Below are 72,089 nucleotides of genomic sequence, written 5' to 3' on the forward strand. Positions count from 1 at the left end.
GACCTGAAGGGAGACAGATATAGAAACCCAGACCACGGTCTGAGTGTGTTCCTTGTGTGATGTTAAGGGAAATTGTGCTTAATGCAGAGAGGTCTGCATCTCGAAATACTGAGTGTATCCATTTGTATTCAAAGTGTACATCCCTCTCCACTATCAGTGGTAAGGATTTAGGCTCTTTGATTACTGGACCAGTGTGGGGACATCACAACCACATCACTGTAATATTGCCTGCAAACACCTTGAGAGGCCCTAGAGAGAAAAGATGATGAAAGGCTTGAAGAGCCAGCAGAAGAGCTCTCATCTCTTTGACATTGATGTGCTGCTCCTGCTGAAGAGGTGACCACACCCCCTGAGCTTTTAGGGAGCCAAATGTTGCCCCCACCCCATGTCTGAAGTGCCTGTGAACAATTCCTGAGAGGGAAGTAGGGTATGAAAAGGGATCCATGGATTCAGGGACAACTGCTGAATCCACCAGTAAAGTTCCTGTTTGAGACAAGGAAGAAGAGGAACTATAAATTCTAGAGGATGTGCGTGTTGAAGCCACACTGACTTCAGAGACCACTGAAATATTCTCATGTGAAGTATGACCAGAGGGAGCATCATAATGGTGGATGCCATGAAACCCAGAGCTCCCAGAAACTCCCTGGCAGTAATGGAAGCCAGAGACTGTGAAAGAAATAAATGAGAGTTTAGGTCTTTGTAAGGGGCAAGGAAGCCAGCATTGGCACCATCTGAATCCTGCAACCCAGAAAAAACATGATCCTGAGAAGGAGTCAAAGAAGTCTTTGCAATTTATAGTGAACCCTAGACTCTGAAAAAGGGAAAAGGCAAAATGAAGATTTTGCAAAAGGGTCTCTGGAGAGGACACCAGAATCAACGTCATCCAATTAAGGAAGTATTTGGATCCCTTGAAGCTTGCAAAAAGCAGTCACAGGAGCAAGGCGTTTAGTGAACACCCTTGTGGCAGTAGAAAGAGCAAAGCAGAGAGCTGAAAATGCCAGGAAGCAACAGAGAAATGCAAAAACTTCCTGCAAAGAGGATGGATCAGTATATGGAGATAAGCATCCTTGAGATCCAGAGACACCATATAGGCCTGAGGGAGCAAGAGAGTAAAGAAAACCTGAGGGGACAACATATGAAAGGAAGACACTTTTAGAAAAGTGTTTAGGTGAGACAGGTCTAGAATAGGTCTCCAAGTGCCTTCTTTCCTGGGCACTAGAAACAGTCTGGAGTAGAACCCTTTCCCCCTTTGGAACACAAGCACCTCTTGAATATTATTCTAAGTCAAGAGATTTTGAAGAACCTCTGGGAAAAAGGGAAATTGTTCCCAGGAGGCTGAGGAATACCCATTAAAGGAGGAGGGATCTCCACACCATGAAGTACCCTTGATGAATGATTGACAGAATCCAAGAATCCTGAGTGACCTGAAGCCAAACAGAAAGAGAAAGGCAAAGAGAAAGACAAATGCAGCTGGGAAGGGACAGATAGTCGTACAGCACCTGGTTTGCCTGGAAAGGAAGGCTTCAGAGTCCCTGAAAACTGAGCAGCCTCAACAGGAGGAGCCCGTTTGCCACTCTTCTTACTTTTAGTAGAAGGGCGGGATTGCTTATGAACAAAGGGAGGCTTAACAGGGTAGTTTCTCTGAAATTTAGGCACAGGAGAAACAAAGACATGTTTAAACTCTTATAAGGTCTTACTGTTATCCTGAAGGACTTACAAAAACCAGCAGCAGCTTCCCCAAACAAAAGCTTAGAATCCAGAGGAGCATCCATCAACTTAGCCTTAATATGATCAGGCAGAGGTTGAAGTGTAAGCCAAGAATACCTCCTCATCACTTAACCAAAAACAGCAGCCCTAGAAGCGGCATCTGCCACATCATAACTACATTTAATAGAATGATGAACGATTTGAGAGGAAGTCCATAGCAAGGAAAAAACAGAAGTTTTACCCTAGGAGTCTGGAAAATCAGAAATAAGTTGACAGGCCTGAGAAAGAAGAGCCAACACAGACCTAGACATATGGGTCTGATAATTAATAGCCCTAAGAGCTAAGGTAGCAGAAGTCTAACCTTCTTACCCAGCCTTTCCATAGCCCAGCTGTCCTTGTCAGAAGGCAATAACCTGGGTGAAGAGATCAACTGAGATGGCTTATCAGAGGGTACAGACACTATAGAGGGGTCAGCAGCAGGACATTTATATAAAAAAGAATCCTCAGGCACCCTATAAAACCTGTCAGGTTTCTTGGTAGCAGGGGCAGAGAATCAGGCGCATGAGAGGCACTGGAAAAAGCATCCACCAAAACAGGAGGAATAGCTGCAGGCTTAGGAGATTCCAACTGCAACAACTCGTAGTACCTCTTATGGATATCAGAGACCTGAGCATAATCCAACTTAAAAAAAAAAATCATTATCCTAGAGAGTGTGTCTCCAAAGAAAATTTCCTGAAAAGGAACATCAGGACTAATAGATTCCTTCTCCTCTGACCCATAGTCCAAAGCAGAAGGAGTTTGAGTAGAATAAGTCAGGGATTCATCATCAGAATCCAATTCATCCTCAGAAGAATCCTTTTCTCTAGGCCTTTTTAGGGTAGTAGAGGACCAAGGAGGAGCAGGAACTGAAACCCCTTGAGGAGGCTTTAAGGACATTAAAGCACTAAATAGCCCCTTAGTAAAGGCCTACCAGTCACTTTGTGGATCCATAGGAGCAGAAGAAACATGTTCAAGTTTTTGTTTCTTTTTTAAGAGAACATCCCCTCCAAGAAACTGAGAAGGCTCAGACCCAGGACAACAGTTGAGAACCATAGTGGGAACTTCTTCCCCAACTAAAAATGGAGGAACTCTCCTAGGCCCCTTGGAAAAAATCAACCATGGTTCCCCCTGAACATCTGAGATGGATATCTGCAAAGCCTCTTTGGATGTGCTGCCAGCTGGCCTCTAACATGGTCACAGCAGAGAAATCCAACGACACAGCCAGGTGAGCCTCCAGGTTTATAACGACCTTAGGAGAAACACTTGTCAGAGTCTGGAAAGCGTAAGATTCCAGTCGTACCTTTTTCACCTTCTTCTTCCCTAACGGCTGACCCTTGGGGTAGAAGATTCCTTCCACTGTATCTTTAGTCAGAAGCATAAGATGCTGGTTCTCAAGATACAAGGAAAGGGAAGAAAGTCCACTGCAGAGAGTTTTCAGGATGAACACCTGGCAAATTGAACAAGACGTATGATCATGATAGCTCCAAGACAAAAAAAAAGACACTTATTGTGGCGGTCTTTATGGGGAATCTATCTTCCACACTGGCATTTACCCTTCCTGGATGACATTACCCCCAGGGAGCAAAAAACAAGACAAGAAAAAATAAACCCCCCAATGGGGCATTTTATCTGCAACTGCATAGAATTCAACAAACAGACACATGTAGTCACTGGAGAATGAAAATGCACTGTCAACTGTCAGAAAATGGACACAGATAAATGGACCAACAATGAAAAGATATGTTTGGATTGGTGGCAAAGAAGTTCTGATTATGGTAGGTCTGAACATCACCTTTATGCCCTATGCTATGCAAGGAGCATTTGGGTGAGATTCGGCATACATTTAAAGCAACAGAAGTCTTTGGAGACTGGTTGGACATCAGGCTTTCATGGCAGGGAATCCCATATGTTAAGAATACTGCAGCAGTGAATGCAAGGACATCACACCTGTTACTCATAATAGGGGTCATATCAGCATCTAAGAACTTGGAACTAGACAGAAATAACAACCACAGTGCAAATGCCTCCACCTGAGGACAAACACATTGTCAGGAGATTTTCTGAAATGATGTTGTATCTTTTGAAGTTTATTCTGAATTTGTTAGATATAAGCTGACTTTAAAAAATAATGGAACATGATGTGGGATGGTACTGAAATACAGTGGAGAAAAAAGCTTTGAACTGCATTAGCATAAATACATGTAACTGAAACACTTGCATAGAAGTATTTTTTTTTGTGCAGTGTTTTAGTCCCTGGTGCCTGCTAACCATCAGTCCCTACTATCAATACATTATATTCATTCCCCGCTGGGTGAGAGCTGTCTCCAGCCTATTTATTCTCTTGGTATGAAAGCGGATGGCAAGACCATCATCCAGACATCCATCAGGGTGTTTTTGTTATACCTTACCCATATTTCCTCCATAGTGTTTATGTCTGTAGCATTCAAGAGTAAGCAAACAAGTAAAGGACTCATGGTGTAATTGTTCATGCCACTGTATGTGACTTAACAATGATGTCTCTGTATGTAACTTGACCAAAGCCTTGCCTTCTTACAGCATAACATGTAACCCTGGTCTCCACCAGTGGTTCAACAACAAAGGATTGCACAGGCAAGTGCTCTGCCCCAGTCCCTCTGCATAGGAGGTGCTAACACAGTCTTCTCATTCCCACCCTCTGCCTGGCTACTACAGAACCTGAGCTGCTACTCAGGATGAGGTCCATGCCAAAGAAAAGTCCTTATTGAATTTAATTTTGATAAATGTGCTTGGACTTTTCAAATAAACTATTTTGCCTTCACACATGATACAGTGAAACTGAAAACTAGTAAAAATTGTGAAATATTATTACATTTCAAAAAATATATATATATTTACAGTAATCCATTTTCTATTGAATCAATGGTCAGAAATGCAGTTTTGAAAGTAAAAATGTATCCAGTGATCAAATGTCTATATTTATAGATAGGAATACACTTTAGTAGTGGGAACGTTTTATTTTTGAAAGTGGAAGGAAGTAATATATGGGTCTATATTACATCGTCAAACTCACATGAGTTTGAACGATGTAATATCGAACCAGGAAGTTCGAAACCCAAGATGTACGAACACACAGAACAGCGATTTTTTTCCCAGGGAAAAACAATCACTGTACCGGTACAAAAAACACCAAAAAACACATACACTTGAAACTTAAACTACTGTGGGGGGCTTCGCCTCGTACCCCCCCTACTTAAATATACCAACTCTGAGATTGCACCACAGTGGAGGAAATAGCAAAGCCGCCAAAACGGCACACTGATTTTTTTTCCCTGGGGAAAAAATCAGTGTTCTGTGGCTTTGCTATTTTCACATTTTGAACATATGGGTTCGATATAACAATGTTCGGACTCCTGTGAGTTCAACGTTGTAATATAGACTCGTAATGTATATGTATGTCTTTAAGATATTTAGTTCCTGTAGCTTGCATCCAGTTTCAGAATGTGTGTTTTGTGGCCTAGTATCCTGAAACTATTGTGCAACGTGAAATCCATGCTGATGAATCTGGCTGTCTGCAGCTGGTGTCGCTTTCTTCATTCTGCCATCCTGAAATACCAAGTGTTATATTTGAAACTCACAAAAATATCATTCATAACTTCCTTTCCAGCCACCACTCCCCTGCAAGCCCCACCTTAGAAATCATCTACCATATCAAGTACCTAGGCATAAAGATTAGTCCAACCCTATTATTCAAAGTACACAGCAACAAAACCCTGTGTAAATTCCAATCACATTTGAAAACACTTCACACCTTATAGCACCAATTCCCCAAAACACTAACAATCTACTAGTAAAAAGAACAGAATTTATAAGGTCTTTTGACTTATGTTGCATCAATGGACCATTTCAGGAAAATTCTCAAATCCTTAAAACTGTGTGACTTTGACGGATGTTATATTAAGTAAGAGTTGCCCCCTGTGTGGAAGGTATGGGTAGCTTATGCCCCCTCCTTCACCCAAGATCACAAAGTTACTTTTTGATTAAAAAATTGCTGAAATTGTCAGTTGATTGATCAGAACCCAAGTGACCATAAAATACCATTATCCTTAGCATTATCTATGCTTGGCCTATAATATCCCCATCATCACAAAACATCCACAACTACAAATCATAATTGACAGAGCTTATAAATATGTGTGCAACTTCTGAGAAACACACATCACTGTATGTTTCAGAAACTACAATTCTCCCTGGACAGCAGCTATCCACGCTCACATTAGCCATGTTAATGTACAAATTGATCACTCTCAGTCACTGGTCCTCCCTGTTAGCCTTGCTACAATCGCGGTTCCACAGCATAAAGACTTCAACACTTCAAAGTCTAATCTTCAAACTTCCAAATTCTGTTTAACAAGCAAAAATAATGCATTTCAAGTCTTGAATTTATAGCCACCAACCATTATCCACAAATCTTCCTTCTACTTTTTTTTCAAAACAAACACTGAAGAACCCATTATTTAAACAAGCAGAATATATGCCACATTATAACACACTACATTTCCCTAAATATACTAAGCTACAATCCTCCCCTGCTACACTCACCAACTCTTACTAAAAAAAGAAGATACCAGACTCTCTCGGTGTTTAAAAATTGCATAAAATTCCATTTGGCCTGACCCTTGACTAACAGCCTACCAATAAGTAATCTGTATACTCTGATAATGTTCATAGTACAGACCTGTATATAGCTTGCTGAAGCCTACATGTAATATTCTACATTATATTACTAATTTAGTAAGATGCCCTAAGTAATTTGTACTACAATTTGCTTTAATCTGTATAGAAACATTCCATGAGATTCAGAGAGTTTCTCTTCACACACACTAATTGCCCAGTGCAGGTTGGTCAATTAGCACAGCAGAGAGAAATTCTGATTCAGAGACATTGTATATCTGCAATGAGATAGACATCATTAGTGGCTCCTTACCATGCCTTTGATTCAAATACTGCAATGTTTGACCTGACCACATTAGTGTTCTCCCTAGCAGCCCATGCACTGCATTAGAAAAGGCACCCCCTCTACACACCCACACACACACAGAGCCGGATCCAGCACAAGGTGACCAAGGCAGCTGAGTAAGGCCTGGTGCTGGCTGGGGGCTCATAAATATTTCAAAAAATATATATATCTCACTCACTCTTACCCACATTTGCATGCTCTAGCTCCAAAATGTCTCTCTCTCTCTCTCTCATTGGCTCTACATTAGAGACAATGACAGGGCGGCTTTCTGGAGCTTCCCACTCAAAGTTCAAAGTGTGGTATCTTACTGCAATTCACACTGCTCCACTTTAGGAAATTAGTATTGCAAACTAAGATTTTTATGCAGAATAAAGTTTGAATGTTTTGGAGTGACTGTTTTTCTGCTTGTCAGCTTTAACTCTGCTTGTTCAGAAATTGTATGGACCGGTTTTAAAGTGTTTCTGGAACTTGTCTGTGTTTCTACATCTCATTGTTTCTGCTGCTGCTGGTTTTATGGAATGTGAGCTTCTATTTGCTGTTTTGGAGTGCCATTTGCAGTTTTGGAACTTGCCCCTGCCAGTTCTGATTTTGGAACTTTGGAAATTACCCCTTGCCGGTTCTGCTTTTGGAACTTTGAAAAGTGCCCCTTGCCATTACAGAACTATAAGTGTATGCGTGTGTGCGTGTGTGGGTGTGTGTGTGTGTGTGTGTGTGTGTGTGTGTGTGTGTGTGTGTGTGTGTGTGTGTGTGTGTTTGTGTTTCTGTTCCTTTAACAGAAAAGACCTCATACATATAATGCTAGTCATTAGAGTTATCAATAATGCCAGTCAATAGAGTTTCATAATTAATGTTCAGAAACTATTGTTTATTCCCTACCCTCATTTTTTTGCATGTTAGATAATCCATGAGTACTGTCTGGTTAAGTGATTTCATATTTAAAAATTTAAAATATGTGCCTTTTTGGGCTTGTGCCCCTCCCCTCCCCCTTATTTTTGGCTTTGTCCAGAATTCAAGGGCAAAGAAGCTTAGATGTATATTAATTTGTTCCTTGTAAACTTTGTGGCTTTCTGGCAAATCATTATAGATTGCAGTCACTAAATAGAGGCATCTGAGTTCATGACTTTGTGTACTTTAAGAAATGTTTGTTAATGAGAGACTTGTCTCTCTAGCAACTTACTAAGTATATATAAAATAAATATTTTAAAAATGTGCATGATTCTGGGGGTTTTGTCTCTCCCTCTGTTGAGCTAAGAGGTTGTGAGGACATGAGGGTACAGTGGATTGTACTATATAGCGTTTATAGCAGAGAGATGAACTACAACTTCTCAGTCATTATTTATATATTTGTTCATTCATTTGATCTCAAGCAAACATCTGAATGTTTGCAGTCATACAAGAGGGTGAAATTGACAGTCACATTTGTGTGTGTGTGTGTGTGTGTGTGTGTGTGTGTGTGTGTGTGTGTGTGTGTGTGTGTGTGTGTGTGTGTGTGTGTGTATTTCTGCGTGTATATAAATAATTACTTCCAGTATCTCAGAGTAGTTATGGTGTACAATCCTTGGTTTCATTGTTTTGTTGATTATTCAGTGTGTTCATTATTTGGCTGTAAATTCATTGTAAAACAAAAAGAAGACAATAGCATGCATACAGAGTGATTTGAATAGTGTTTTATGGTAATTCTGGAGAGATTGCCAAGTAGTAGGACATTTGGTTATTGATGTGGCTGGGGAGGCTCAAACCATTGCCCTACCTTGGGCACTATTTGACCACAATCTGGCTGTGCATATACAGACACACACACACTTGCTCATCCACAAACAAGCCTCCACACTCACAAGGAAATACCCATATATTTGAATGAATACTGCAAACACACACAAATAAATCCAGACTCCTGATCTCCTAGCTAGTGTAGTACAACCATCCAAACAGAGAGACACACACACAAAAACAGATACAGTTTCAACTGTTGGATTATACTTGCTAATATATGAACATGGCAATGATCTGAAGGACATATAAGGACATAAATATACTTTATCAATTTCCAGTGTAGCAGCTTTTGTTTATTATTCATAAATAAAAGTGAATGTGAGGAGGCATGACACGGTGGCTAAACTACAGGAGGTAACACAAGCAAAAGTCTAGAGGATTTTTAGGTTAATCGACTCTGCATAAGTTCTGTCATCTATATTACTGCAGCATCTACTCACCATGTCACTGACAGATCTAACATGCATCTGGATATTTTAGTAAAGAAAGACCAGGGGGGATTGTATTTTTGAAAGGTATAATCAGTGTTGCAAGTATTATTATAATAGTGTTTTGTTAAGCATCTCTATTAAATCACAGTTTACACCATGGTATAAGAACACCTACATTAATAGAAAAAAAAATAAGCCATAATGACATTTTCATTATTTTCACATAGTATAAATATGTCTTCATTTTAACAGTTATTCACTCCAGTGTTACACAATTTACTCAGTTCTTTCCTTCCCTTAACCCTCAATACTCCTCCTGAACTCTGCATGTATTGTTCCCACAAATTCCACTTATTTCTATGTACTTTGCTCTTTCCCTTTTCTAAAGATCCTATGTCTAGTTCTTTAATATCCTTTACAATCTTCATTACTTCAATTACATTTGGTTTAGATTTTGATTTCCATTTTCTGTTAATTCCTTTTTTGGCAGCTAATAGTATTAAGTTTAATAAGGCTAGTAAGTATGTCTAGATAATTTAGATCCTGTGTCCCAGCTAAAAACAATATTTCCTTAGTTTCAAACATTTGCTTCTCCAACATTTTAGGGAAAATACTCTATGAGGAAGTTTTAAGATCTGCCAACTTTTTACACCCCCCCCAAAAAAAACCCACATGTTCCCAATTACCTCTGCTTTCCCATAACACCTCCAGCATTTGCTATCTGCCAGAGGAGGAAATCTCTGAAGTCTGCTTGGGGTATAAAATGCCTATGCAAATGTTTCCAAGCAAAATCGTAAACCTTTTGGATGTTGTGGCATACTTGGGAGCTGTACAGATGCCCCCCCCCATTATTCCTTTGTAAATCTCCTTTCCAATCAATGTTCCAAGGCTTTTCTATATTGATTCTTATAGTTATCATGCAACATTTTACACTCCCTAAAATTATCCATTGCTTAATAGCAGCTTCTGTTCTAGACTCAGATAAAAAAAAACCTCTTCCAGAACTGGTCTTTCACTTAGTACTCCCCTGTCGTATTCTGTTTGCCTGTACTCTAATTTCTATCCCAGGTATGGAGGGCAGTCTCTAACCTGCAATCCAGACATCTGTTTATCCTCATCCCGTGGTTTCATTCCCCTGTCTAATTATTCACTCCCAATAACCTGTTTCATTTTCAATTTTTCTCCAGTAAATTCCTGTCCCCTCTTGCCTATTATCTATTCCCCTACTTCTACTCTGACTTAGTGCTTAAAATACTTTTTGCTATTTTATGAACATAATATTCTGTGTGTTTTTTGTTATTCTCTCCTTATTTCTCCAACTCACCTTCATTTCATCTTCATCATCATCCCTTTCCACTTTAATTTATAATCTTCTGCTTCTCTTATGTATACAAGCTTTAACTGTGCACCTTTAAAGTTTCCCTTCAAATCAGATAATCCTAAACCACCTTGCTCTATGGGGAGAAGAAAATTATCCCACTTAATTCTTGCCTTCTTCCCCTTCCAAATAAAACATTTAAATTCTTTATTGGTTACAGTTCACAACTTCTCCTCTGGTTGATAAAGAAAAAATCTGACCTATATTTAAAAAGTGATTAAAACCATTTCACTAATATTACAATAATGTTGTAAGAAGTACAGTAAGTGTAGTGTGATGAAATATAAAAACGCCCAACATAAAGTCATGCCCTTGAAGATTTACTGTTTCAGACCCTATTTCTTATTCATATTAAGCATGTGTATGAAAGTAACATTTCTGCAAGCTCCATTTTGTGACAAGTTGTTCTAATGCTTAATAATAAGGTGCTATTTTACTGACTTAAGAAATTCATTTCTGAAACCAGTTGAAACCAATGTAGGATATTAGTCTAAGCAAAAATAAGTAGGATGTGTCAATCTATGTTTCTAAAGAACAATAAGTGACCATCTAAAAATGTACTTGCAAATATGATATACTTTGTGAACATGCTCCTGATTTTTGTGTTAAGGGTTAAGAAGTGATTTTTTGAGGTAAGAATTTCAGTTTTCAAATCAGTTGAAAAAAAGCATGTTAATTCCTACCTCTCAAGTTATGAGCATTAAAATCATGTCAGTGGCCTTCAAAAATCACAGCAGAGTGTTAAAAAGAGGAATACTTCCTTATTTTCCACAACAGAGTGTATTTATAAACTTGACCCTATATAGTTGCTCATATGGAATCTTTGTACACGCTTATTTTACTTAGAATTTTTGTATAGACTTAATTTGCTTGTTTAGTAAGGGATATACTCATAAACAGGTCTGACTTTATGAGAAACATCAATAAATCTAAGAGGAGCAATGCTAAATCTAAGGGCCAAAAATCACACCGCTATTCCTAAATCATAGCAGTTAAGATGCAATAGATGAATTTAATGCTAATTGTTAAAAAGTACAAGAACTCTAATTGGTTCCTATACCTTCCTGTTCACTTTTTTTCTGCCTTTCTAGCACTAAAAAACATTCTACACAGCTATGTTCCCAGTCGGTCATTGCGATTCAGTGACCAAAAATTGTCTGTCTATAAATCTCTCAAATCTGCTGGGCATTTTCTGTACTCATACAAGGTAGCTAAGGCCTGGAACTCTCTACCTCTATCCATCAGGTCAATACCCTCCCTTACATCTTTCAAAACCACTATGAAAAACTTCCTATCTAAAATGGGTTCTGTTTTGCTGAAAACAGGATAAACTATATCCCTAAATGTGAACTCTCTTCTTCACTTATTTCCTTATTTCTATCAAATTCCTTTCCCTGACTTTTTCTCTAAATATACCATAAGCCTGCCTTTCCCTTACTTCATATTGCAATTCCTGTTTGTATTAGACTAACTTGCCTTTAATTTCTCTACAAATTGTCTAAGACTTCTCTAGATATTAAATGATTGTCATATAACCTGTAGCGATTCTTAACTAATGTTTTAATATTATGTCTAATTTGTTATAGTTATTTAAATTGCAGATGTTTTTGTTTTATTTTTGAAAATTGTAAAATTATTGCTCTTATAATGTTTTGTAATAATTTGGAACTTTTTTCTCTCTGGGTCTTCACTGATAATGGGCTTCTAACCAGTCGGACATTCCTGGTAATCAAATGTCAATCAGAAATAAATAAATAACTCTCATTGGTGGGCCCCACTTTTTTTTTGTGTGTGTGTGCGTTTCAAGGCCATGGAGTTTGTTGACCTCAAACAATGCATACCATGCAAGCCATTGTATACATAGTAATTTGAGGAAGCTAGGTTTGACCCATGTTAATGCCAGTAACCATTCCATCTTCAAACTCATTAATGAAGTAAATCGGGTAAAATGATCTATCAAACAGGGTAAGTATGCCTAAGTGAGGTATGCTTGTTATAGTGCTACAAACACGACTAAATCCTTCTGGCATAAACATTTTACATGTAGTAAATCCTTGAATATATAATGAGGCCCTATATGTTGTGTCTTTCGGCTTTTCCCGGTTATGGGTCGCCACAGCGGAACTCCGGTCCGCTAATGATTGGCAATAGATTTTTACGTGCTGGCTTGCCGGGCCTAACACACAACCTTCAACGAAGGAATGCCCATTTATGCATGTCGCCACACAGCAGACGCTCTAACTGAGAATCGAACAGGCAACGTCTAACTGTGAGGCGACAGTGCTACCGCAGCACCACCACCGCAGTTATAATGAGGCCCTACATACCATTACAAAATAAGCAGTTTGCTGAGGGAGAGAGAAAGAGAGAGAAAGTAGCAGCATGGAATACTTGTGCACAAATTTTAAATTTCTGGCTACACCCTGTTTTTCAGACAATGCTTAGAAGAGATTATCTTCACTTTTGTATAGTCAGAGCACAAGGTATTCAGTGACAACCTCATTTTTATCAACATGGGTGAAGCCAGGCATCTTATACTATTCTTTGCACTTGTTTAAGTACACTTTTTTTCCTAAGCCTCCTCTCAGAAGCATTATACCTTCCTAAGGCCAAAATATGTCTACAGATGACTAAACTAATGGATATTGCATGGATCATACTTAGCTTGCTCTGAAATAGGATCGCCCATCTGGACACAAGCCTTTTTATAACTATAGGGGGGGGCCATAGCTGAAAACAGTTCTGATATTTACTGAGTAGGCAGGGATCAACATTTGGAAATATGCATATTTTTCTATAAAACAATTTCAGGTTATGGGGATATAACATTACTGAGGTTGCAAGTACAAAATGATGTTTTTTGGCTATACTTCTAATTATTATTAAAAATAGAAGAGGTGCCACTGGTGTTTTAAAGTCTGATGTAAAGTTATGGTTTTGCTATATGTAAAACTGAGTATAAGAGCATAGGAATTTTGCTATTAGTTGTGCTAATTAGGATTTTCTGACTACATGCTGGTGCTTTAAAGATGCTAATGACTCTTATTGTTAATTACGCAGATACATTAATGCTTCTGCAATGATTGCTTTACTCATTACACTGTACTGTACTGATGATTTACTTGCTCCTACTATTGTTCCTGTGATACAGGGAAATATTGTCAGCCTAGCTATCTGGAATTTTGTAAATAATTCTATGTCATTTGTGAATACTGATGTGATTTATACAGAATTGTATGGTATGTACTGAGCTAAGATGTATCCACAGTGTACCCTGCTGGAACATAGAAGAATAGCCTGCAAAACTTAAGAATAGTTGAGGGTAAGTTACTTTATAGCTGGGCCATAAACAAAAGATGTTATTTCTCAGTTTCATTTCAGTAGCAGACACAAAGTCTAGAGCTAGAAATTTTTGTATTATCTTGAAAGAGAAGTAATTACTAGATTTAAAATGTAAAAGCATTTTATTGTTTTATGACTTTCAAGATCTGCAAACTTCTGAGAGATATGTATTTTTAACACATCAATGTTAAATTCTGTCAGTTTCTGTTTTAGCCTGGAAACTGAAGTCAGGTGACAGAAAGTGATGTCATCCAAGCTAACCCAGCAGTGATATTTGATATTAATTTAAGAACTCTCTCAGAGAGAGAGAGAGAGACTGTGAATTTTGTATTTTGTCTTTGACCTGGAAACATCCACTCATCATCATCACCATCTGCACTTGCCTTGCTGTAAGTAAGATTTAGGGCATAGTATCTCTTTTAGATATAGTTAGGAATATAGTAAAGATTAGTTTAGATGTTTTCTGTATTTATTTGAGACTATCCTGCAATGTTGTTTTAAAATATTTCCTGTGATTTTGAACTCTGAAGTTACTGTGTTGATTGACTGAGTATTGTCATGTTCTTTTATTATTAAATATATTTAAACATATCTTTGTGGGTGATATTGGTGAGACATATTTAAGCTCTGAGAGTACTTGCTTATTTGGTGACACAATACGGGCCACTCCTAAATTTCATTGCTCTTGGTCAGACTACCATTTGGATAATAGTAACATTAAGAGTAGGATTGGACACCCTTTGTAAGGGCCTTATAGTAGCTGATAAGTAGGGGTTGTGGCAGTGGAAACTACCTTATAGTCTGGGCAGAAGGGGGCATAGCTAGTAAGCCTGTGCCAGCCTTCCCCAGGTAGCTGTGTGTGTGTGTGTGTGTGTGTGTGTGTGTGTGTGTGTGTGTGTGTGTGTGTGTCTGTATATAAATCAAATCTCAGTGTGTGTCAGCTACTTGGACAGGGACATGAAGCACTAGTTGGAAAGAGAAGGTGCTGGAGGTCTTGGCTTGACCCCTCAGCTGAGATCTTAACCCTATAGCTGTGCCAGTGGGGAGTCTTATTGGGGATCTGGAAAAAGAGGGAGAAACCAGCCCTAGACTGACTGTGATCTCTGTGTGCTCTTAAGGGAAATTGCACTTTACTGTGTGCATACTTGTCATCTTCCCAGTGTGTATGTCCCGTAGCTGTTACCAGTGGTGAGAATTGAGGCTCCTTGATTATTGGGTCAGTGCAGGGGCATCACATATTAATTGGTAGGTAGTGGTGGGATATCCACATCACACATTAATTGGTTGGCAGTGGGATAGCCACATCACATATTAATTGGCTTGTAGTGGTATAGATATTGAATTCCTGTAGCCTGTGTACAATGGTCACTAAAGGTGTTTGTACTTTCAATCAGCCACACAGTGAACATTCAGAGTTTCACATCAAAAGTGTTTCTTTTTGTTAGCTTAGTTAGACAGGGAGAGCAGACATGCAAGTCAGCAGAGGAGTACGGCAAGTTGACAAAGAGTCAGTGGGCTGAGATGTGCCAGGCTAAAGGACTGGTGCATGCCAACCTGACTAAGGCAGAAATGATTGAAGCTTTGGGCACAGCTGCATCGCAGACCAGTAGTCCGGAGGACAACCTGGCAGTTCTTGGAGAGGTACAACTCTCAGAAAATGGACAGCTCAACCTCTCCACAGAGGACTTAAAAATACATCTGGAGTTAAAGAGACTTGAGCTGGAGGCCAAGTGTTTGGAAACAGAAGCAGCAGAGAGACTGAGATGTCTAGAGGCTGAGGAAAAGGAGAAACTGAGACATCTTTAGGCTGAGGAAAATGAGAAACTGTGAAGTCTGCAAGGTGAAGAGAATGAGAGGCAGAGGCAACATGAAAAGGAGATGTTGACTCTTCGCCGGAGTCATGGAGGTAATGGGAAAGGGAGTAACTGAACCCCAGAAGCAACAAAGGTCAGTAAATTTCTTCCACAATTTATAGAGGGGGATAATTTTGATAGTTTCATTCATATGTTTGAAAGGGTATATAAATAGTATAATGACCAAGGGCTCTGGGTACAGTTCCTGACCCCCTTAATCCATGGTAAAGCTGTAACTGCTATTTCTAAATTGTCTGATACTGATTGCTTAAATTATAATACAATCAAAATGTGTTTGTTAGGATGCTTTAACACCTGAAGCTTATAAGAAAAAGTTTCGTGAGCATAGACGCAAGGTAGATGAAAGTGTTTGTGAATATGTTGCTGAACTAAGCATGTCTTTTCATAGGTGGGTGACTGGATGTCACGTCACAACTTTTGAAGGGCTGACAGACCTTTTGGTGATGGAACAAGCCCTTAGCACTTTGCCTGAGGACATGAGAATCTGGTTAGCTGATAGACAATGCATTACTGCAGATGAGTTGGGGAAGAAGGGAGACTTATACCTAGCAAGGAGGACATCACTGCACAGGAAAGGGACACCCAGTGCTGCTCATGAGTTTAAGGGAACCCATGGTAGGCAGCCCAGACTGCCCCAACAGAGTCTGCCAGAAGCAGGGGAAGTCACTAATCCAGGTACACATCCAGGACCAAGGGTTAAATGTTTTAAATGCAACCAGTGGTGTCATCTAGCATACAGATGTCCACAGAGGCAAGATGGGTAACAAAAGGTGGGAGAGCCAGTAAGTGGAAATGACAGAATGGCAGCAGTAACTTGTCTCAAGACAACAAGGCTGCCAAACCACCACAATAGATTATATCCTGTCTTAGTGGATGGGAAAGAGGCCACTGCTAAGAGAGACACAGCCTCTGACCTAACCATTGTGAAACCTGCAATGGTTACAGAGGAGCAGTACTTGCTTGGGCAGTCTACTCCAGTCAGAGGTTTAGGAGAGACCCAATTCCAAATAGCTTTGGCTAGGGTTCACTTTGACTGGGCGGCTGGAAAAGGAAGCAAGCAAGTAGGTGCATTTGAGGATATCCCTGCAGATGTCCTGATAGGGAATGATTCTGATAATGCAGTACCCTGTGTGCATGCAGTTATACGCAGTCAGACTTGGAGACAAGCATGTGGGTCTGGTTACTTGGGGGAGACCCAGACAGGCCGCACACTTGCAGCCAGGACTGGCGAGGTGGTTACTTCAGGGAGGGAGTTACCCTGTAACAGTGAGAATGAAGGTGAGCCACAGCTGCTTGTGGGTACTGATGTTCCCTTGGACACAGTGACTGCAAGGACAGAGGTGAGTAGTGGTACCCAGGCTGACAGTGATGCACCACTGTCAGAGAATACAAGACTTCCTGTGGAAGGAGAGCTGGGAAGGGTTACAAAGAGAGAGTTGAGACAGGCTCAGCTCTCAGACCCTATATTACAAGGCCTGAGGGAGGTAGCTAGTGAGGCACCTGATTCTCAAGGGAAGGGGGAATCTGTATACTGGGACAAAGGGTTACTGTACAGAGAGTGGACCTCTGAGGGAAGGATATAGAGTGAGAGAATACAGCAGTTGGTAGTGCCCAGAGCCTACCATCTGGCACTTCTAGCCATAGTCCATGATATTCCCTTTGCAGGTCATATGGGCATAAAACATACAAAGAGATGCATTATGCAGAACTTTTATTGACCTGGGATTTCCAGAGATGTAACAGGGTGCTGATGGAACTGTGAGCAGTGCTAAAAGGTAGGCAAGGCTGGAGACAAGATGAAAGTCCTATGATGCCTTTGCCTATGATTGAGGAGCCATTTCAGAGGGTAGCTATGGATATTGTGGGGCCTCTGAGTACCCCAAGTTCCACAGGGAAAAAGTATATCCTAGTGGTAGTATATTATGCTACCAGATACCCTAGAGTGATGTCTCTGTCCTCCATTGAGGCAGAAAAGGTGGCAAATGCTTTGTTCGAGATTTTCAGTAGGGTTGGTTTCCCAAAAGAAATACCGCCTGACAGAGGTGCTAAGTTCATGTCAGACCTGCTGGCTTGTCTGTGGAAGTACTGTGGGGTGAAGCACCTAAAGACCACCCCCAGCCTAATGGTCTTGTTGAGAGGTTGAACTCTATACTCATGATGATGCTACAGGCATTTGCAGACCAGTTCAAGAGGGAGTGGGACAAATATTTTCCCCATCTGTTGTTTGCTTACAGAGAGGTGCTCCAGGAATCCACAGGTTTTTCACTGTATGGGCATAGAGTGGGGGACCTCTAGATATGATTTGAGATGAGTGGGAGGGTGAGTGTGAATCCCACAAGGAGTCTGTTGTGGCATATGTCCTAAACCTCAGGACAAGGCTCAGGGAACTCATGGGCTTGGCCAAGGAGAACCTGGCAGAAACCCAACAGCAGAAAAAGATCTGGTGGGACAGGAATGCTCAAGCTAGAGCATATGCTGTAGGGAAGAAGGTAACTGTTCTCATTCCTATCAGACACAACAAGCTGCATGTGGCTTGGTGGGGACCCTACAAGGTGGTAAGGAGAGTCAGTGATGTTAACTACATGGTAGAACTGCTAGGCAGGAGGCAGGGACACAAATTGTACCATGTGAACATGATGAAACCTTACCATGGTAGAGAGGTCGTTGTGATAAGTAGCTGCAGTGGATGGCAGGAGGAGTTTGAGGGGGATCTGGTGACTGATCTCCTCAGTGAGGCTCGGACTGACACCTCAGTGGAAGGGGTAGTAATGTCCCAGCAGCTATCTCCTAACTAGGTTTGTGAAATCCAGGCAATGTTACAGTAGTTTGAGGACATGTTCACTGGGAAACCAGGGTGCACCCACCTGGTGCAGCACCATGTGGTACAGGACCCCAAAGGCACCTGAGAGAGTCAAACAGACTGTGGGAGGAGATACAGGAAATGTTGGGACTACAGATAATTCAGGAGTCCAGCAGTCCCTGGGCCTCCCCAGTGGTGCTGATACCAAAGACAGATGGCAGCACCCAGGTTCTGTGTGGACTACAGGAAATTAAATAGTCACACGGAGTCAGATGCTTACCCCAGTCCTAGGACAGATGAAGTCATAGATCAGCTTGGTGGGGTTAAGTATCTTACCCCTATTGATCTTACCAAGGGTTACTGACAGGTGCCCTTGACTCCCAGTGCTACAGAGAAGTCAGCCTTTGTGAATCCTTTTGTCTTGTATGAGTTCACAAAGATGCCCTTTTGGGTGAAAAATCTTTCCAGAGGCTGGTAGATCATATCCTAGCAGGAGCAGGAGATTTTGCCCTTGCATACCTAGATGATATTGCCATCTACAGCCATTCCTGGCAAGAGCACCTTCAGCATGTCAGGGAGGTGCTGAGCAGACTGCATAGGGCAGGGTTGGCCATTAAGCCCAGTAAGTGTCAGGTGGGTATGGCAGAGGTCTCCTACCTGGGACATAGAGTGGGGAGTGGTAAGATCAGGCCAGAACCTGCCAAAGTGGAAGCCATTCAGGCATGGCCTGCCCCTGTTACCAAAAAGCAGGTGAGGGCATTCTTAGGGACAGTGGGGTACTACAGAAAGTTTGTCCCCAATTATATTACCATAGCTGCTCCCCTCACAGACCTGACAAGGAAAAACAAGCCAGATAAGGTTGTATGGATCCCAGCATGTGAGCATACGTTTCAGAAGCTTAAATGAGCTTTGGGAGGATTGCCTGTGTTAGCCAGTCTTACAGCAAAGAATTTGTTGTGCAGGTGGATGCTTCAAACCATGGGGTGGGGGCCGTTTCCTCAGAGGGAGAAAACATCCAGTGGTATATCTCAGTTGCAGGCTCCAACTCAGGTAGGAATGCTATGAAGCTGTAGAGAAGGAATGTCTAGCCATAGTGTGGGCACTGCAGAAACTTCAGCTTTATCTGTATGGAAGGAAATTCGCTGTAGTTACAGACCACAATCCCTTAACATGGCTACATCGAGCCAGCCAGCAAAATGCCAAGTTACTAAGGTGGAGCCTAGGGTTCTAAGCAAATGATATGACAGTGCAGCACTGCAGTGGGCTAGCAAAGCCAACAAAGATGGGGTCTCAAGACAGAGAATGGGGTAAGGTATTCCCAGACAGGCTCAACCCTCTCAAGCAACATTTCTCAAGGGTCACTTGAAAAACTAGCTTGAATTTTCAGGGAGGGGGGACAAATGTGATATAGGGAAATACTGCCAGCCCAGATATCTGGAATTTTGTAAATAATTCTGTCATTTGTGGATATTGATATGATTTATACAGAACTGTATGTTATGTACTGAGCTAAGCTGTATCCACAGTGTACCCTGCTGGAACATAGAAAATTAACCTGCAAAACGTAAGAATAGTTGAGGTTAATTTACTTTACAACTGGGCCATAAACAAAATATGTTATTTCTCAGTTTCAGTTCACTAGCAGAAAATGTCTAGAGCTAGAAATTTCTGTATTGTCTTGAAAGAGAATTACTAGGTTTAAAATGTAAAAGCATTTTATTGTTTTATGACTTTCAAGATCTGCAAACTTCTGAGAGATATGTATTTTTAACACACAGATGTTAAATAAAGACATTTATATTGGGTGATTTTAATTTAGACTGGTTTGCATGTGATACAGCTCACCCCATCCATCACATCCTGTTTTATTTGGTTATTATAACTGTTTTCGCTTTCTTAAGCAATATTATGTTCACTGTTACTTTTCTTAATGTGTTCTGATCTCTGAAATGTAAAAACTTCCTGTTTTATCTGGTTTATTAATCCTGTATTTACCATGTAACAATATTTTTATACTTTTTATATTTTTGTTTATCTGTGTGGAGCTTTTCTTCCCGGGCCTCTACTGAAAATGGATCTATATCCAGCTAGACTAGCCCGGTCAACAAATGTAAAATAAATAATAAATAAATAAATAAACATAAACTTGCATGGTTTTACACAAACTATTCAAGAATCTATTTGAATAGATAAAGCTAGTAAAAAACAATCCACCTTGGATTGGATATTATTAAATAACTCCTCTCACTCATTCCAATCAGGTTGCCTTCCTGATGGTCTGAGCGACCACCTACCCACATTTCTTATACAACAACACATATTCCCACCAAAACCTACTATGTTTAAACAACTCAGAAAAAAACATAACTTTAATCTTGACAACTTCCTAGCTGACCTACAAAGGTGCAGTTGGACTCCACTCAAATACCTTGACCTAGATGATGCAGTGAACCACTTTAATAAATCTTTCTTAGATATATTAAATGCACATGCCCCTGTTAGAGCCATCAGAGTAAAATCAAACTATGCCCCTTGGCTAAGCAGAGACACTAGGGCCCTTCTGAAAACTAGAGATAAAGCCTGGGAAGTATGGCGTAAGACTAACACATTAGCTTCTAAACAACAGTATCAAGAACTTAGAAATAAGGCAAAAAACAAAGAAAACAGGATAAAATAAATTCCTATCATAAAATTCAAAACAGACATCAAAAAAACCCTCAACAATTCTGGCCAGTTATAAACTCAATCCTTCATCCAGGAAAATCTACTACACCAACGCCAAACATCCACAACAATTCCAATAGCATAGCTACCATTTTAACAAACATTTTACTGAATCTATAATTGCCCTTTCCAAACAACAAACTCCTACTCCTGATACCATACCAAAACCAGCCAAGTCTACAACTAGCAATGCATCATTCTCTTTCTCCCCAGTTCCTACAGCCACTATAAAAAAACTACTACAGAAACTAAAACCTACTACACTTGCCATAGATAACTTACCCAGTGAATAACTCAAAATTGCAGCGGAATCTATAGCCTTCACAGTATCAGTCCTTATAAATAGATCCATTCTTGAAAACAAGGTCCCTCAACTGTTGAAAATTTCCCATGTAATCCCACTTCATAAAGGGGGACCTTCCACAGAACAGACAAACTATCGGCCAATTGCTATTCTTTCACCTCTTTCTAAGCTACTCGAAAGGTGTATTCATCTCCAGGTCATGAAATTCTTACTAACAAATAACCATCTCACAAACACTCAGCATGGGTTTCACCCATCACATAGTACCTCTACAGCTCTCTTATCCTTCACTAATACCGTAAACCATCACAGGAATAACAGCAACTTTGTATCTGCCATCTTTCTAGACTTATCAAAAGCTTTTGATATGGTCTCCCATTCCAAACTAATAGATGTACTAACTGAACTATCCTTCTCACCATCTGCCACATCATGGTTTCATAACTGTTTATCTGGCGGTCAACCATCTGTTCTATGGCAGGGTGACCTATCTCCACGCCTTCCTTTATCCATTGGTGTTCCCTCAAGGATCTATCTTGGGCCCTCTCCTTTTTTCCCTCTTTACTAATAATCTAAACACAGCTACTCCACATGGTTCTATAATACATTACGCAGATGATTCAACACTTATCTGTGCTGCCACTTCTCTATCAACTCTTCATTCTCAAACACAGGAATCTTTCACTTCTGTTGAAACATGGTTAGCCAATGCCCATCTAATCCTGAACCCAAGCAAAACTAAATTATTACTCTTCCAACTTAACAAGACATCTGTCTCATGCCAAACATTTAGCATAATAGCCAAAAACAATACTGTGATCTCCCCGACAACCCATACAAAGCTTCTAGGAGTGGAAATAGACAATACCCTAAACTTTGACTTGCATGTCTCCCTAACTATAAAAAAAGTCCATAAGAAACTTGGAAGTCTATATAAGCACAAAAGGTTCCTGACCACAATGGCCAAAATTACATTAGCACAAACCCATCTGCTCCCCACTCTACTATATGCCTCTCCAATTTTAACTAATCTAAGGACAACTGACTTATCTAATCTAGAAGCATGTTATAATACAATTGCTAGGTTTGCATCTGATTGCCCATATAGAAAACATCATTGCACAGCTTTAAGGATACTAGACTGTCTTGAGCTTCCCAACATTATTCTTTACAACCAACTCTCTCTAACTCACAGAATTGTAACACAACCAACTAGAACCCTTGCACTACAAAATTTCATCCTTCCTTATAGTTCCAGCAGACCACTTCGCTCTAACAACAAGAACTTACTCACCGTCGCCAAGGCCAACAACACTGCAAGAAAATCTTTATTTTCCAACTATGTATCACTTATATGGAACTCCCTTCCTAACTCCATTCTCTCAATCTCATCCACTAACTACTTTAAGACATCACTCAAAGCTTATTTAAAAAATAAGTGGCTATGTTCCTGCACTAATCCCTCATGAGTGCTCTGATACATCACAGTATACCCAAAACATATCCAATTTCTCCCCCGGTGTTTAATTCTTTGTTCCTACTGACCTCGCTTAACCTTATATCGTGACATAAGTCATACCTACAAGTAGTACTAGCTATGTGCAGAGCCTAGGTTTTGTTGTCAAGATGTAACACATTTGTATGTTCTTATGTATACTACATTTTGTTTACTTTATACTTTTTGATTATTGTAATGTGTGCATGAAATGTAGTGTTACTCATGGAGCTTTTCTCCCCGGGCCTCTGCTGAAAAAGGACCTGTGTCCAGTCAGACTTTCCCGGTAAACAAATGTTAAATAAATAAATAAAATAAAAATAAATTCTGTCAGTTTCTGTTTTAGCCTGGGAACTGAAGTCAGGTGACAAAAATTGATGTTATCCAAGCTAACCCTGCAGTAATATTTGATATTAATTTAAGAACTCTCTCAGAGAGACACTGTGCATTTTTTATTTTGTCTTTGACCTGGAAACATCCACTCATCATCATCACCATCTGCACTTGCCTTGCTATAAGATTGAGGGCATAGTATCACTTTTAGATATAGATAGGAATATAGTAAAGATTAGTTTAGATGTTTTCTGTATTTATTTGAAACTGTCCTGCAATGTTGTTTTAAAATATTTCCTGTGATTTTGAACTCTGAAGTTACTGTGTTGATTGACTGAGTATTGTCTTGTTCTTTTATTATTTATTATTAAATATATTTAGACCAATCTTTATGGCTGATATTTGTGAGACATGTTTAATCTCTTAGACTACTTGCATATGTATTTAGTGACATTGTACAGGCCACTCCTAAATAGCCTTGCTTTTGGCCAGACTACCCTTCAGATAATAGTAACATTACACATAGGATTGGACACCCTTTGTAAGAGCCTTATATTACCTGATAAGTAGGGGTTGGTGGCAGTGGAAACTACCTTAAAGTCTGTGTAGAAGAGAGCATAGCTAGTAAATCTGTGCCAGCCTTCCCAGGTGTGTGTGTGTGTGTGTGTGTGTGTGTGTGTGTGTGTGTGTGTGTGTGTGTGTGTGTGTGTGTGTGTGTGTGTGTGTGTGTCTGTATATAGATAAAATCTCAAAGTGTGTGTGTGTGTCAGCTACTTGGACAGGGACACAAAGCACTGGTTAGACAGAGAGGGTGATGGAGGTCTTGGCTTGACCCCTCAGCTGAGATCATAACCTTATAGCTGTGCCAGTGGGAGTCTTATTGGGGATCTGGAGAAAGAGGGAGAAACCAGCCCCAGACTGACTGTGATCTCTGTGTGCTCTTAAGGGAAATTGCACTTTACTGTGTGTACTTGTCATCCTTCCATTGTGTACGTCCCCTAGCTGTTGCCAGTGGTGAGGATTGAGACTGCTTGATTACTGGGCCAGTCACAGTTCCAAGCAGTTTTTAAATGTTTACTTTCTGTACATCCTAAAATTATTTGAAACATATGTTACATAACCTTAATTTTATTTTTTCATATCTACTTCTAGCTGTATTGTTTTTGCCACATACTCTACATGGTATATGAAAAGGGTCCTGCACCAGTCCATCAGCAGATTTATCAAACAAATAAATAAATAAAGGAGGGGGATTATCAACCCACATGCCAAGATCTATGACTACCATGTCATTTTGTACTGAGGCACTGGCTGTATTGTACACCGAGTGACAGAGAGAGAGAGAGAGACAGACAGAGAGAGTTGTTTACCAAATATAACAATGCTGTACTTTTTGCATTTAATTTTAGCCTATTTTCTGTACACAATAGGTTTCTTAAGATTAATTCCTGCTGTAGTTACTGGGTGTCAGTGAGGGGTTTGAAAAATGTCCATCTTGCAGTCATCTGAAAACTTAGTTAACCAAAAGTCCTGTTTTCTGCTCTTGATGAAGTATGAGAAAAATGAGAGGCCCCAGCACTGAGCCCTTAGACACACCACTAGTTACTTTCATACTTTCTGAGGAGACACTAGTCACCTTAACTATGTAGGTTCTACCTTTTAGCCAGTTGGCTATCTAGCTCACAGTGTGAGGGTCTGCATAGGGCTGTTATCTATGATGCCAACATGGAGTATGGTGTCAAATGCCTTGGCTACATCCAAATAGACTGCATGAACAAAATGCCAACGTGACCTTCTTGAAGAAGTTTACTAAATTAAGTGGCCAAGATCTCAGTTTGATAAAACCAAAATACTTGGGGTTTAGCTTGATGTTTGAATAAATATATAACATTATTTTGATTTTGGTACTGTACTGAAATCCCATTTAATCAGCTTTCCACCCTACATATTCCGTTCTCAGAATCTGACTGACTGAAGCTGTAGATGACAGTTCTTAAAAGTGTTTTATCTGGTTTCAGCAACTCCTGTGTTCATGGTGTTTTAAAAATGTGGTTGGTAATTATGCTTTCCTTTATATTACTATTATTTTAGCATTTGTCATTGGAAATTGTTTATGTTTTATAGAAATGCATAAGGAACAACTGTCTATATAAGTACTCTTAAATACATTGTGAATCAATCTTTCTCTCTCCCTATATTCTGGTGTTTAATATGAAGTACCATTTGAAAGGCTTCACCACAGGTAACAATGAATCACTTTGTTTTATGACCTGATTCTGGGAAATTTTATGTCACACTTTTTTATAAGACTAGAAAGCTTAGGAAAAAAGCATTATTTTCCTTCATAGTTTAAGCTAGCAAAACCTGTTTCATATTTATGAGGGCAAAATGGTGGCAGTATGGCTACTAAGACACTTTTCTCATGACTGTAATTCTGTACATTTTCTTTAGTTGACATTGACTACTTTTTTAACTGCCTAGATATTGTTTGGCTATTTTTATATTGTAATTGTTGGTCTCTTTCATTCACTTGTCTCAGAACCACTTGCCCAGTTCATTATTGTGCTGGGTGGCTTTAAAGAATATGCTACAGTGTCGCTGCTCATTTAATCTGTAACTGCACCTACCCTCAACCTGCATTATTGTTAACTGCAATGAAAAAGTGCAATCTGTGACAATGAACAAGCTTAGCAGAAATCAAATTTACAACTATATACTATTTCTGTGCTACATCCATATTTATCACACTGGATATTTGTTAGTTAATTTCACTAGCTGTAGTGGAAACTTTGTACTTGAAACCATATACTCTAACCAGTGGATCTAAACTGAAATACTAAATTCTAGTTGTATGTTGTAGGGTGGCTTTATTCATCATCAGAATGTTGCTGTAATAATTTGAGTAATGCTTCAATTTCAACTTTGAACTTTGTCATCCTCTTCAGTTTAGTCCGCTGACTTTTAGGATGGTCCGAGTTTGCTACCATTAGACTGCAATGTGCTTATGTGTAACTCTACTGTTATTATTTATATCTCAGGTGTTCCAGCGGCTGCTCTAGTCAGTGGGCCAAAGATATTCCCCAGGATTCACGAAGCCTCCGTGTAAGAGTTATAACTCTTACACGGAGGCTGCAGTTAAACGGAGTGATGTCAGCATGCTTTGCATATTCATGAGAGCATGCTGAATCACACCTAAGTCTAACACGGTCCGTGTAAGACAGTAGGGGGCGTGTCCGTAGGCTGAGCCCTGCAAGCGGACATGCCCCCAGAAGTGTAAAAGTGCCCAAAGTAAACACCCACAACAGAGTCCACGGAAATGTGAATAAACACAACACAACACATGCCCCCACAGACTATGAACATAAAATATATATAAATGAACATGTTATATATATTTTTTAAATTGTAAAGATGTTTAACCGTGAGTGCGCTCGTTTGCGCGGGCGTGCCCATAGCGCAGCTACAGTTAGCAGTCAGTGGGAAAGCATATAAGAACTAAATATGCAAAATAAGCCAGGAAGCAATAGCGTAGCGGTAGAGATGTTGGCTGAAGAGCAGGCATTCATGGTTCGAGCCCCCACAACACCAATTTTTTTTTTCAAAATAAGCAGGAAACAAGTCCCTGACAAATATGTACACATAAAACCACAATTTATGTAAAATGTAATGAAATAGTCCATTTATATTGAAGACATGTGAGGTAACAAAAGAAGAAAAAATGCCAGATGTGCTCATAGCTGAGCTACAGTTTAACAGAGTGAGTGCATGTGCCCGTAGATGAGCAGTGGTTTAACTGGCGCAAAATGAGTGCCCGTAGCTGAGCAGTGGTCTAACACGCTAAATCTATGTGCCCCTAACTGAGCTGAGCGTAATATGCATGCCGATAGCCAAATGAGGCTTAAAGCAGCGTACCCCATTTGCGTGGAGCTGCGCACCGCGCAAACGAGCTAACCAACGGGCAACGTTGAGCAAGCTGTATCAAAACTGCCTATACACAGACACACCCCTCAGCATGTCTAGACAGTCATGAAAAATAAAAAGCAGTGGCTAGGTTCGAACCCAGTCAAGGTACCAAACCACTAAGCCATGACAGCAGTACCTAGAAATGCAATAATAGCTAATATATAGGAATGAATACAAACTGGAGCATGACAATGCAGGTTTACTGAAGTTGATACAATTCCAAAATGGCCAATCACAGATATGTGCGGGAAAAACGGACTATATAAGCCCCATAGGTGGGAATACACAGCATAAACGATTGTAGAACTGACCTGCAGGCAGAATGACAGGAGTAGGAGAGGGTAGTCGCTTTCGAGCACAGAGGTAGGGTGTTGAGGAGTCCAGGTACATGGTCTGGCTCCTAGTCCATAATCATGAGGCCCAACTCATGCAGGGCCAAGTCCTCTGGGGAGCATACAGGGCCAAGGCGTGGGACCGGTTGGCTCATGATCTCACCAGTGCCACAGGGATACCAAGGACTGGTAAGCAGGTCCGTCACCACCATGCGGACCTGAAGAGACGCAAGCAGGACCAACTGAACCTTTGGATCCAGGAGGCCCGGCAAACACCCAACGCCCCACTACTGAGTAAATAACATTTAATTATGTATGTAAGAAATTAAACTAGCTGATATTATGGAGATGTGTATTCCAATATTACTTCATTTATATTACAGCTGCAGGTGTCCGTTCTGTGAACCGCAGAGCCTATGGCGATAGGCTGGTGCAGTTGCGCCACCAGGCAGGTCAGTAATCCACTACCAGTAACTGTAAAGAAATATAAAAGTATGACAGTCAGCAAAAGAGTGCAGTGTAGTCAGTAAGGAATAAAATCTGCAAGTAACAGTGTGAAAGTGTATGCAAGTGTGGCTTGATTACAAAAGTGTGTTTCAGCCTGTAAGTTTAACCAAAAAATGAAACTGTCTGACATATATTCTGAAATAAAAATGCCCTACCTGTAAGAAAATAGTACACAACCTGCAGCAGGCTGAAAAGTATAGCTGCAGAAGATGATGAAATCACATGTGTGAAATATATCCCTGTGGAAATACTGAAACATGACAGAAGTGAGACTGCTAGAAAGGATTGTAATAACTACTGGTAAAACATTTCAATAAAGCCTAGAAGTACCATCCTGAATAGTAAAATGAAAGCAAGTGAGAGAGTGTGAGAAAGTGTCATGAATCCAGCAATACAGAAGTAATAACCCCTGAATAAAGTATACTGCAGTCAAGACAGAATGAAATGCATGTGAGATTCAAAACCAAGCATCAAAATCTGTTCAAAGTGTTGCTGCATCTGGAATGTGTATCCCAAAATCTGGATATGTTGCTCTCAGTCTGCAATATGCAGATAGGATGATTGTCTGATATACCAAACATCCACACTTGTCTACAGCTATATAAAGCAAATGTAGCAGGATGATGTAGCTGAACAAAGCTAGATATGAATGTGTATGAAGAACCATAAAATGTATATTGATGTTGCAGTAACAGTCCTATCACCACGTTGAAATAGTTATCATATAGGAAACTGTAGTTAGAACAGTAGTGTGTATATAACTGTAGCTATTAGAAATGTACAGCATATGTATTGTTATTCGAAGGTGTTAATATTACTTTCTTTACCCCACCCTATAACCACATATAACCCATTCCACGTAAAAATGGTATGTGCAATCACAATTAACACCCCTGGACGTTTGTCCTGTTGGGTCATATATATTTGCATGTCTGTTGATGCATCTGCCCTGTTCATACATCCACACCTGATGGCCTGTTGCCATCAATTAACCCTACATGTTGTTGGACTGTGTATTTCTGTTCAAATTATGCATGTGTTATGCCCGCTGTTCAATGGTGTGAATATCTGGGTGTTTGGTTAATGGGAATACTAATGCATGCTGTTACAACTAATTGTGAATGGTATTATATGTCACTAACCCAAACTGTCATGACATAATGCAAAACATAGGACGACAAGGAAGGCGGGTTCCAGCAGACCCACCTCTCCCACCTCAGCTGGCAAGTGCACCTGGCACTAGTGCCGAGTCCAGATCCTCCTCCTCCGGTGGCCCTGTGCCACTCGCGGTGGAAGCGCTGCAGGGGATGGGGCTCATCCCCCCTCTGCAAGTGTGGCCGGAGGAGAACCACCACTCACCCTCCGTAGCGTCCGGACTGTGGTGCGTAGGGAGATTCGGGACTCTGTTCTCGAGCCCCTACACCAGCTCGAGGCACGGGTGGCGCACCTAATGGGCATGCCTGTTGCCCCGCCTACACAGCCCCCAGCACAGCCCCGTCCTGGGCAGTGAAGGAACAGTGGCAACTGCCTATGGGTGGGGATATCAGTTCCACTGTTGCCATCTGTGGGCTCATGGGCTCTGGATATCCAAACCTCCGTCCCCGTCAATTGCGTAACCCCCCCACACGTGTCAATACACCGCCCCTGTATGCGTCTTGTTTGTCTTGTCTGTTTACCTACCCAACCTACCTCCCCAGCTGTACCGACTTCCTTCACCTGACATACCGCTCTCACCTGAAAAAAAAAAAAAAAAAAAAAAAGGGCACTCTGTACCCACAAAAAAATTACGCCCCATACATAGCTGCCCATTCCGCACACATGTCTGCTGGACATGGAACCAATCAATTACAATTGGCTGTACAACAAGTATTATTGTTGTCCTGACACCTCTCTCAGGGGTGGAAGGTTTCAAATGTCACACCAAATTGCATACATATGCACAGCTGTTGCTGATGAAGAAATGGGCAGCTATGGGCCTTACCTGCATCCCTCCTGCACATCCCAAGCTTGTTTCCCTACTGTCTTACCCTCTTTGTGACCCCTTTTTCACCACTTTCCTGTCTCCCCATTTTCTTTTCTTTCAAAGAAAATAGCGCGGGTGTGCGCAAGAGTAAGCACGTTTAAGCGGTTGTAAGCGGGTGTGCGCAGAGCTAACCGCCAGTGCGCATGCATGAGCTCCGCGCAAACCAGCGCTAATCCGGTTACAACTGCTTAAAAGTGCCTTAGTCACTTTGATTGACAGGTCCTGTACTCAGTTCAAAAGCAACATAAAATCCCACTGTGAGTCCCGAACCCAGGACCTTGGAAACAATAGTCTGCATGACTTACCACTAAGCCATGACTCTTATACAAGAATATTGTGCTAAAATAAAAATATCATGTAATAGTAGGAATGAATGTAAAGGGAATATAGATGTGTAGTACACAAAGCATGCCATTTAGAATTACTATCAAAACTAGTGGATTTCCATAATAGTAGTGTGTGAACAGAAACAGCCATGCTAGTTGGAAGCTAGTAGGTAATAATGTCACTATAGCACCTTGCAAGCCACACACATACTAACAGCAGGATAAGCACTGCCCATACCCCACAAACTCTTACAGGAACACATCTGGACCAAGTAATAAAATATGTGGAGCAAAGGCCCAAAACCAGGGACACATTACAAATAATGTTACAACAAACGCAGACAGTTCAGAGAGTAACAGGGTCTGCACTTTGTGGGATGTTTGGAAGGGTATGCAGTCTGAAACTTGAATGTTTGTCACCATATTCTGACTTGAGCCCAGAGTGATTTGCCAGAAAAAGGTGTGCATGAGATATTGACCAAAATATGAGGCAAAAATGTGGACAACCTGCAAATATCTGTACACATGACGGGTCTGACACCACCATATTTGAATAGTTAAGAGCCTAGACATAGCAACAGTGAATGACTTACAGGGATGCCCCACAGACCACATGTGAAATGTACAAACAGTAGGCAGAAAGGTGTAACACATGCAATGGTAACTATGGAGTCCTGAAAGTATTCATCACTTGCATGGCAGAAAAAGTGTAGTAATACATATGCTCATGCTAACCCACAGTCACAACTGCAGCATACCAGACATTTTAATGGGTGTACCCCACTGATATGTACCATTCCATGAGGCACATAACAGATGAACCTGAAAGTCTCTGGGGCCTGCTCAGCAGCATACTCAAATACCCTAATAGATGTCAAGGCCCACACCATGGCCAGACCACACTGCATGCTGTAACACCCTAGCAGATATTGCAAGCATTCCAAGGTGTGAATGTACATGGAAAATAGGAAAGCTACAGCAGCACACTACAGTCAGGACACCTAGCAGGCATACAAGTAGTGACTGTAAAGGGCAACTATTGAAGCCTTAGCAACAAAGTGCAAGCAAAAGTGAAAGGAAAGCACACACACACACACATTAACAGTAGTAGTAGTAGTAGGTGTCAGTGTACATACACAGTTAGTACAGGAAACTGGAGAAATGAATGGAGGAATGTTAATCTACAACACACCTGGAAATATGAGAGAGATACCAACCTTTACACTCACAGAACATTGTCCACAGCATAACAGCATGGTCCCTGCCCTTAAAATCTGAAAGGGCTATGCCTATCTCACATACCTTTTTATAGCACTGTTCTGAAATCACAGTGAGAACTGCAATCAGTACACAACTGGCTGCATGCAATTAGCAAATGCTGGCTAACAATTGGTGCAGAGGCCATCACATGGGGATATGCAGATACCTACAAAAGTATGCTGTACTCCCAGTCCACACATGCAATACTTTCATTGCACCCTGAGAAGGACGTGAGAGACAGACAGACAGAGAGAGACAGAGACAGAGACAGAGAAAATTGCAATTAAGCAGACACAAACAAATTGTTCAGCAACAGCCACCTGAAAGCTGACAACTGGGAAGTGGAGCAGCAGGACAGAGAACCAGATGGCAACACAAGCAGCTGTGACAAACACAGGTAATGTAAAGTAATACTATAAAGGTCTACATACTGTGAACCCTCCATATGTGTCATTGGTCTGTATCCATATGTATATGAAGATGTGTAAAGGGCAGGGGACATACAGCAACTATCAGTGAAGGCTGTACATACATTTGTATGTGAGAGCATCTATGTGCACATATCAGTGTTGGTTGATTGTAGGTTGTAGTGCCATTTACAAAGTAGGTTTCACAGTTATGTATGTTTAGCAGTATGTTAGTGTGTGTATACAGTATGGTAGACAAACATGTTGATATACCTGTCTAACATATGGATACGTATGTATGTCAACATATGTATGTGTATATATATATATATATATATATATATATATATATATATATATATATATATATATATATATATATGATATGCATATATGTATACATACATAGAGAGAGAGATGTAGGAATACATAGACAGATGTAGATAGAATATTGTACAAACATATCTATGTAATGCACACATACAGATATAGATATATGTAGATACATATACATAGACAGACTGATCTGACTATCTACAGGTATGACTGTATATGATGACCTTCAACACAGCCTGTCCCACCCCCTCTGTCACTCACACCCCCTCTGTGTCCCCCCCCTCTCCACATCTATAGCAATATATGTACATCAGGGTCTACTTCTATTCGCTGACAGCCCATTTCACTGAAACCCATTTGGTCGACAGCTCATTTCATTGACAAAAGTATTCAAGGCAAAAACCTGGGATTTGCCCCCCCCCCCACTGTTGTGCGACTGTGGAGTTGTTATATATAGTTGGGGGGTGTGGGGGCACAGCCCCCCACATTGGGGGGTGTGGGGGGCGCAGCCCCCCAGCTAGAATGTTTGTCAATGAAATGAGCTGTCGACCAAATGGGTTTCAGTGAAATGGGCTGTCAGCGAATAGAAATTCCCACATCAATATATATATGTGTATATGTATACAGACACATATATATATATATATATATATATATATATATATACATATATATATATATATATATATATATATATATATATACATATAGATATATCTATATACATAGGTTCATAGGTTCATAGGTTTATACTAGGCTATCTGCCCTAAGGCATTTATAAGTCTAGCCCAAAGTTTTGTATTACACCCTTATATGAAAAAATACTGTGCCCATTAGTTTGTTGTGCCTCTGTCCAGCAGTGACACAGAGATGATTCCCGGGTAAACCTCGATCTCCCATCCACAGGTCAAGATTTCTCTTGAACAGAGCCAGCGAGGTGCTCTGCCTCACATGGACTGGGATTTTATTCCACAGCATAGGAGTCTCTGAGTGATAAATCTATCCCTCCAGCACGTCCTATTTATATCCGTGCTAAGGTTTAAGTCGCTTGCTCTAGTGGTTTTGGTGGATTTGGATTTTTGAGGTGGAGCATGTCCATTAATTCTGGGTTGGACATGGCCTTGTATGACAGGCACATGTCACCTCTGGGCAGGCGGTATGCGACTGAATAGAGCTGGAGTTTCTTCAATCTGGCAGCATATGACAGATTTTGGAGTCCCTTTATCCTTTTGGTGAGGAACTTTTGGGGTCTCTCCAATTGCTGCAGATGTCGGGTGAGATACATCCCGAATGGGGCATTGTACTCGATCATTGGTCTGATAAGTGAAGAGTACAGGGGAACAATTACCTCACTAGATCTGGATGTGAATCCCTTCATGATCAGGTGGGCAATGTAGAAGGTCTTTCTAACCACTTTAGCAATGTGAGTGTCAAAAGAAAGGCCACTGTCAACCTAGGTCCCCATGTCCCTGATAACCTCTTCTGTGCTTAGTGGATTGCCACCTATATGGTAGCTTGGGGTTACCTTGTTTTCCGAAGGGTATGACTATACATTTTTGGCGTTTAACTTCAGGCCATGGCTCTGGCACCAGCTATCTGTTTCCGTGAGTCCCTTCTGAAGGATATCTGTGTCCGATGCACTTTCCACTATGGCGCCCAGTTTGCAGTCATCTGCAAACTTTGTCAGCCAAAGTCCTCCCATGTTGGCCTGTACTTCTAACTAGATGCCGAACAATAGGGGGCCAAGGACCGAGCCCTGTGGGACACCACTTGTGACCGGCTTGGAGTCTGACATAGCGCCAGCAACTTTAACCCTGTGGGTTCTGTCCGTAAGCCAGTTTGCAACCCATCTTGTGACATATGGGTTTACATTTAAGCTGGTAAGTTTTTCTACAATACCCGAGTGGGGTATTGTGTGAAGCCTTTGCAAGGTCAAGGTAGGCTGTATGGACTGCCTTTCCCTCATCAATGGCCTTGGTGACTGTTTCGAAGTCGACCAAGTTCAAAAGGCATGATCTGCCCTTGACGAAGCCAAACTGGGTCGGGTCCAATGTCTGCAAGTCCCCTATATCTTTGTTTATGAGCTCCATTATGATCCTCTCCATAGCTTTGCAGACTAGACTTGTTAAGCTTATGGGGCGGTAATTACCAGGGTCCGTAGAGGCACCGCCTTTGTGGAGTGGGACCACAGTTGCCGTCGCCACCCTTGGGCACGTATCCTGTGGTAAGGCTGAGATTAAACAGCTGCCTTATGTGCGGGTTTAATTCCTCATTTAGCTCGTGTAGCACACAGCCGGGGACACCATCCGGTCCCATTGACGCTGTTTTTTTAGCTTTAGAGAGCAGCTTTCACCTGCGCATTTGAGATGTCTGGGAGGCTACACTCCACTGGGATAGTTATCTCTCCTTTAGGGGGGAGAGGGGGGTAAAGTTTGCACTGAACCTGTCTGCCAGTATGTTGGCAATGTATGTGGGTTCAGTGATTTTTGTATCATTTTGGACTAATTCTGAGCATATCTGGGAGTTTCCACCCAGGTTCCTAACATAGCTGAAAAAGGCCTTATGATTGTCCTTTGAATCCATGGCAATTTTCTCTCAAAATTGGCCTTAGTTGATTTTATGAGTGCTCGTATTTTTTACTAATAATGATCAGGGTGACTTCCTTTTATGGATTTTGTTCTATCATGTGATAGCTTTCTCCTCTTATTTTAAAGTTTGTTAATGGCTGGGGTCCACCAGACTGGACGTTTGCCCTTTGTGGAAAGAGTCTTGGTTTTATTTGGGATTGCCTGATCCATGCAGTCCTGGAGGTGTTCATAGAAGGCATTTGTAAGGGCTTCCACAGCTTGGGTTGTGGTTTCCACTGGCTCAGGGGCCTTGAAGGATACCACACCAGTCTTGAGTAGTGTGAAGTTTGCTTTAGAGATGTTCTTCACTGTGGTCTTTTTTGTTTGGGGTGGAGGCGGGATGTGGATTTCCAGTAAGATTAGTTTATGATCAGATCTCACCAATGAGGGATATACTTCCGGTGTGGAGCATTTTGTCCCCATGTTTGTGATAATGAGATCTAGTATATTTTCTCCTCTCATGGGAACAGTGACTAGCTGTTCCATGGCATTTGAATTTATGAACTCCAGGAACCGTTGGGCTAGAAAGTTAGGGCTTGAGTAATGTTCCCAGTCTATATTCGGTAGTTGAAGTCACCCAATATGATGGTGTTTGGAGATACATTTATACCCTCCAGTGTCTTCAGGAAGGCTGTGTGGGGTTCCTGAGTTTGAGAGGGTGGCCTGTAGCATGCTACAATTTGTAGAGCAGTTTTTCCTATGGTTAGTTGCACCTGGATGGTTTCCAAGCTTGATGCGTTGCCACCAACCTGGAGGTGTGGGTATCCTTTATGAATATGGATACACCCTCCTTTGTGGTGTGGTCGGGTTTTGGGGCCAGAACGCATGATATGAGGTAAAACCTAATAGTGCGGGTGCTCTCAGGAGCCTTGAACCAGGTTTCAGTTACAGCACAGACATCGATGTTCTCCATACTGAGAAGGGCCTCGAGTCGTGCATTTTGAGATTTAGACTTCTGGCATTGAGCAGCATTACCCTCAGTTTCTTCCCATTTTTGTTTTCTAGGGTGATAGGTTTAGAATTTGAGCCTTGCCTAAAAAGGCACTATGGGGTGGCAAGAGCCTTAGCCAATATCCGGAATCCCAGGGGTGACAGGTGCAAGCCGTCCCTTGAAGCAGCGTGACTTGTCAAGCATGTCATCCCAGGCAGACAGACACTGGATCCCCTTTGAATGACACCAGACATTAAGCCAATTGTTAAAGCTGGTCATCTTGTCTCTATATTGTGGCATCATTCTTGGTGAAGGAAGGATACTGCTCAGGGTCAGGGTCATCCCTGCCTGGGCTACATAATCAGAGAGCTCCTCTATGTCTCTTTTCATGTAGTCCAGGGAGGTACGTCTCAGGTTGTTCACACCAGCATGGACAATGACTGTGTCATATTTGTACTTGCCGTGGAGTGACCCGAGTGCTTGTGTTATGTGGCGGATTCTAGCGCCCGATAGGCAGCTTACTGTGACCCTCTCCTTGTTCAGCCTGGTGAGTGGGACGTCAGTGTGTCTGACTATGGAGTCATCTATGACAAGTATGTTTGGTGTTGTATTTGGCCTTAAGGGCTGTGACTGCTTTGCACACTGATTTTGTGGTTTATGTGTTGCTTGTGGGGGTGTCTTGAGGTAGCAGTTGTTTGGGTGTCTGTTTTGGAGGCCTCTGCTGTTTAGGTAAATTTTTACTCAGAGCCTCCGAGTATGTCTTTGTGTGTTTATGTGTTTGATTCATTGGTGTGGTAGCATTATGTGAGGCTGGTTTTGTGGTGTGTGTAGTTGCCTTCTCCTCCTGTCTGGTCTTGCCAGTCCTGAGTTGAGAGAGCTCAGCCTCCAGTTTGGCTAAATAGCTGCATCTCTCAAGTATTTGTGTTATGTGGGAGGAGGAGAGGGTTGTCTGTGTACATGAGGCAGTTATAACATTGCCTCAAGATTCCCAGATTCACCAGCTGGACCAGAGGAGACTGACAACTGACCTTTGGACATGCTAGAATAATATTGGGAATTCCTTAATAATTGAAAACAAGGGCCAGTGGGGAGTGAGGGTGTAGTGCTTTTAATTTTTAGTGCTGACTTATATAATTGCTTTAGTGAGCAAGTGCCAGGTAACTTGAGTGCAATGTGTTACAAGTAACTAAATGCAAAACGACAAACAGTAACTTTCTTTCAAGTGAAACAAGGAAATAAGTACAGTAAGCAATGCAGATATCACTAGTGATCCACAGAAGCGCTGAGAAGCCGCGTATTAGGTGGAATTAGTGTTCCAGGAAATAACAAGCAAACAAACAACAAGCATATAAACAAAGCTAGATTCAGCAGGCCTGGATCTAGTCTATGCTACAGCAAACAAGGTGTACCAATTTCAGTAAGATACAGTTCAAATATTCAGGCACTATAAACCTTTACCAGAAATTTCCAGCTCAGAAGGGCAGAGTCCAGCCTCTTCTCCCACAAGAGTGCAGACCACGAACCTTCTTAATGTAAAATAACTGGCCTGAAGCCCAAGTGCTTAAACCAGAACTAATACACTTGGACACTGGGCTCTCAATCAGCAGTTCCCAACTTAGAAGGATGAAAGCTACCTGTCCTGCCACCACAGTGCTTGCCACAAACCTTCCTAATGTAAAACAACTGGTCTGAAGCCCAAGTGCTTAATCCAAAAGACTTAGAATGATAGCTACACTTTAATCAAGTTACAACCAAGCAGTAATAAATACAATTGAATACTTTAGAGAATGTCTGGATTAGTGCTCAAGTTACACAAACAAAGCTAGATCCAGCAGGCCCGAATCCAATCTATGCCACAGCAAACAAGGCACCAACTTCAGTAAGAAGCAGTTCAGATATGCATGCACTATAAGCCTTTAACCAGAAATTCCCAGCTCAGAAGGGCAGAGTCCAGCCTCTCCTCCCACAAGAGTGCAGACCACGAACCCTCTTAATGTAAAATAACTGGCCTGAAAGCCCAAGTGCTTAAACCAGAATTAATACACTTTTAGAATAACAGACACTGAGCCCTCAATCAGCAGTTCCCAACCTAGAAGGATGTAAGCTACCTGTTCTGCCACTACAGTGCAGACCACAAACCCTCTCAGTGCAAAACAACTGGTCCGAAGCCCAAGTGTTTAAACCAAAAGGCTTAGAATGAGTTACACCAAGCAGTAATAAATACAACTGAGTATTTTTAAGATGATGCAAAAGTAAAATGAATTAGGTAGAAACACAAGTACAGTAAAAGCAGATGAAATTTTTTTTTTTTTTAATCTGAACAAGTGCTGAGATCAAAGAAACAGATTTGAGTGCTGAAACTAGAAAACTGGCTAGTTACAAGAAAAATAACAAGCTAGAAGGCCTCCCTCAAACACAGAAGGGCTTGGGGGCTCAAAATCCTACAAATAGTCTATACTACTTTACAGGAAAGGCAGGAAATAAGCTTAATTTTTTTGTCTGTTTCCCAGATGCTCTCTTTGTACACATATGTATATACATATGTACATATGTATATACATATATATATATATATATATATATATATAGAGAGAGAGAGAGAGAGATGTATATAAATTCTGAGTGAGGCACATGTGTACAGATGTATTGCAACAGGTGCTTGGTGACAAAGGCATGGAGTGAACACCAGTGTCAAAACCGGAGTACCATACCACATTCCAAATCACCTACACCAGTAACCACCAGATATGTGATTGGCTGCCCACCACTGCATGTGTCAGGGGTGAACAGGGTCATAAATGTGTACAATAGTGGCCCCAATGATATTCACAGTGGCACACTATCCCTGGAATACCTGCACATGGTATGTGTCAGCGGACATGGTGTGTCAGCTATGGACATGTAGGTCGGTGTACCCCTCCACACCACATAATGGGTGCCATGGTATGGACCACACATGACAGCTACAGATATGGAGAAGGACACAGTGACATGTACAACACTGTGACAATGCACTCAAACACATTACCAATGCACAGTGACTGACAACACCACAGAGTACACATATACTACCCACATAGAGGTTACCACTCCTGGATTTACATATATAAGTCACACCCATGACAGATGTCCAACAACCATAGTAACACCTCACACCATCCACAACCTAAATGTCTGCTGTGTGTCGTCCTTGCCACTGCAATAGAGTGCACATGTGGAGGTAAAAGTTCCTACCCACAGATAAGACATACCCTGCAATAAACCACACAGTGTTAAAAAGCAAGACTCCCCATGAGTACATGTCACACATACCCCTGCTGAATGTTAGTCAGATAGGTAATATGCCATATGAGTCACCCTGTGTAACTGTGTGACAGCAGCAGGTACCATCACACCACATGTGTCACAATGGTCAGGGTAGCAGAACAGTATGCTGCTGTAGTCCCATGGGCAATAGCATATTGTATAGTATTGTATTGTAATATAATGTATTGTGTTGTATTGTATTGGTATGTTGAGGTGCCTCCTTCATGGAGTGGAACCACTGCTGCTGTGCGCCAGTGTACAGGTACATATCCTGTAGTCAGGCTAGTGTTACATAGCACTTCTATATGTGTGTTTAGCTCCTGTCAGAGTTTATGTAGCATGCAACTGGGGATACCATCAGGTCCCATTCATGTTGTATATTCTGCTGTCCTGAGGGTGGCTCTCACCTGGACATCTGTGATGACAGGGAGGTTACAGTCAGCTGGGATAACTATGTCTTATTTTGGGGAGAGGCCGGGGTGACACCTGCACTGAACCTGTCTGCCACAATGTTGTCAATATCTGTGGTGTCAGTGAAATATGTGTTGTTGTGTACTAACTATGGGCATAGAGGATGGATCCTGACCAGGTTGCTAACATAACTGAAGAAGGCCTTCTGGTTATCTGTAGTGTCCCTCTTGATTTCCCTCTCAAAGTCGCCCATGGATGTTTGTATGATGGAAAATAGATCCTTACTAGTGCTGCTCAGACATGCCCTCCCTTTATGGAATTATGCTCTGTCTTGCAGTAGCTTCCATCTTCTGTAATACAATCTGTCTATGGCTGGGGTCCACCAGACAGGATGCTGTCCCTTTGTGGAGAGTGTCTTGGTCATATATGGGATTGCATGATCCATGCATTCTCGGAGATGTCTGTAGAAAGCAATTGTGTAGGGGTCAGCATTGTGGGTTGTATCTGCCACTGGCCCAGTGAGCTGAAAGGATACCATGTCACTGTTACAAAGTGTAAAGTTTGCATCTGTAATGTTATGCACTATAGTCGTTTGTGCTGGTGGTGGAGGTGGGATGTGTATATCCAGGGCAATCAGTGTGTGGTCAGCTCACAGTAGTTGATGATGTAGGCCATACAGTACCTAGATACAAACCCCCAGAGTGAGGAGGTGCTCTTGACCTGAATCAGTGTTCTGACTGCTGGGGTTTGGTAGTATGTCGTATGGAGTGTGCCAGGTACTGTTGCACAGTTGCTGGCTGAGCACTGATACCTGGCCATTTACATGTGTATCCACCAATAGACAGACAAATGCTACATATGTGAGATATGTTGTATCATAACAGTCGAGTAGCATGTGTAGTATGTGTGCCAAATTCTGCTGACATATATTGCTGATATCAGGTTATTTTCTTTCTCAGGTACATGGCCCACCCGCGGAATCCCACCTACTCCACAGCTGAGGATTAGGAGATACACCAGAGCCTGGTGCGGGATTATGCAATACTCTTTTCCGCACCAGCCAGAATCAGCAGGAGAGGGCTGCACTGTGGCAAGACCTTGTCTGTCGGGTAAATGACATAGGCACGCATAATAGGACATATGAGCAGGTACGACATCACTGCAGTGATTTAATCAGACATGTCCGTCAGCGTGCGTCAGATATCCACAGGCAACAGGTCGCCACAGGTGGTGGGGTGGCTACACATCCCCCACTCACCAGACTGGAGGGACTACTCATGAGTGTAGTGGCTCCAGTCCGCCAGCAACAACAACAGCAGCAGACATGCATTATGATGGAGGCTGGAGCCACGCAGCAGCAAGACAGTGAGCGTGCAGGTAATATGCCATATGTATAGTTGACTGTTGTGTACACTGGTAGTTAATGCATGTGTGAGGTGTGTCCTTGGTTTGTAGCTGTCACCATAGTATTTAATGTGCAAGTGTGATATCCTCAATATTAGCAGCTGACCTGTGAAAGGCGACTGTTGTACTACTGACCTGTATCATACTCAGTAACAATGGCACAGTTGTGCCCACTGACATAAGTTTCTTCACGTCTGCAGGACCCTCTGGTATAACAGCAATGCAGCCTATCCATGCTGGTGAGTGTGTATTAACAATTCCTGTAATAGTGTTGATAGTAATAGTACTATTTGGCTCACTTAGTAGTGCTCTTTGTATGCATGTAGGTGTGTCTGTGTCTGTGTGTTGATATCACGCATACTGAGTACTGTACAATTGTGTGAAACTGTGTGCATGTGTGTATGTGTGCATGTGTGCACCTGTGCATGTGTGCACCTGTGCATGTGTGCATGTGTGCACCCGTGCATGTGTGCATGTGTGCACATGTGCATGTGTGCACCTGTGCATGTGTGCATGTGTGCATGTGTGCACCTGTGCATGTGTGCATGTGTGCACCTGTGCACGTGTGCATGTGTGCATGTATGCATGTGTGAACCTGTGCATGTGTGCATGTGTACACCTGTGCATGTGTGCATCACTGGTGATGTGTAGACATTGTAAACTGTGTGTCCTGTTTCCCTCCCACAGGTTCTGTTGCTGCTCTGGTGTCATGTAGCAGGGAACCTGAATCAGGTGCCGTGGGTACTGATAATGATGACATCTGTGTAATGGCACAGGAAAGTATGCCAGGGTCCGCCATTGGTCAGCCGATTGACAGTACACAGCTGTCGACTCCATCAATGCGCACAGTTATCCTGCCAATACACCCTTTGTCACCAATGTCCCTAGGTGATGGACAGCATACAGTGGGCATTGACCAGGGTAATGTGGTATCTGTGGCACATGCCTCCCCACACAGCAGCCATGGGCATGGCCCAGAGATGGTACCACACAGATAGATGTCCAGGGGTTCTCGTGGGAGCATCCGTGGGCGTACTGCCCCTGTCAGACGTGCCCACAGAGGTCTTACAACCTCACCTATGTTTCGGGCTGTCATGCAGGCACAGTCACGTATGGAGCGGTACACCAGACAGGGTCTGAGGGAGCTGACAGCATGTCGCACAGCCATGACTGACAGTATGCGTGACATTGCGGCTGCCATCCGTGATTTCACCGATGTCATAGACAGACATTGTGGGGACATATTAGACCGGTTCCACGACTACATGTCCATGTGCCAGGGCGATGGTGGGCGGTTGAGGCATCGACGTGGCTGTATGCCAGCAACAGCAGCAGCTGGCAGTCGTCGCTGACGACAACAGGGCCACGGCCGCCCCCGTAGTGCCAGCAGCAGCCCCAGCAATGCTGGGTCTATGCTGTCATCAGACCGCCCCAGGAGACCACGTGCACGTGGCTCTGGCCGGGCCCGACAGGGATCTGTGTCCAGTCAACGAACACCTGCTTCTGATGACAGTACCCAGTCTGGGTTGGTACTGGATACGGTCCGTAGCACCCCTGCAAGGCACAGGTACCGTGTCCATGGCCAGAGACACTGATCTGTATGACCTGGCAGGTACAGTCTGTGGCTGTCCACAAACACCAGTATATGGCAGCCATGAGGTGGAACTGTGTGCATCCATACACACATGCGAATTGACAACACCTAGGGCTACCACATACGCACACACTGCATCAACATTGCCCCACCTTCTACTGCTGTCCCTCACCAACACACATACACATACATGTCAATTGGTGGTATCGGTGGCTGACTCAGGCATACCAAGTTCACACCCTGTGCATATGATGAAACTGTGCCACCTCCTGCAATCTGTAACAACTGTGCAGGTACAGGTTAACATGTTGCTGATGCACAGGGTGACCACATAGATGTGTAGTAATAGTATCATGTTGTTAACAGTACTGTGTGCTGAATTAATTGTGGGTATATCACAGCATGCCTGATGCAGTAAGTGTGTGATTGTCATGTCCTGTTGTCTACACCCATGGTAAGTACCATAGTGTATCATCTGCACATGTTGGCATACTGGTGGTAATGATGTCAACAGAAGGCTACATACATAGGTAGCACAGGGGATAAGGTAATGAATGTAGTAATACGCAATGATGGACATGTAAATTGCAAGTGGCATGTTGCCCACACTGGACTCTGCAATGCAGATGTTTGAGGATGTTGATATGTGTGCAGTACTACACGACTGGTACAGGACACACAGGAGCACCCTAGCACTGCATGCTCACATCTCATACCATGCTAGACAGCCCCAACACACAAAACTAACTGTCACAGGAGGAGTCCCCATATATGTCAGGGATACTGTGGTGGCAGGTCAGGTAGCATACATCCTACTAAGTATGGAACCACTGAGTGAAGCTCAGTGTCTGTTATATGACATGTGTATTACTGCAGGTATGAGCACATGGGTTTCCATCCAGTTATTGTACATCCTGACAGTACATGGTCTGTACACTTGTGTGCACTGAGACTGGAACCTAGCCATCTGACCCGTGTATTTCCATGTACATGTGCATAGTGCCTGCATATTTGCAGTGTTACCTACTGGAACTGGTACAGCTTGTTTGTTGTACAATGGACTACATGCAGCCCTGTTTACTGTAGCTTTGTTTGCATGCATGTTTGCTTGCAATTACCCTGGAATACTGATCACACCTGCAATGCATGGTTATAGAGCTTCTGTGGACTCCTATTGCCATCTGCATAGCTTACTATATGTATGTCCATGTCCCACTTGACAGGATGTCACTGTTTGTCCTGTTCACATGTACATTGCCTGTGACACAGTGCATATGACTTACCTGGCATGTGTCCACGTGAGCAGTCATATATGCTACTGCTAACTAATCACAGGCACTACACCTTCACATATTCATCTTCTGTTGAACTACCTGCTTTGCTAGGGATGGCCTGCACCTGTCACCCCTGGGCTTTCAGATATTGGCAAAGGCTCTTGCTACCCCCATAGTGCCTATGTTAGGCAAGGCTCAGATGACAAACCCACCTTCATAGGTATCACAAGGGATAAGAAACTAAGAGTAATGCTACCCAACGCCAGAAGTCTAAACCTCCAGATGCATGCACCCGAAACACTCCTTGGCATGGAGAACATTGATATCTGTGCAGTAACAGATGCCTGGTTCAGGGCTACTGAGAGCACACCAGCACTACCAGGTTTAACCTGGTTGATTTCTTTGAAACAGTCACCAAGGCCATTGACGAGGGGAAGGTGGCTCACACAGCCTACCTGGACCTCGCAAAAGCCTTCACAACAATACCCCACTTGGGCATTCTAGAGAAGCTCACCAGCTTATGTCACTAGATGGATTGCACAGTGGCTCAAGGACAGAACCCACATGGTTAGAATTGCTGGAGCCATGCCAGACTCCAAACCAGTTACGAGTTGTATCCCACAAGGCTCAGTCCTGGGACCTCTCTTGTTTGGTATATATTTATTGGAGGTACAGGCCAACACGGACGGACTGTGGCTGACCAAATATGCAGATGACTGCAAACTGGCCACCATAATCGACTCTCCAGCCGACACAAGCATCTTCCAAAGGGGCATCATAGAAACAGACAACTTGTGCCAGAGCCATGGCCTTCAGCTGAACAGTGTTTAGAAAGGGGAATGTGCATCCTGTAGTCTGTTCACCTAGTTGCCAAAAGGGACATTTCTCTCACACACACTAACCCCCCTCATCCAAACACACACACTTGCCATTTGCAGGATTCAAACCCCTACCTATCTATGTTATGACATTTGAGACAGACGCATTAGCAGAGCGTGCTATTCGCATTACTGGGAGGTGTTCCTTCTCTTGCTGTACTTATAGGGTGCTGACATCATCAGTGTTTAGAAAGGGAAATGTGCATCCTGTAGCCTGTTCACCTAGTTGCCAAAAGGGACATTGTCTTCACACACACTAACCCCCCTCAGCCAAAAACACACACTTGCCATTTGCAGGATTCACACCCCTATCTGACTATGTTATGACACTCGAGACGGACGCATTAGCAGAGTGTGCTATTCGCATTATTGGGAGGTTTCCCTTCTCTTACTGTACTTATAGGGTGCTGACATCATCAGTGTTTAGAAAGGGAAATGTGCATCCTGTAGTCTGTTCTCCTAGTTGCCAAAAGGGACATTTCTCTCACACACAATTGCACACACACTAACCCCCCTCAGCCAAACACACACACTTGCCATTTACAGGATTCAAACCCCTACCTAACTATGTTATGACACTTGAGACGGACGCATTAGTATTGCGCGCTATTCGCATTACTGGGAGGTTTCCCTTCTCCTGCTATACTTATAGAGTGCTGACATCATCAGTGTTTAGAAAGGGGAATGTGCATCCTGTAGTCTGTTCTCCTAGTTGCCAAAAGGGACATTTCTTTCACACACAATAACCCCCCTCAGACAAACACACACACTTGCCGGATTCAAACCCCTACCTAACTATGTTATGACACTTGAGACGGACGCATTAGTATTGCGCGCTATTCGCATTACTGGGAGGTTTCTCTTCTCCTGCTGTACTTATAGAGTGCTAACATCATCGGTGTTTAGAAAGGGGAATGTGCATCCTGTAGTGTATTTTCCCAGTTGCCAAAAGGGACATTTCTCTCCCACAGACTTACACACACACACCAACCCCACTCACTCACACACACACAGACACTGAGCATTTGCAGGATTCAAACCCCTACCTAACTATGTTATGACACTTGTGACAAATGCATTAGCAGAGCACGCTATTCGCATTAGTGGGAAGTTTCTTTTCTCCTGCTGTACTTATAGGGTGCTGACATCATCGGTGTTTAGAAAGGGGAATGTGCATCCTGTGGGGAGGCAGACACCAAGCACACTCTGGCTAAGCTGTCATTCCCTAGGGCAAACACCCTAGTGTTGACCTGTACACCCATATGTTTAATTGTCAAATGCACATTATTTGTTGCTGATAGACTGTTTGCACATCTTTATTGCCATAGCATTCCCTGTTTGTATGAACAACTTGTGCATCTGTGGAAGATGTTTGCATATGGGAGGGATCCACTATATCACGTATGTCTCTGTAGTCATTTAACTGTGTGCACTGGGCAGACTGCTGTAATGTGGTTGGTTCCTGGAATAACACGTAAAAATACCAGATATGTGTGTCCAACTGCTAAACTGAGATTTGGCCTAAGTGTGTGAGCATGCCCAGTTCAACCTTCCCATGGCATGTTGTCTGACATATGTCTCATTTATCAAAGTGTGTGAGCATGCCCAGTGTGAGCATTCCATATGTTGGACTCTGCAGCCCACCACATTTGTGGATGAGTGTGAACTTCAACAAATATCACCCGTTTATGGTTGTGTGTTGTGTGTCATGTTGTGTAGTTACTGTACAACTGCTTTGTGTGTGAACACAACAGGATTATACTGTGCCTGCAGTGTTTGCATGGGATACTTTGCATACAGTTGTCAACATCCTTTCACACTGACCTAACACTGTAGTACTGTATAGTGTACTGGTAGTACTTTGACTTTGGTGGACAGTATCCTGGGCTTTAGTGCTATCACTGCTTTACATTTCGATAGTGAGCACAACAGCCTGGTTAGGGGCCAGTTGTGTACATCTGACCATGTTGCATTCTGTTCATATATGAACTACTTAAACCAGGCTTGTCCAACATTGGTAGTGTATTCCACAACATAGGTGTACATTTGCAAACACTAGCGATGTGCCCTAGTCCATGTCTAATGCTAGTTGGAGAGTGTGTTTGTCCTTCAACACACATTGTAAGTGGAGTTTGCCATGACATATGTCATGGTTAGTATACTGTGCCTCTGTCTACCTGTGACATGACAGTGATACCCGGGATAAAGCTACCATCCACTCATCAAGATTCCTATTGAGGAAGATTGATAAGTGACTCTATGGGTAGCCTGTACTGGGAGTTCACTCATGGGTGGGGGTGGCTTCTGTGTTATGGATCATGCAGTACAGCTTGTCCTATGTAAGTCAATGCTGGGGTTCAGGTCTCTCATGTGCATAGCTCACTGCCATTCAGATTGTACAAGGTGCAGCATGTTTATTGATACCAGCAACACAGGCAACACATGGCATCTGTGCAAGCTCTTTGATACTCCTGGTGAGGTACTGTTGGGGACTTTACGGTTGATGGAGGTGCCGGCTGAGGTACATCCCACAGGGGCTATTGTAGTCAATTGTACCGCTGATGAAGGATGACTGCAGAGCCACAATGACCTCCCTTATCTAGATCTGACAACCTTCATGATTAGGTGGGTATATGGTATGTTTCTGTAAACACTACAGCACATGTTTGTCCAATGCAGGATATCTGTCACCTTGTGTCCCCAGGTCTCTCATTACATGTTAACTACATAATGGGTTAACACCTATGTGGTAATTGGTGGGCACTTACTGTATATCCACGGGGGTTGACTATACACTTTTCTGCAATTAGCTTGCTGACATGGCTATGGCACCAGTTGTCTGTTTCTATGTTGCCCTTTTGTGGGATGCTTGTGTCAGCTGGTGGATCATATGTGGTGAGCAGTTTGTAGTCCTCTGCAAACATGTTCGGACACAGTCCTTCCATGTTTGCCTGTACCTATGGGACATGTATACCAGACGAGGGAGATCCCAGGACCAAGCCTTGTGGGATGCCAGTTATATCTGGTTTGTAGTCTGACATGGCTGCAGCATGTCTGACCATGTCTGTTCTGTCCTTGGTCTGGTTTGCAACCCCTCTACTGACATAGGGGTTTATATTTAAGCTGGTGAGCTTATCTATAATGAACACGTAGGGTATTGTATAGAAGCCTTTGCAAGGTCCAGCTACGCTGTGTGGACCACATTGCCCTCATCAATGACCTTAATGACTGTTTCAATTGAGTCAAACATGTTTAGGGGCAGGATCTGTACTTAAGAAAGCCACACTGGGTAGGGTCCGGTGTCAGTAGGTCCCCAATATCTTTATGTCTGTGGTACATGCTGATCCTTTCCATAGCTGTGCAGACCGAGCTTCTCAGGATTCTGGGGTAGTAGTTTTCAGTATCCATTCAGGCAACACTTTGTTGAGAAGGACCACTGTTGTTGTACACTGCTCTTTGGGTACATATTCTGTGGTAAGGCTGACATTGAGCAGTAGTGTGATTTGGCATTCCATTCATCTTGGAGTCCATGTTGCACTAAGCCCAGGACACCATCTCATACCATGGCTGCTGTGTGTTTTGCTTTGCAGATGCTGGCTGTTACCTCAGCATTTGCAATGTCAGGGGGCCAACAGTCTGCTGGGATAGATATTCTGCATTCGGGGGGGGGTTGCACTGCACCTGTCAGGATGTATGTTGGCAATATGTGTGTGTGTTTGTGATATTTGTGTGATTCAGAGCATATCTGTGAATTCCCAACATGGTTCCTACCATCAGTTGTGAAAGCCTTGGGATTATCCTTTGTGTCCTGTACAATTTGTATCTTCATAGGTTCATAGGTTCATACTAGGCTATCCACCCTAGGGCATTTGTTAGCCTAGCCAGAGTGTGTGTGGCTTTTGCCACCCCTTGCTATGTGAATATTATGGCCATTTATGATTTGCTTTGCTGTACCTCTGTCTGGACATGACACAGTGAAGACCCTCAGTGTAACTCTACAATCATCCATCCACTTGGCAAGATTCCTGTTGAAGAGTGTCAGTGAGGGGCTCTGCCTAACATGGAGTGGGATTCTGGTCCAGGGTGTGAGGAGCCTCTGGATTATGTATCTGTCCCACCAGCACATCCTATTTAATTATTTGTTGAGGTTGACATCTCTCACTCTCACAGCTCCGATGGCTTTGAGTTTTCTGGGGTGGAGCATGTCCATTACTCCTGTGTTGGGCATGGCCTTCTACAACAGGCATGCAATGCCTCTGTGTAGGCAGTATGTGACTGCATTCAGCTGGGGTGTCTACAGCCAGGCAGCATATGACATATATTTGAGACCCTTTATCCTCTTGGTGAGGTACCTTTGAGGTCTTTCTAACTGCTGCAGGTGTCAGGTAAGGTACATCCCATATGAGGCATTGTACTAGATTATGGGTGTGATAAGAGAACAGTATAGGGGCACAATGACCTCTGTTGACATAGATGTGAATCCTTTCCTGATACGGTGTCAAATGTAGGCAGTCTTCCTAGCCACATTGGTAATGTGGGTGTCACATAACAGGTTACTGTCCACTTGTGTCCCTAGGTCCCTGGTTACTCCTTCCATACATAATGGTTTACCACCTATGTGGTAATTTGTGGTACCTTGTTTGGTATTTGGTGGGACATTCATACTGTCCAGTGTCTTCAGGACGGCTGGGTGGGATTCCTGTGTGTGAGAGTGTGGTCTGTAGCATGCTACAGATTGTACAGCAGTTTTGCCTACAGTTAGTTGCACATGGGTGGACTCCAATGCCTTGTGCATTGTCAGTTACCTGGACGTATGGGTGTCTGTGCTGAATATGGATACCCACCCTCCTTTTATGTTTTGTTCCAGGTTTTGGGGCCATGACACATGATATGTGGTATAACCTGGTAGTGCTGGTGTGCTGTCAGGAGGCTTGCAGCAGGTTTCTGTCACTGCACAGACATCGATGTTCTCCATACTGGGGATGGCCTTGGGAGCATGCATATTGGGGTTTACATCTGGCATTGGTCAGCATTACCCTTATGTTTCTTTCCACTTATGTTTTCTAGGGTGGTGGGTCAGTCTTTTCAGCCTTGCCTACAAAGGCTCTATGGAGGTGGCAAAGGCCTTATCCAATATCCAGATGCCCAGGGGTAACAGGTGCAAGCCATCCCAAGAACAGCTGCGTGGCTTGTCAAGCATGACATCCCAAGCAGACAGACATTGGATCCCCTTGGAATGACACCAGTAAGTGTGCCACTTGCTATGACTGATCATTCCGTGTTTGTACTGTGGCATTATTCTTGGTAAGGGTAGGATGCTGCAAACTGTGAGTGTCATACCGGCCTGGACTACATAATCAGAGAGCTCATCTATGTCTCTTTTCATGTAGTCCAGGGAGGTACATGTCAGGTCATTCACACCAGCATGGACTATGACTGCATCATATTTCTACTTGCTTTGTAGTGACCTGCATACTTCTGTTATGTGGTGTATTGTGGCAGCCTACAGGCAGCTTACTGTACCCTTTCCCTTGTTCAGTCTGGTGTGCGGGACAGCAGTGTGTCTGACTATGGAGTCACCTATTACAACTGTATCAGGCATGTTGTTTCTCCTTCTGGCCTGTGACTGTTTGGCACACCAGCTTTGTGTACTATGTGTTGCATGTGCTATGTTTGGAGGTTGTTTGATTGGGTGTCTGCTTTAGAGGCCTCTGTTGGTGTGCTGTGTTTGTAATTTGTGCCTCGGGAATGTTTTCTGTGTTTATGTGTTTGGTTTGCAGTTGTGATAGGTCTATGTGGGACTGTGTTTGTGGTGTGTGTGGTTACCTTCTCCTCCTGACTAGTTTTGGGAGTACTGAGTTGAGGAGCTCAGCCTCCAGTTTGGATAGATGGTTGCATCTCTCACATATATTTGTATTTCTTGGGTGGAGTTGGGGGTTGTCTGTGTACTTGGGGCAGGTGTAACATTGCCTCAGGATTCACAGATTCAACTTGTTGTGGCTGGCCTTAGTGGATTGTATGTGTGGACAGATTTTATTGCCATACTACTGATCAGTGATTACTTCATTGTTTATGTTTGCTCTATCATGTAGTAGCTTCCTCATTCTCTTGCATGGTTTGGTTATGGCTGGTGTCCACCATGCCAGATTCCTACGTGTATGGCATTGTGTCTTGTTTTAATTTAGGATTGCATAATCCAAGCATTCCTGGCAGTATTCATGGAATGGCTGTATTACAGGTTCTGAGGTGTGGCCCATATTTTGCACCTGCACAGGACCTTTAATGGATTCCACATCAGTTTGGAGGAGTGCAAATATTGCTTTACACATGTTTTCCACTGTGGTTTTCTGGCCAGGGACTGTGGTCAGGATTTGTATATCCACTGTGATTACTCTATGGTCTGGTTTTACCAGTGAGCAATACACTTCTCATCTTGCCATCCAGTACCCATGTTGCTGATTATCACATCCAGTATGCTTACCCCTCTTGTGGGAGTGGTACGTTGTTCCTGGGCCTTTTGGTTTATGGACTCTATGAACTTTTGTCCTACACTGTCGGAGCTAGTATAATGCTCCCAGTCTATGTCTGGGTATTTTCAGTCACCCAATATAATGTGGTTTGGATGACTTGATATATTCATGTATTCCAGCATAGGCCAGGTGCAGTTCCTGGTGTTGGGACAGTAGTCTGTAGCAGGCTATAAACTGGGGGGCAGTTTTAGCCACTGTTACTTGACCATGGCAAGTCCATGCTGCTTTTTGTTGTGGTACCAACATGGGGGTGTGGTTATCCTTGACAATTCTTGCTAGTCACCCTCCTTTTGTAGCTTGTTCCATGTTTTGAGGCTGTACAGCACAGTATGAGGTGTAACCTTGTTGTGTTAGGGTGCTGTTGTGAGCCTTGACTCAGTTTTCTGTTACAGCGCAGATATCAACATTCTCCATACTGGGTGAGTTTAGACTGCATGCATCTTGCTGTTTCGACTTATCCCTTATCTTATTCTTATCCCTTCTGATACCTATGGAGATAGGTTTGTGTTTTGAGCCTTACCTATTCAGGGCACACTGTGGGTAACAACAGCCTTTGCCAGTATCCATACGGCCTGCACTGATAGGTGCACACCAGTCCTAGCAGGTGGTGCATTATGTCATGCTCAGCATGTCATCCCAGACTGGCACACATTGGATCCCCTTTGACTAACTGCGATACTTCAGTCAATTATTGCACTTGATCATCTCGTTGTCATGTTGTGGCATGATGCCTGGTGAGGGTAGGATGTTAGTCAGGGTCCTCAGGTGTGCATATAGTACATGGTGTTACATTACTTAACACATAGCATTCATGCCTCAGGTGGTGCTGCAGGGCTGCCTCTGTCGGATGCGCATATTACACTTCCCTGTACATGTTTGAGAGCAGGTTGTGTCATGTTAGGCATCCCTGTTACTATATGAGTGAGTCAGAGAGGGGTATCATTCCCAGGGTTCCTACTGAGCCAGTGTATGTGCTATCGTTGCCTCTTTGCCAAGGCCAGGGCATACTGGGCACGCCTCCTTCTGCCTACTGGGGCAGGCTCAGGTTGTTCCTCCTCCGAGTCACGCTCTGCCTGTGATGGCCTTGGCAATGGTAGGTGCTGTTTGGCCCAGCCCTATGCTGGTCCTGCTGCAGCTGTTTTTGCAAGATCATATTATGTAGCATAGCACATACCATGACAATTTGGGTACATGTAGTTGGTGTGTACTGCAAGGCTCCACCAGATGTGTCCAGACACCGGAACCATGACTTGAGCAGCCCAAACACACGCTCTATTACATTACGTGTTTGTGCGTGTGCCTCATTATGGCGTTCCTGTTCAGGTGTGTGTGCGTTTCTGATGGGTGTCATCAGCCACGGCTCCAGTGCATAACCTGCATCCCCCACTAGGTGTCCGTGCGGGATGTCCCCATTGGCAAATGTCTGGTAAAGCTGCGTCAAATGCCAGATGTGGGAATCATGATAGCTCCCAGGACAGCCAGCGCACACATTCATTATTATGCCCTGGGCATCACACACGACCTGGCAGTTGATGGAGGGGAAGCCCTTGCGGTTGATGTATGCCCTACCCCGCTCACCGGCTGGTGCTTTGATGCGTATGTGTGTGCAGTCTATTGCACCCACTACCTCAGGGTATTCCGCTATTTGCTGGAAGAGACGCATATTGCTGGCCAATACCTCACGGGCATTGGGGAAATATACATGATCACCGACATGTGCTGACATGGCATCCAGGAACTGGTGCAGTACCCTGGAGGCTAATGCCTGTGATATCCCCATCATATCACCAGTTGGTCTCTGGAAGGTACCTGTTGCTAGTATTCTTAGGCCAACACATACCTTGGTTTCCACTGGGATGGGTTCCCCTCTGTTGGTTCTGTGTGTGAGGAGTGGCCTGCACAGCTCCACTATTTGCTGCAGGAGGTCTCTGTCCACTCTATAGCTCTACTATCTCCAGCTCATGTAACCCGTGGTAGGTGACCCTGGGCCTGTACACTCTTCTCCGTCTCCTCACTGTGGGTTGTCTGGCACCATCTGCATTGTCACCACCCTCAGCAAGTCACCTATGTCTCATTATGACAGCTATGGCAGCCCCTAACATTTCTGCTATGAGTTCAGCTTTTTCAGTTTTCACTTCTGATAACTTAACTCCTGTCTTGCAGTGTCTCTTGAGAGAAACATCCTGCACTGCTGTTTGCAGAGTTTTAAGTGCTGGGCTGGGCTACTATTCTGCCTGTGTAATTGCCTGCGTCTAATTGTTTTCACCTGCTAGCTCCAGCAGTATTCCCTGCTAACTTCCTACTAAATCTGTTGCTTCCTTTTTCCTCTCTGTTACCTCAGGGAGGAGCCGTGCAAACCAGCAGAAACACGCTCACAGTGGCTTACACGCACACATGCTTACACGGTTCAGAATCTGCTTATTCTGTTAAACGCGTGCATACGCAAACAGTGTTAAACATCCCCCAACACGCTCCCACATGCTCAGTCTGCCTTACACGCATGCACACTGCCTTACTCGCGCTTCATGGCGGCGCATCGCGTCTTATACACCCAGCAAGAAACTTTGGTGTAGGCAACAGTGTACACCTTCCATTTCTTGACTTTCTCATGCTTATTTAGTGGCACACCTCTTTCCATGATATCTGTCTGACATCTGTCATGTAACTCTGACCTCAATGAACTGCATTTCTTTCTACCATTCCCCTGTGATGTCACCTATCTCCTACTCTGTTCCTCCCCCTTCTGTAACTCTTACACTACTCAGACTGTGCTCATTTGCTATGTGACAGTGGAATTCAGTATCCTAACACTCATTTGCATCAGATTGCCTACTAATGCTTAGTTACATCTCTTAGACTCGGCTTCCCTCCTTAGCAACCATTACACGGTGGCCATGTTGGTTTTGGTCTGCTGGTCCCTGCATTGACATTCCATGTATTGCATAAAACCCACATTTGTGGGTTTAAAACCTTTGTTTTTCATGTTTTATACAGCACAGCCCATTTGTGCGGGGCTGCGCTGGGTTTTATTTGGAGCTAACATGGCTCCATTGCAGTTTTTGCAGAAACGTACTCAGTTGTCAACTGAGTACATTTCTGCAGCTAAAACGGCTCTTACACGGGCTGTTCTGGGCTTCATGGATCGCTAATCATCCTCATTTGCATGCTATTCGGCTGCAAGTGAGGTGATTAGCTTATCCACGCCCACTCCGTGTAAGAGCCGTTTTAGCTTGTCTCTTACACAGACTTTGGGCTGTTCCTGGATCGCGAAGGCTGCATGGAGTCTTACACTACTCTTAGACTCCGTGCAAGCCTTCGTGAATCCGGCCCATTATCTTTTCTGTCATCTGTTTTAGCTTATTATGCTGATTCCCTGTTAATTTACTAATAATATTAAGTGTTTTTTCTCGTAATTTTACATTAACCACACTGGATAACTGCTGTTTACTTTCACTTTTAGCAGCAATACTTTAGAACTTGAAAATGAGTATTGTTAACTGCACAGATCTAAACTGAAACACTATAATTTGGATGGTAGATCTATGGCAATCAGAGAAACCAGCATTTCTAAGAAGCCACAGTGCTGATGAAGAAACAGTCCCATAACTGTGGAAAGGTATATCAGTGTTTGGGGCTACTCCCCACCCCAAAGAAGTTTGTAGTAATTAGTGCTTGAAGATATTTGTTAAGAAACCCAACATAGCTCTGGAAAGTTTTATTGTGATGAATGGTTCTTCCTCCCTCAAAAGAAAATTAAAGAAATGTCAGAGGAACTGTGACGATTATAAAACAAAAACAATTTAAATGACAGCATAAACAGCACACTATGCACTTCTCTGATAAAACCTGAAATATAATATGTTTATCCCAATAACAAGAATTTGTAGAGGAGTCAAACTGAGAACACATGACAGAGGGTTATAAACTGGATACCTAATCATAATTCTTGGCAATACATAGAGCTTCATCTGCTGCATGTACTACCAGTTACAGAAAAAAAAATAAAGTTAAGAGCAATTAAAAGCAAATGCAGGAGCCTAAAATGTTTGCCATCTTTGAGATGTGGTACAGCAGTTAAAGAGTGCTGTCAAAAACAATGGTGGGGGTGGGGAAGACCAAAGGGGCAAAACCCAGATGTTTTTAAATATTACTCAAATTCATTTAAAAAGGTTAATAGAGCATTAGACTTTGCATCAACACACATTTTCTTAAAACAAATAAGTATGAAATGCTAATGTCCGGCATTATTGATTGACTGCAATCCTCAGTGATTTACCAACAAAGTCAAACAATTTATGAAGGGCAGGGCAAAAATATGTGGCAAAATCAAAGATCTTCTGTAAAATCAGGGACAAGTGAGAGATACAACAGAAATAAATGAAGTGTTCTTCAGAGAGCAAGTAAAACAGTCTCTTAAAAGCTGTCAGACACTTTGTTCTGCCTTATGGCTGCTTTCTGTCCTGTTGTGAGTGGGACAATCATGGTCCCACTACCTGCATTAACTGTGGATGAAAAAGAAAATATCCTGTGATTCTGGTGTTAATATAAATGCTAACATCAGCACACCATGAGTCTTTTCACACACATAATTAATGTGGGCAAGATTTACTTTCATGTCTGTACTGAGTATGTTTTTACTTTTTTCTTTCACTATATAAATATCATTCCAAAACCTTTCACATGCTGCTGTACTCTATTAGGTCTGATTCCCAAATGCATGAAGTGATTGGCTGGTCCACAGCAAAAGGGGGTGGGGGGCTGCATGTAGAGCACCAACGTCATTAAATTAGCTGCCAATGTAGGGCTATGAAAAACTAAATCATATTTCATATTTCTTAAATGAAAAATCATATATCATATATATTATAAAAAGGGTCTGTGGCAAAGTTGAATGTCTGAATTGGTGATAAATGTTATAAAAGAAGTGTGGTTGTTGCCATAGCTCTCCACTTCTTTGCTCAAGAATCAGGGACATAATCAAACATAATAGGGGACAAAGACCCCAAATCACTGACAATTTTTAAGTATTATTCAAATTCACATATCAAGATAATAGAACTAATAGATTTTTTGAATCAATATGCATTTTCTGAACAGTAAGCATGAAATACTAATGTCTGGAATTATTGACTGATTTTAATCCTCAACGATCACTGACTTATCAGAAAATCAAAAATTTTAAAATGGTAGGGCACAAATATGAGGCAAAGTCAGGGATATTGTGCAAACTCAGGGACATTTGAGAGGTATTGTGGTTGCCTACTGTTGCTGTTATGTTAAAGGAAGGATACTGTCAGTATAGCTGCTGCTGATGATGATGATGAAGAAAGGATGGCAATGAGACACCAGGGAAATTAGATTTAAGTTCACTGTTTGTTTATTTATTTTTATTTTTTTGCCAAGACAAGGATCATTTGCTGCAAGACTGTACCACCATTCTAGTGGCTTGTGGTTAGCGAGAGAGAGAAAGAGAGAGTAAATCACAGAGTGAGAGACAGAGACAGTAAGAATGGCAGATAGAGTATGAGATAATGTGGGGATAAAGGTAATAAGACCAGGAGAGAGAGAGAGTATAAGAAAAAGTGGGGATAAAGGTAATAAGAGTGGGAGAGAGACAGTGTATGAGTGAAAGTGGGGATAAAGGTAATAAGAGTGGGAGAGAGACAGTGTATGAGTGAAAGTGGGGATAAAGGTAATAAGAGTGGGAGAGAGACAGTGTATGAGTGAACGTGGGGATAAAGGTAATAAGAGTGGGAGAGAGACAGTGTATGAGTGAAAGTGGGGATAAAGGTAATAAGAGTGGGAGAGAGACAGTGTATGAGTGAAAGTGGGGATAAAGGTAATAAGAGTGGGAGAGAGACAGTGTATGAGTGAAAGTGGGGATAAAGGTAATAAGAGTGGGAGAGAGACAGTGTATGAGTGAAAGTGGGGATAAAGGTAATAAGAGTGGGAGAGAGACAGTGTATGAGTGAAAGTGGGGATAAAGGTAATAAGAGTGGGAGAGAGACAGTGTATGAGTGAAAGTGGGGATAAAGGTAATAAGAGTGGGAGAGAGACAGTGTATGAGTGAAAGTGGGGATAAAGGTAATAAGAGTGGGAGAGAGACAGTGTATGAGTGAAAGTGGGGCTAAAGGTAATAAGAGTGGGAGAGAGACAGTGTATGAGTGAAAGTGGGGATAAAGGTAATAAGAGTGGGAGAGAGACAGTGTATGAGTGAAAGTGGGGATAAAGGTAATAAGAGTGGGAGAGAGACAGTGTATGAGTGAAAGTGGGGATAAAGGTAATAAGAGTGGGAGAGAGACAGTGTATGAGTGAAAGTGGGGATAAAGGTAATAAGAGTGGGAGAGAGACAGTGTATGAGTGAAAGTGGGGCTAAAGGTAATACGAGTGGGAGCGAGACAGTGTATGAGTGAAAGTGGGGATAAAGGTAATAAGAGTGGGAGAGAGACAGTGTATGAGTGAAAGTGGGGATAAAGGTAATAAGAGTGGGAGAGAGACAGTGTATGAGTGAAAGTGGAGATAAAGGTAATAAGAGTGGGAGAGAGACAGTGTATGAGTGAAAGTGGGGATAAAGGTAATAAGAGTGGGAGAGAGACAGTGTATGAGTGAAAGTGGGGATAAAGGTAATAAGAGTGGGAGAGAGACAGTGTATGAGTGAAAGTGGGGATAAAGGTAATAAGAGTGGGAGAGAGACAGTGTATGAGTGAAAGTGGAGATAAAGGTAATAAGAGTGGGAGAGAGACAGTGTATGAGTGAAAGTGGGGATAAAGGTAATAAGAGTGGGAGAGAGACAGTGTATGAGTGAAAGTGGGGATAAAGGTAATAAGAGTGGGAGAGAGACAGTGTATGAGTGAAAGTGGGGCTAAAGGTAATAAGAGTGGGAGAGAGACAGTGTATGAGTGAAAGTGGGGCTAAAGGTAATAAGAGTGGGAGAGAGAGTATGAGAGACTGTGGCAAAGAGAGAGAGAGAGAAAATGGTATGAGAAAGAGAACAGAAAAAATATGAGAGTGGAAATGAGAGACACTATGAGTAGGAAGGAGAAAGACAAAGAGTGACATTGTGATGTCATGTATTTAACCACATTCCCTATGTCCCACTTTGGACATCTGAAAAGATGACAACCTTATCTTCCAAATATTCTCTTTGTAAGTGTGGCACAGTGAAGTTCTTAATAGCTTTAAAAAAATCTGTTTCACCTTCTGCCACTGTTCTTAGCTGACTAGCACTGTCCTTTGTTGGTCTACAGCACCAGACCTGATCTTAACAGCACTTAGGGTGTTCTTAAAGATCAAGTTCAAAGTAGTGGAAGTCTAGAACAGGAAAAGTAACATTTTCTCAGTCACGTCTTTATATTTGTAACAGCTAATTTTATCAGCCTTTCAACTAATATTTAACTTTTATAAATCCCATGAATACCATACCCTGGAAACTAAATGTCTGCTGGCACATTTTCTAAATGGAAATGATTGGATCGCTTTGATCATGCCTTTATGTGGCCAGGAGAAAGCAGTTAAGCTTTATATCAGTGCCCCCCACACACACACATCAAAATGTGTGTGAAATGGTAGGGGACTACCATATGTTAATCAATTGGTAAAACAGTTATTTTTCTACCGAACTGTTAATTTAATTAACAATTTTATCAGATAACTAATTGCTTGTCTCAACTTTCCCTGAGTTTGTCTCATATCAGTATCTTAGCTGCTCTTTGTGGTCTAGCTGTGACTGGTTCAATAGACATCTGGATACAGAAAGCCTATAAGTATATTTTGGCACTTAATCTGTTATCAGTGATAGTCAACAAAACTGCTGCATTTATTAATTTGCTTGAGATTGCTTTTCTTGGTGTCTGCATTTTGTTTTAGTTAACAAAACTGCTGCATTTATTAATTTGCTTGAGATTGCTTTTCTTGGTGTCTGCGGTTTTCCAACCCATCCACCCATCCAAGTGTTAATGTGTTCTTAAATTTGGTGGCTTTGGAATCTCCCACCCCTGCTGTAAATTTGATTTTGAACACTCCTCACAGTCCATCTTATTTGCTTACTGTACTGAGTACAGGGTATAATTTGGGTAGAACTACCTCCTTGCTTCTTTGATTTTGGACACGCCTCCCAGTCCCATCTCATCAGCTCAGTCTACTTTGTACAGAGGGAGCGTTTGGGAAGGCCAACCACCTTAGTTTCTTAGTTTCTTAATCTTGAATTATCTTCTGTTCCTTCCCTATCCACAAAAAAAAAAATAATAATAATAATACACTTTATCCTTTATTTATTGTGTTCTTCATCCTTACTGTTGGGGCGGCCACGGTGGTGCAGCGGTTAGCGTTGTTGCCTCACAGCAAGAGGTTCTCTGGTTCGATCCTCAGCTGGGGTGCATTCTGTGCGGAGTCTGCATGTCTTCCCTGTGGTCGCGTGGGTTTCCTCCGGTTTCCTCCTACATCCCAAAGACATGCTGTAGGTGGATTGGACACTCTAAATTAGCCCTAGGCGTGTGTGTGTGTGTGTGTGTGTGTGTGTGTGCATTCTGTGGAAGGTTGGGCGCCGGGCTGGCAACTCGACACTGTAAAACTCCACTGCCAAACATGAGCGGACAGGTGATCCGCTGTGGCGACCCCTAACCGGGAAAAGCCAAAAGAAGAAGTTCTTCATCCTTACTGTTAAGTGTTGAAGTGGTTTTATTCTGCTGTATATATTACTGCTTGTTAGTAGCCTGATTAAATTTGTCTGTTATTCTAACCCTCTTAGTTTTTGTTTTCGCACTTGGGCTTCATGCTAGTTATTTTACATTTAACAAGGTTTTTGTGGTCTGCACTGTTGTGGACAAACCCTTATCAAAACCCTCCCTCCCCAAGTCGATCCAAGTTTCAGAACACTATGTCTGGACAATTCCCTTCAGTTTCTCCTGCCAGCCTGGTCGACATGGGCATACTGAGACAGTGTAGCAACTGCCTCATGATCACTGACAACCCTCTTCTCCTAGCACATAATTTGTCTACTTGTGAGAGATTCATCTATATCAGTAAACTGGAATCCATGCTCTCCTGAGCCTCAGTCAGTACCCCTGACAAAGAGGAGATTGCCAGCACAAACACCATACCACCCATATCACATAGCCAAGCACAGCACACACCCACATATACAGAGGTCCTCAATAAAAACTTACTTAAACAGCAGAGACCTCCAAAACACACTCACAGACATTCCACACACAACACCAAACACATCACAGATAGCAGAGAACACACCAGAGTCTCACAAACATAGCCTATAAGGCATAACAATAAACTCATACAGCACATAAAGCACAACATTAAACCAAGCATACTAGTCATTGGCGATTCAATTGTGAGACACACCGATGTCCCCCTCACCAGGCTTGACAAAGAGAAGATCACGGTCAGTTGTCTGTCAGGTGCCAGAATCCACCACATCATGCACGCACTTAAGTCTGTCCACAACAAGTACAAGTATGACTCTGTCATTGTTCATGTTGGTGTGAATGACTTGAGACACAACTCCTTGGACTATATGAAGAGAGACATGCTTGAGCTGTCAGAGTATGTTTCCCATGCAGGTATAACCCTAGCCCTAAGCAGCATCCTACCTTCACCAAGAATGACCCCACAATACCTACAAAAAATAATTGACTTTAACAATTGGCTTAGTTTTTGGTGTCATTATAAGGGGATCCAGTATCTGTCTGCCTGGGATGACATGGTTAACAGACCTCGATGCTTTGCCAGAAATGGCTTCCACTTGTCACCCCTGGGATTCAGGATTCTGGCCAAGGCTCTTGCCTCCCCCATTGTGCCTTTTTTAGGCAATGTCCCACAGACAAATCTTCCAACATAAGAGATCTGTCAAAAAGCAAATTGAAGGTCATGCTGCTTAACGCTAGGAGCCTTAACCTGAAAATGCTCTCACTGGAGGCTCTCCTAGCACTGGAAGATGCTGACATCTGTGCAGTCACAGAAAATTGGTTCAAGGCTGCTCTTAGCACTCCTGCCTTACCAGCATATACCTCATTCCACACATTTCAACCTCAAAATGAGGTTGGGAAGACTAAGGGTGGTGAAGTTTCTATTTTCATTAAAGACAAGCACACTTTCAGACTGGTTTGCCAATATGATGCACTAGAACTTCTCCAGGGGCAATTGACAATTGGAAAGACACCCATCCAAGTTATAGCTAGCTATAGATCCCCCCTTCATGACTCAGGACACCCACTCCTCCTACCTGGACCTACTTGAGTCTATCAAGGTATTCCTTAACACCCTGATCCTTGGTGACTTCAATTACCCCACCATAAACTGGGTGAACAATTCCTGCTCTAATGCACTCACCCAACGATTCCTTGATTTCATCAATTCTAATGTGCTAGACTTATTCCCCAGAAGGGGAGATAGCATTCTAGACTTTATCACCAACATGGGTGACTGCTGCAGCACCCCCATAGTAAGTTCTTCACTGGTGAGATCAGACCATCGGTCTGTCTTATTCGAAGTGTCTATCCCGTCCAACCCCCAAGCCGTAACCAGGTTAAAAAACTTTTCAAAAACTGACTACAACCTTCTAAGGGAGGGTATCAGTAGCTTCACACCACTGCCCCCCTCAGAGGATGCAGACAAATATGCTGAACAGTATGCCAGTGCAGTATACAAGCACCTGTACAACTACATGGGCTCAGGCATACCCAACAGAACCAAAACCTGCTCCTCAAGAAAACACAAACCTATGGTGGACATCCTCTGTCAACAGGCTTTACTTACTTAGCCTCAGCAAACAAATTAGGTCATTAGTGAAAATCTCCAAAGCCAATCATGAATCAAAACTAGCCTCTGAAACAAAGGCTAACCACAAAACCTTTTTCAGTTATGTCAGAAACCTCCATGTCAAAGCCCAGGTTTGTTCCGAATTAGTTCTTAATTGTGCCACTTACACTGATCCTGTTGACTTAGTCAACCTGCTAGCAGATATGTTCAGCACAAACTTCATTCCCCTGTACCCCCCTAAAGGCCCATTCGACATCCCTGATACTTGCCCTGCACCTCACATCTCCATAGATCAAGTGTTAAAGGCCCTATCCAAGGCAAAGATCTCAGCTTCCATGGGACCTGATAGTATCCCAGGCTGTATTCTGCAATATCTCCATCAAGAACTAGCCTCGCCATTGAGCACCCTATTCAACCATAGCCTATGTACAGGCTTCATTCCAGATGAGTGGAGAACTGCCATTGTCATTCCTTTACACAAAGGTGGTGCCACTACTGACCCTGGTAACTATCACCCCATTAACTTGACAAGTCTGATCTGTAAGGCCATGGAGTGTATTATTATGGACCTCATAAACAAGGACATAGGCAGTCTCCAAGCACTTGACTTTACCCAGTTTGGATTCGTCAAGGGCAGATCTTGCCTGTTGAACCTGGTTGACTTTTTTGAGACTGTCACCAAGGCACTGGATGAGAGAAAGTCAGTACACACAGCTTACCTTGACTTGGCCAAAGCCTTTGACACAATCCCCCACTCGGGCATCATTGAAAAGCAAACAGAACTTGGTGTAAATCCCTATCTCATCAGGTGGGTGACCAACTGGCTTACTGATAGGACCCACAAGGTCAAAATAGGTGCCATTACCTCTGATAGCAGATCTGTCACTAGTGCTGTCCCCAGGGATCTGTCCTGGGACCCCTATTGTTTGGTATCTACTTCTCAGAGGTCCAGGCAAAGACAAAAGGCCTATGGATGACCAAGTTTGTGGATGACTGTAAGTCGGGTGCTGTCATTGACTCCCCAAATGATGTTAACATGCTTCAAGAGGGTCTCACAGCAACAAATGACTGGTACCAAAGTCATGGCCCTAAGTTAAATGCATTATCATACCATTTGGCAAAAACATGATCCCTACTGATTACCACATTAGTAGCAATCCCCTAAGTACACAACCTGTGGTGAGAAACCTAGGTACACAAGTTGACAACAATCTCACATTTGACCATCATGTAGTGGCAGTGGTCAGAAAAGCCTTTTACTTGGTTCATCTCATAAGTAAAGGGATTGCATCCAGAAAAAAGGAGGTTATTACCTCTCTGTACTCCTCCCTCATTAGGCCAATAATTGAGTACAATGCCCCATTTGATATGTACCTCTCCAAACACCTGCAGCAACTGGAAAGGCCATAGAAATACCTCACAAAGAGAATCCATGGTCTCCAACACCTGTCCTATGAGGAAAGACTCAAATTACTATCACTCTACTCTGTATCATACAGATTGCTAAGAGGTGACCTGTGTCCCGCCTGCAAGACAATCTCAGACCCTGTTCTAGTAAAGATCCTTGCATAGTACTCGATCAAAAGGCTTAAATCTAATATGTGACATTAACAAAACCTGCTGGAGAGACAGGTGTGTCTCCCAGCGGCTGCCCCATCTCTGGAATAGACTCCCCATACATGTCAAGCAAAGTATGTCGCTGACCCTCTTCAGGCTCAGCCTTGATGAGTGAATGGGCAACCACAGATTTGTCCCAGCGGTTCCACCTGTGTCCCTCATTGACAGGGGTGACAGGTGCTGATTGTGGTTTCTTTTCTGGGGATAAACTCTTGTCTAGGCTTGTAAGGGCCCCAGAGCCATTAGCCTAGTAATCTCTTATGATCCTATGATATGTTTGATCTGACACTTGTAATTTAAAAAAAAAAAAAAAAAATATATATATATATATATATATATATATATATATATATATATATATGTATATATTAAATCACAATTTATATAATGACATAGATGCACATGCATTAGTAGAAAAGAAAGCAAACCTTATTGACATATATGCATATATTTTCTTTTTAACAATTATGATTCACTGCATTACACAAATTGTTCAATTCCTACTACCCCTTAAATCTCACTTAACTTTCTGAGCATTATTTTGCATTTATTGTTCCCACAAATTCCATTTATTTGTATGTGCTCCTTCGCTCTTCTAAAGATCCAACCTCCAGTTATTTTATCTTCTTTACACTATTCAGTACTTCACTTACAGATGGTTTAGATTAAAGGGGTCCAGTGTCTGTCAGCCTGGGATGACATGCTCTACAAGCCACGCTGCTTCTTTAGAGACGGCTTGCACCTGTCACCCTTAGGCTTTCGAATACTGGCCAAGGCTCTTGCCACCCTCATAGTGCCTTTATAGGCAAGGCTCAAAAGACAAACCCACCGCCATAAATAGCACAAGTATCAAAAAACTGAGGGTAATGCTACTCAATGCCAGAAGTCTAAACCTCAAAATGCACGCACTCAAGGCACTCCTCAGTATGGAGAAAATTGATATATGTGCAGTAACAGAAACCTGGTTTAAGGCTCCAGAGAGCACCCCAGCACTACCAGGCTACAACTCATACCATACATTTCGGCCACAAAACCCGGACCGAAATACAAAAGGCGGGGGAGTATCTATATTCATCGGGGATACCCACACCTCCAGGTTAATGGCACAGCACGATGCTTCAGAGATCATCCACGTGCAACTAACAACGGACAAAACTGCTATTCAAATTATAGCTTGCTACAGATCACCCACAATGTCCCAGGACCCCCACTCCGCATTCCTGGAAACATTGGGAAACATAAAGGTCCTACCAAACACCCATATATTGGGTGATTTTAATTACCCAAACATTAACTGGGAGAACTACTCAAATACAAATTCCCTTGCCCAGTATTTCCTAGAATTTATAAACTCAAATGCCCTGGATCAATTGGTCAACACTCCCACCAGAGGTGACAACATATTGGACCTGGTCATCACCAACATGAGCGACAGGTGTTCCACACCGGAGGTCAACCCCTTGCTGGTTAGATTAGACCATAAACTAATCAGTCTGGATATCCACATTCTGCCACCACCCCTGGTCAAAGAAACCACCGTGAAAAACTTTTGTTCAAAAGCAAATGTCACATTACTTAAGACCGAGGTGGGAAGTTTCAAAGTCCCCATGCTAAAGGCTAACGCTGTCCAAGCTGCACAATCCTTTACTAAAGCACTCTACGGGCACCTACAAGAATGCATGGATCATGCTATCCCAAACAAAACCAAGACTCACTCCTCCAAGAAAAGGAAACCAGTCTAGTGGACCCCTGCCATAAACAAGCTATAAAATAGAAGGAGGAAACTAGTACAGAAAAGAGTAAAATCCCAGGAAGGGAAGACATCCGTGATCAGAATCAGCAAGAAACTACATTCCCTCATAAAATCATCCAAGGCTAGCTTTGAAATAAAAATTGCCATGGACTCCAAAGATAACCCCAAGGCATTCTTTAGCTATGTCAAGAATCTAAGTGGCAATTCTCAGATCTGCTCGGAGTTAGTGCAGAATGGCACAAAATACACTGAACCAACCGATATAGCCAACATCCTGGCAGACAAGTTCAGCGCAAACTTCACCCCTCTCTCACCCCCAAAAGGGTCCATAACTATACCAGAAAAATGTAGTGCCCCTGAAATCACAGACACTCAGGTTAAAACAGCCCTCTCCAAATCCAAAAACACAGCATCAATGGGACTGGACGGTATCCCAGGCTACGTCCTACACGAGCTCAAAGATTAACTTACCCCTCACCTAAACACACTGTTTAAACTCATCCTCTTCACAGGCTACGTGCCGACAGAGTGGTGCAGAGCAACTGTTATTCTGCTTCACAAAGGTGGAGCCACAACAGACACTGGGAACTATCGCCCTATAAGTCTGATAGGTTCGTCTGCAAAGCTATGGATTGCATCATCATGGATCTCATTGACAGAGACTTTGGGAACCTCCAAACACTGGACCCTACCCAGTTCAGCTTTGTTAAGGGCAGATCATGCCTCCTAAACCTGGTGGACTTCTTTGAGACAGTTACCTAGGCTATAGACGAGGGAAAGGTGGTCCACACAGCCTACCTAGACCTCGCAAAGGCCTTCGACACCATTCCCCACTCAGGTATTATGGACAAGCTCACCAGCCTGAACATAAACCCCTATGTCACGAGATGGGTTGCCAACTGGCTCACGGACAGAACCCACATGGTAAGAGTTGCAGGAGCTAGGTCTGACTCTAAACTGGTTACACGTGGCATTCCCCAGGGCTCAGTCCTAGGACCTCTCCTGTTCGGCATATACTTCTCAGAGGTACAAGCAAGCACAGGAGGACTATGGCTGACCAAGTTCACAGATGACTGCAAACTATTGGCTATAATTGACTCTCCGGCTGACACAGACATCCTCCAAAAGGGTCTCACTGAGACAGATACCTGGTGTCAGAACCATGGCCTCAAGCTAAATGCCAAAAAGTGCATAGTTATCCCCTTTGGAAAAAACAAAGTACCCACAAACTACCACATAGGTGGTTGCCCCCTAAATACGGAAGATGTAATAAGGGATCTGGAGACCCAAGTAGATAGTAATCTCTCCTGTGATAATCACATTGCCAAAGTGGTTAGAAAATCCTTCTATGTGGCCCACCTAATCACAAAAGGGTTTGCGTCCAGATCGAAAGAGGTCATTGGGCCCCTCTATGCATCACTCATCAGACCCATCATAGAGTACAATGCCCCTTTTGGGATGTACCTTGCAAGACACCTGCAACAACTGTAAAGACCACAGAAGTACCTCACCAAGAGGATCACTGGCCTCAAGCAGATGCCCTATGCAGCTCGACTGAAGAAACTCCTGCTGTACTCGGTTGCATACCGCCTACTCAGAGGTGATCTTTGCCTGACATACAAGGCCATGTCCAACCCAGAATTGATGGACATGCTCCACCTAAAGAAAACCATATCCCCTCAAGCCACATGCTCTAGGGATCTAAACCTCACCACAACAATAAATAGGACGTGCTGGAGGGATAGATTCCTGTCCCAGAGACTTCCCATGCTCTGGAACAAGATTCCAGTGTACATTAGGCAGAGCTTCTCGCTAACCCTGTTCAAGAGAAACCTTGAGTTTACCCCAGGGATCATTTCAATGGCTTTGCTGGACAGAGGCATAGGGAACTAATCTAAGGGGCAGCAAAAGCCAACACACTCCTGCTAGGCTTATAAATGCCTTCAGGCAGATAGCCTAGTACCTACCTATGAACCTATGAACCTAAGACTTCCATTTTCTAGTAAATGCTTTTCAGTAGCCAGTAGCATTAAACTTAATAAGGCCTTATTATGTCTAGTCAATTCAGATCCTGTATTCCATCTCAAAAATAATTTCCATCATTACAACCATTTTCTCCCCTAACATTTCTGGCAAAGTACTCTGAAGAGAATTTTTAAAATGTGCCAACTTATTATACTCCCAAAAACATGATCCTAATTAGCTCTCTTTTGCATCACACCTCCATCATTTGCTATCTACTTGAAGACAAATTCGATGAAGTCTTCTTGGGGTATAAGAAATGCCTATGCAAACACTTCCAGACAAAAATCCTAAACCTTCTTGACTTTGTGACATATTTCGAAACCATGTAGATGTCATTCTATTGTATCTTTGAAATTGTTTTTCCTGTTTCACTTCCCAATCTTTTCTAAACCCTCTGACTGATTGTTATAGTTACAAGGCAGTATGTTATATGCCCAACTTCTTCTTCTTCTTTCAGCTTTTCCCATTTAGGGGTTGCCACAGTGGATCACCTGTCTTCTCATGATTGCCAGTAGAGTTCTATGGTGTCGAATTGCCAGCCCGACACTCAACCTTCCACGGAAGGGACACACACACACACACACACACACACACACACACACACACACACACACTCACATACACACACGCTCTCATGCCTAGGGCCAATTTAGAGTGTCCAGTCCACCTATAGCATGTCATTGGGATGTGGGAGGAAACCGGAGCACCCGGAGAAAACCCACACGACCACAGGGAGGACATGCATACTCCGCACAGAAGACACCCCAGCCGAGGATCGAACCAGAGATCCTCTTGCTGTGAGGCGACCACACTAACAGCTCCACCAATGTGGCCGCCCATGTTATATGCCCAACTAATTATTCCATTTTAGCAGCAGCTTCTGTTTTAGACTCAACTAAAAATTCTTCAGAGCTGTTTTTTTTTTGTCACTTAACACTACCCTAACCCCTTCTCTTTGCCTACATTCTGATATAATTCCCTGGAACTGAAGGCAGTCTCCAACCTGCAGTCTAAGATTTTGTTTGGACTCATACCACTCTATTACTTTTCCCTCATTAGTTATTTGCTACCAATTCCTTGGTTCCTTTGCCAGCTTTCTCCAGTAAATTTAATTTAATTTATTTATACTTTGTTGCTCAGGTAATCCCACAAGATCAATAACTTCTTTTCAGGGGACACCCAAGGTGGTGTTTACATTGACTAGAAGAAATTTGGCCAGAGTGCTAGGGAACTTCCCCTACTCTTTTCTAAAAGATGTTTGCTGGAAAACTGTCACTGGAAGAGAACATAATGGAGGAAGCTGAGACAAGAGACAGAGGAGAATGTTTTACTGGTGAGCACTTGTGGCAGGAATGAAAATACATACTAGGAAATGAATAGAAATGATGTGGAAAATGGCATATCACATTATGCTGTCATCATTTTACAGGAAGGGAGTTTGGAGGATGAGATGATGAAAAACTGATAACTGCATCGGAACTGGCTGATGATGCTGTCCTTTCCTGGTTGGATATAGTACAAGATTGCTTTGGAGATGATGAGATGAAGCAGAGAGGAATATGGCATGCTAAGTGTTTGTGAGGAAACAGAAGAGTGTTGTAGCCTCAAATAATGGCTTATCACTGCATGAATTTTCTCAAAAGAATAAGATAGGTTCATAGGTTAGTACTAGGCTAACTGCCCTTGCGAGCCATTTGTTCTAAGCTTAGCCAATTATCCCTTGTGAGACTCAAACCCTGCACCTTGTGTTTGTAATCAAACACCTTAACCATTAGGCCACCCTCCCAACATACTAAGGCAATTGTTTCTGAATATAAATATAACTGTAGAATTTAGTTGTGATGTAAAAAAATAAAAGTAAAGACTGTCAATGACATAAACATGTGTAAGCAACTGGTGAAATGTGATCAGTTGTAGATGGGGTAGAAGAAAATTCACAGACAAGAGGGGTAAGCTGAGAACAGAAATTGATTATACTTTATTTTCTGATGGTTTAAAGCAGCAGATATTAATACAAGTGATGTATGTTTCTGCTAAGTTAATAATCTCATATATTAATGGATATGTTAGAAATAGAAAATGTATTAAAATATTTAGGGGTAACTATGTGGGGGCGCAGTACAGTGGTGTAGTGGTTAGCATTGTTGCCTCACAGCAAGAGGTTCTCCGGTTCGATTCTTGGCTGGGATACCTTCTGTGTGGAGTCTGCATATTCTCCCTGTGTTCACATGGGTTTCCTCCTGGTGCTCCGGTTTCTACCCATATTACAAAGATGTGCAGTAGGTGGATTGGACACTCTAAACTGGCACTAGGTGTGAATGTGTGCATGTGAGTATGTGTGGTGCACCCTCCAAGGAGGATTGGGCCTTGGGCTAGCAATCTGATCTTGTAAAACCTGTAACTGCTACAGAAACACTGAGTACTGAAAAGTGCTCTTTGCCTGACCACATGGTGTGTAAACGAGAAAGAGAGAGACAGAGAACTATGTTTCAAAAAAGAAATGGAGCAACTTTTGGAAGACCATTTATCAATGAAGTCTTTTTACAAAACTATTGAACAATGGTGGCTTATCTATAAAGTAAAATATAAGAGAGAATATGTAAGATTAGAAAATCTGAAATATAAAGTACATGTAGAGAAGCCTGAATGTAATATTATGAGTAGTGAAAGGGACAGGATTAATGGTGAAAAAGAATACATCAGGAAAAATTAAAAAAGACAAAACACACGTTGCATAAACAGAAATACTATTTAAATTGAAAAAGTGAATAAATATTGTTCTTTCTTTGGAAAAAATGTAAGAAAGAATGAAAGCAGGATAAACTGTATTAAAAGGAAAGTTGGAGTGGAGGTATATATTTATGAGACTATTACGGATGTAGTAGAACATTATATGTCTGAATTATACAATAACAGGAAGGAAAATATGAAATCAATTGGACTGGATAGTCTGATATAAAAATATATAAGGAAATGACTATTTAAGAAAAAAGTATTCTTACAGAGGTTATGAATTTTCGGATGACATAGTATTAGTGATAAAAAGGTATGGGATGGCATAAAGAAATGTGTATACGCATATATATATATATATATATATATATATATATATATATAAAGGAGACAGAAGAGATATTAGAATTTGGAGGCCATTAATGCTGACTAATGCAAATTATCACTTATTTATGAAAATATTACAGGTGAGATTAAATAAAATTAGTAATGAGCAAAATATTTTTTTTGTATCAGTGGTAAAAACACTAAAGATTTAATGTTAACTGTCAGGGTTTATGGTCTGGGAAATTTGAGACACAGACTGAGCAATGTAAAGTACTGTTAGATAATATTAGAAACATGACTGATATGTGGAAAACTTTTGGTTTGTCAAACAGAAAGAAAGAGTATCTTATTCATTCATATATTTTGAGTAAATTAGGTTGTATTGCACATGTGCTTAGTTTTCCTTTATGTCTTGAAAAGAGATTTATTAGAGATATTTTTTTTATTTGGGGTTCTAAGTTAAATCATATTAAGAGGAGAGAAGGGTATTGCACAGTAGGATACAAGATGGGAGGTTGGGATTGAAGAATCATAGTTTATATTGCTTATTTACATTTGTTTTGAATTCTTAAAACACATACTGTAAGTGTGCAGATAATGATTGTGTAGGAAAATGTGAGAAATATGAAGAATAATGGAAGTGGGTGAAAAAAGAGGAATACACTTCAGGAGAGCAGTAAATAAATCTATGCAATGCTAAAACAATGGGATATTGCATGGTATAAGATAAAATGTAATGTACTAGAGTGGCATGAACAAATTATGGAATATATTATTTTATTAAATTATGGAAAAATATATGCTAAAACACTGTGGTGGTGCTGTGGTGGCGCTGTTACCTCATAATAAGACGTTGTCCTGTTCGATTCTCAGCTAGAGCATCTTCTGTGTGAAGACATGCGTGAATGGGAGTACCTTTGTTGAAGATTGTGCGTCAGGGCTGGCGACTCGGCGTGTAAAAATCTACTGCCAATCATTAGCGGACTGGAGTTCTGCTGTGACGACCCCTAACCGGGAAAAGCCAAAAGACACAACAACAAAATGGAAAAATATGCTAAAATAAGAAAGTAATAACTGAAAGAAGAAAACAGTTTTAAAGATTTTGAAACACACTACTTTATACTGCCTGTTAAGGCAGAAGTCAAATACAAACAACTAGGTGAAAGAATGTGTAATATATGTAAGATTGAAGAAGTTATAAAAGACTTCTTCTTGGAGTGCAAAGAAACTCAAAAAGTATGGCTTACATATAAAAAGGAGTGAAAATGTTTATTATCTGATAGATTAAATATTAATATAATTATGTATGGATTGTATGACAACATAAGTAAAAAAATGTGGGTGATGCTGACAAAATACTTACGGGTGCTATATGGAACATATGGAATTTGAGGTGTCAGGAATTGTCAGTCAGCTGTAGGATGTGTAGATGGTAACATGGAAAATAAAGACGTGGTTGTGGAATAAAGGGTGGGGATGATGATGATGGTGATGATATCATGTTAAATAATGTTTGTTTTCATGTTCATGGAATCTGATTTGTAAAATAGAAATGT

The sequence above is a fragment of the Protopterus annectens genome, chromosome 4.part1 (assembly GCF_019279795.1).
Source record: "Protopterus annectens isolate FY-2018-M chromosome 4.part1, PAN1.0, whole genome shotgun sequence".
NCBI classification, from domain to species: domain Eukaryota; kingdom Metazoa; phylum Chordata; order Ceratodontiformes; family Protopteridae; genus Protopterus; species Protopterus annectens.